General features: G+C 40.4%; 1 long non-coding RNA gene across 3 annotated transcripts; it reads left to right on the top strand.

Moving 5' to 3' along the window:
• Nucleotides 1–253: 253 nt before the first annotated feature.
• Nucleotides 254–58,041, top strand: LOC119527833. Of its 3 annotated transcripts, XR_005215479.1 has the most exons (6): nt 254–384; nt 906–1,112; nt 16,717–16,805; nt 24,984–25,143; nt 36,424–36,520; nt 57,671–58,041. It is a non-coding gene; the product is annotated as an uncharacterized LOC119527833 (long non-coding RNA). The 3 variants fall into 3 exon arrangements; XR_005215480.1 differs by lacking the exon at nt 16,717–16,805; XR_005215481.1 differs by lacking the exon at nt 906–1,112.
• The last annotated feature ends 1,806 nt before the right edge of the window (nt 58,042–59,847 follow it).

A 59,847-nucleotide genomic window follows, 5' to 3' on the forward strand; every position in this document is an offset into this window, starting at 1 on the left:
TACTTGGAGAAAGAGACTAACCGAACAACTTATTTCCACTTGAAGAACTAAGGAAAAAGACAAACAGGCCAATTCCACTATTACTGAAGATTGTAACCATTTCCCCCTCTTAGCTCACTGCCCCTCCCTCTCATTCCACCCTTCACCACCAAATCAAGCCTGTCCTCCAGCTGTGAGGTCATTGCCCCAGGGGAGGGATGTGCCTGGGCAGAGAGCAGAAACAAAGGCATCTTCCTGCTTAACTGTGGGAGCTGACAAAATGTTTGCAAGGAGGAAGATGTTAGAGAAGATTGGTGTTTCAAAGATTTCCTTGCTGGAGAGAAGAGAGGCATGGATGGGCCTGGGGAGAGAAGCCATGTGTCCTGCTTCCTAGCAGAACCCCAGGTAGGCAGAAAAACCCTAAAGAGATTTGTGGAATCCAAGAGTTAGGGCCATCTGTGCCCTGCTTTCTCTAGAACCCCACCTAGGTGGAAAAGACCCAACAGAGCAAATGGTTCTGTAATGTGTCCAGGCAGAGAGCTCCTGGTTTCAGATTTCTGCCCCACAGAGGGCACGGAAACAGCAGAATGAGCCACCACTCCAGTACGGGACCTCATGTGGCAACTTGGTTTCTGGGGGTGATGACTGAGGATCCAATGAATCCCCCTTCCCAATGCCTTGACAATATAAGGGGAAAGGGGGCAATCTGATTTGGATTGAGGTTCTACCACTCTAGGAAGAATGGAGGCTTAAAAATAGAAATTAGTGAGTTCTTTAAAAATTAAGTTAACTTTCTATCAGAATTATGGGCTTGAGAGTTCTACCCTCCTGTGCTGGAGATATGGGGGGGGGGGCATGGTCTCGCCCTCCCCTCTCCTTTCTCACCACCCACTTCCACCTGCCTCCCCATCCATTTTCCCAAACAGGTGAAACTCTTCTCCTCTGAGAAGCCACGAGCCTGCCTCTCCAGTGTGCAGTGTGAATCTAAACCTAGGGTTCATGATAAAGGCAGGATAGACTGATGCCAGGGACTTAATTCCAAAAACTAACTGTAATTAACCATGAGGAGGACCCGAGAGTGAGGACTGTGATTCTCTAACCTGGACCAAGCCGATTATTTGGGATGACTGAAGGTAAATAAAGGTGGATGGGGAAACTTCTGCCTTTTTCCATTAACCCCTGCATACTAGTCTTGGCTTTTTCTTCATGTTTCTGGGTGGTATCGAATTGAGAAGAGGGGAGAGGAAGAAAAGTTTAATTTCTTTGAACACGTTATTCCCCCTTTATTCTAATGAAATTATTAAAAACTGCGCACACACGCCCTAACAGAATATCAGAGTTTAAAAGACCAAGCTCATCTTTTTACAAAAACGGGAAATGGAATTACAGAATTGATAAAATGCAGTACTCTTCAAATGTGTTTTGGTAGACTGCTTTTCTTTGGAGAGGAGAGCATGCTTTAAAACACAAAGATCTTAATTTAAATTAAAGATTTTGCCTGGATCATTCTCCATTGGTTGTAGAGTCCCTATCCTCCCATCTCTGTCTGTGATACCCCCTAACTGTTAAAACACTAGTTCTAAGACATGAAGAAAAATATAAAATTTATCAAATTGTTCATCTCCTGGTTGATCAGAAGTGGAGGTTGATTGGAAGATCCCAAGGTCAATTTTTGTTCTTGGTCATTTCTACTTCTTCACCAGCCTCCTCTCATCTCAACCAGGTCTCACTTCCCTCAAGTCATTTAAAATAGGGAAACTTTCTTCATGAGATCCAATTCTCAATAGTTTACCCTGCTAAAATAAATAAATAAATATATATATATTTTTTAATATGTATGTGGAAACCTGAGATAATCCAAATAACTACTTCTAGTCATTAATTCAACCTTTCCCCTCACTGGGAGATTCAAGAGCTGCTGAAACACTAAGAAATTAGTCACCGAACTGAGTTTCACTTCTCACAGCCGACCATCTGCTGAAGGTGCTGAGGAGCAGTGATGTACCCACGGGAAGGAAGAGAGAGGGGAAGTAGGAGTAGGGCAGGAGCACCACAGGCACTGGTAATCAACCCTCAGGCACTCAAAGTTGCCTGCACTTTTAACCAAATCTGGTTTGGGTTCTACTTCTGCAGGATGCGTTAGCCATTAAAAGTGAAAATTAGGCTCCATTAAAAAACATTTCCCTCCCTCCCTCCCTCCCTTCCTTCCTTCCATTTCCAGAAGCCTTGTCAAGGATTCATAGAGGGCCATACTATCGGTTTAGATTGGAGTGCCAGGGGGCTGAAAGAGGACATGAAACTGCCAAACTTTCCAAAGTTGCCGTGTAATAAGCTCTGGGCTCTAACTAAATTCTAGCTGGAAAAAGACAACTCAAAAGATAGCTCAATTTGTCTTTGTTTGTAGCCATTACTAACAATTTTTTAACAACTAGACTGTCTGTACTGTCTCCACTAGATAGCCTGACCTTGTCTCTTTCAGTATGTTAGTCACTGAAGTATGAGCAAAGTGAAACTGCTTTTCCAATAAGTATTTTCTTAAAAAGCAAAGCAGAGAGGGGGTGGGAGCATTAAATGCAGATTTCTTCAGGTGACATAAGTTGAGGGTCCCTAAAACCAAGTAAGAAAGGGCAGAACCACTTAATGCACTTGATATGAGGCATTTCCAGTTACTGATTGGGATATCAGGAAAAGATTTGCCTTGCTGTAGAAAACCCTGTATTTTCATTTCCAGGTATCTATTTTGATTTCTACCTTAGCATTTCACTATCAGCAGTTGTAACTCTGAAAATGTGTTAGAACAGCATTTTGCTTAAATAGAATAAAAACATTGCTTCACCAGATTATGGGTACAAGAAAAGAAATAGTAATTCTGTCTACTTTTATACACTAGAGCTGTTTTAATACTCCCCATTTTTTTTTTCTGGGTCTCTTGTAACTCTAATAACATTTAAACTATTAACTATAAGATAATTGCCTTCTTAAAGGAAAGGAAAATATGGGAATGCCGTCCTGTCTTCTTCAATTCCATATTAAGTAATAGTATTGGAACTAGGTTCTGGGAACTTCAGCCAGTGCTATGTTTTGTACACATATCACTTAGAAAAGCAGGTGAAGAAGATCTAATTCTGGTAGAACATGATAGCAGAGAAAAATATAGGATCAGCGTTAGGTGAAACTAGAAAATTAGTCCCTTCGTCTCTCATTTTCAGCTCATTCCCTTTGATTTTCCTCCGTTCCTCCCAACCCTCATTTTGTTATAAAGTACTAAATCTGGTAAATACCTGAAATAGTAATATTTACCCCACTGGGTTGTTAAAAGAGTTAAACTTAGTGCTCAGTTAATAATTGTTCCCTGATTAACCCATGTAAGTTAAGGTTTAATAGCTCAATATTTTATCGCTTTTCATGGATAATGTTTTGCTTTCACATTTTTATAAGAATCTCTCTGATACTTTAACTGAAAAGAGGAAGCCCCGCGGGAATTTCCCACATTGTAGCAGATCGATTGAGAAAGATGCGTTTGAGTCATCAGGGCCTTCGGGGAATTTATCCAATTATGCCACCAAGATATTTTTTTTCTGGTCTTGCAAATGAGATCCACTCTGAATCCAGAGCTGTATTTGTCACCAAAGAATTCCTTCCTTCTCTGTTAGTGATGTCATCATTTGTCCTGTCATTAGCACAGACGATGGCCTGGGGCATGGCACTCAGAAAGAAATCTCTGGGTGAGGTGTCTCTGAGACGAATGACATGCTTCACTCTGAACATACTCAGAGTTAGGGTAACGGCACAGCTATGTTTGCCCAGAACAGCCCCAGTTTGCACCTGTAGTCCTTGAGTGATTACTACTAGCACTTCCCTTTTCACTCTTAAAATTATCCCAGTATGGATGATAAATTATTCACTTAATCAGAGTGAAGTTTAAATGCAAAAGGACAAGCAATCACAAAAGGGAAATTAAAAGGTACCCTAATTCATAGAATCTAAGTCACCATCAATTGTAAGATGTACCAACATGTTATGGACCATTAAGAAAGTAAAAATACTGCCAGTTAAAGTCTGACATGCTATGGATTGTTAGATATATCTTGATGTCAGAGATACTAAAATGTGGAAAAATTGTGCATCTTAAAACTGATGAAATAGACAGACCAACAGATGGATAGATAAATAGATAGAATGATACAGCAAATGTGGCAAGAAGTTAAAAGTTGATGGATATGGGTATCGGGGTGGGGGCTGGAGTTCTTAGTGTGGGTTTTGTATTATTTTTGGAACTGTCTTGTAAGTTTAATTATTTCAAAATGAAGTATTTTTTTTAAATGATCATATATGGTAAGTTGGGACAGGGCAGACTAGTTCCATTCTATACACTTTGGTAATGGTAGAGGTGGCAATTTACAAATCTCTTCTTTTGAAACTGCTGCTCTGTGCCTTCCCCCTCCCAAGGGACCTGGGAAAGGAAGGGAGAGCAAAGCTGCCCAGATTGTCATCTTGATTCTTCCCCTCCCTGGTGCCTCACTTCCTGCCAATTCTTCCTTTGTAACAGTGCCCGTGACTGCCTTTTCCTTTCTCCCTACCCACACCCTCATCCAGCCCTTAGCTCATACCTGGACAGTTTCCACAGTCTCTGAGCCAGTCTCCCCACGTCCAGTCCCCATCTTCTCCCCCGTAATCCACCCTGACACAGGCATTGATCTGCAGGATGCCTCTCAAAGCTGCAGCCCCTGAGAGAAAGCCTTAACTCCTAAAGAATAGGCCTTTAGCCGTATACGTCTTAGGCAAACCGTCAGGTGCTCCACGCTCAATGTGGTCCCCAGTCTCCCCATCCAGCTGTACCCCCCTGGACCACATCGATGAAAGACCCAGGCTGCCCTGCATTTTCCTGCCTAGCCCAAGTCCCACAGGCAGCATTCCCACCTCCAGCCACTCGTACACCCTGTGCCCTGAACCTGGCAGGCCCATTTTCTGTGCCTGCCTGAATGCTACTGTGTAATTATTACATGTAGTTATTTACGTCTCACTCCCCAGCTAATAGCTCTCCAAATTATCCAGACTGTAATGTATTCCATTAACCAACCGCATTGGCTGAGGAAGGAGTTGTTTCTCATAGGCTCCTCCAGAAAGAATGAAAAACATTTCCCCCACCCCCTCCGCAGCTCCCTCCCCGGAGAGAAGGTAGCCAGGGCCTTTGTGTCCTGGAAGTCTGACTTCCCTTAGCCCCCGGGAAAGTGAATAGTCTTTTTGTGGATTTTCTACAGGGGAAAAATAAAAGTCTCTGAACAGGATATACTGCCCCTTTGTTTTCTGAGGCCTAGGCTACAGGTGGAAAATTGATGGCTGGGGATATCTTTTTGTTAGCCTAGAAAGTATTTTATATGAATTTTATATACTGCAATTTTCTCAAATTGGCAGATTTCACATGAAAATCTAAATTTCTAGGTTTTCTTTTTTTTTTTTAATCTTCATTTTATTGAGATATATTCACATACCACGCCATCATACAAAACAAATCGTACATTTGATTGTTCACAGTACCATTACGTAGTTGTACGTTCATCACCTAAATCAATCCCTGACACCTTCATTAGCACACACACAAAAATAACAAGAATAATAATTAAAGTAAAAAAGAGCAATTGAAGTAAAAAAGAACACTGGGTACCTTTGTCTGTTTGTTTGTTTGTTTCCTTCCCCTATTTTTCTACTCATCCATCCATAAACTAGACAAAGGGGAGTGTGGTCCTTATGGTTTTCCCAATCCCATTGTCACCCCTCATAAGCTACATTTTTATACAATTGTCTTCGAGATTCATGGGTTCTGGGTTGTAGTTTGATAGTTTCAGGTATCTACCACCAGCTACCCCAATTCTTTAGAACCTAAAAAGGGTTGTCTAAATTGTGCGTAAGAGTGCCCACCAGAGTGACCTCTCGGCTCCTTTTGGAATCTCTCTGCTACTGAAGCTTATTTCATTTCCTTTCACATCCCCCTTTTGGTCAAGAAGATGTTCTCCATTCTAGGTTTTCTTTTAAAAGATTTTCTTTTAAAAGATTTGGTGTCTCTGAGCCCATATTTTCACATGGCAAAACTTGACAGCAGCTGAGTCACCATGACTCCCACCACACCCTAAGGTCTTACCCTACCCACATCATTCGTTAAGTTATCTACCTGTTCTTGTCAGTATCTGAGCTTTTGACTCCTGCTTGGACCCAACAAGGGGATTCATCTGAGTATTTGAAGGGAAAGGAGATGGTGGCCGTGAGCAGAGCCTCAAGAGTGAAAGAGAGCGGGGCCACTCCGTGAGGGCCTGGAAGGGAGATGACGGAGGATCTGTGAGGATGAAGATGTAATATTGTAGAACGCTTTCACCTTGAGAGGGGAAATTCCCATGGCTGAGCTGGGCCCAGAGGAACTCAAGCCATCCCCAGAGTTGACCATGGAGATCCCCACCTCCAAATGGGAACAGGCAAGGAGCATAGCACCAGGGACCACATCCACGAGAAACCTGGGCCAACCTCCATTTCCTCGCCCAGCCTACGCTCCACAGTCTTGTACAACCAAAGCTGGGTGGGGGTCATTGTACTGCATTACAAGTCCAAGGGGGCCATTCAAATCCTAGTCTATGGTGTAACTTCCCCTCCCTGGGTGTAGCGTCCGTGCATGCGCGTGTGTGTGTGTGTGTGTGTGTGTGTGTGTGTGTGTGTGTGTAACCTCTCAAATCTACTGATGCTGGACTTCCTACCTGCCTTAAAAGAAGAGGCCCATGTTGCAATTTCAAGCATTTCACAATACTTAGAATGCCATATGTTAGGCATACAAAAGCAAGATAGGAATATGAGGATTGTATTTTATTTTTTTCTAAGAAAAAATGTACTATTTGAAATAAAAACCTTTCAAAGAAGAAGAAAAAAAAAAAAAAGTAGAGACCCAGAACTTTAATTTTATTTTTAAAACTAAATGGAATGCGTCTTGCTCCCCAAGTGTAGTTTAGTAATCTGATTGTTACAAAAATACATACTTTTCAAGGACAGAAAGCATGTTTTGTTCTTTTATACTCCTCCACAGTGTTTTGCAAAATAAACATATATTGACTTAATATAAATGTTAGCACAGAAACTCTCTGCCAGGTAAAACTGAAGTATTCCATTTTTCTGGGGTGATCAGTCCTAGGCAAAACTGGCTTATACCACCCAAACTTACTTGAGGCTAAAAGCCATGTTAATGTTTTGTAATGAAGACTTTAATTGGCAAGCAAGTTTCTATTTATATAGAAGAGTTGGTGTGTGATCTTTCCAGGAGGTAATTCAAACAAAGCTCTCTGCCATTAATAATATGTTTCTGCAGACTTCAAATTTTGAGTCCCTTTGATCCAGAAATTCCACTTCTGAGAATTTATCCTAAGAAAATAGGAAATGTGAGCCAAGATATATGTGCATAGATGTTCATTATAGTATATTAATTATAGCAGCAATAAAAGGTAGCAACCTAAATGTTTGGGATTGATGAACTACGTCATCCATTTATATGATGCAGTACCATGCAACCTTTGGAAATGATGTGCTAACTGTATAGAATGGAATGGGGAAATGGTCACCATATTTTTGTAACATGTCTAAATATGTCATTAATGTTTGGGAAGGGATGAGGTACATTAGATTATTCTTTAAAATATTCACTGTCTTCCTCACCCCTTGACTCTGGGTTCAACCATGAGGCTTGCTTTGACCACTGGGTTGTAAGCAGATGTGATACAAGAAAAAGATTAAAAACATTTGCATAATTTGGCTTGCTGTCTTGACCCTTTGCTGTTGCTATGAGAAGAAAGTTCCCAGGCTAGCCCATGATCCTAGAGAAAGATGTCAGACATGTGCAGTCAAGCTAGACTACCCCAGTTGATCCCAGCCGTGTTCAGTTGATACCCAGTGAACCCACAGATCCATAAGACTAAATTTTTGCAAATTCCACTGATGGGGGGGTGCTGTGTGTGTCTTCTAATGCAGCATTTTTGTAGCAATGGCAGACCAATACTTGTACAAATAGTCATTTACTTTTCCCTCCAAATTGCCCATTTGGTCTATACTGAGTCCTCCTCAAAGGGGCATCTGTTCTGGCTATCTATTACTTCATAACAAAGCATCCCAAAATTTAGTGGCATAAAGCAACTTCAATTTTATTATGCCCATGGATTCTATCGTTCGGGAATTCGGCCAGGCCATAGCAGGCTTGTCTAGTCTTCTCTCTACAATGTCTTGATCTTCAGCTGGAAAGACTCAGGTGGTTGAGGGGTGATTCAAATAATTAAGGGCTGAAATCATTTGGAGGCTTCTTACATGCCGGGTGCCTAGGCTGGGGTGACTCAAAGGTTGAGCTCAGCTGCTGCTGACTATAATGCCTACAGGCAGCTTCTCCACATGGCTTTAGCTGCTTCAGAGCATGGCAACCTCAAGGTAGGGTGGTCAAACTTATATGGTGGTTCAGGGCTTCAAGAGTGAGTGTTCCACCTACATGGGACCCGACTCCCAGGGGTGTAAATCTCCCTGGCAACGCAGAATATGACTCCCGGGGATGAATGTGGACCCGGCATCGTGGGACTGAGAGTATCTTCTTGACCAAAAAGGGGATGCAAAATGAGACGAAATGGTTTCAGTGGCTGAGAGATTCCAAATGGAGTCGAGAGGTCACTCTGGTGGACATTCTTATGCACTATATAGATAACACCTCTTAGGCTTTAATGTATTGGAATAGCTAGAAGTAAATATCTGAAACTACCAAACTCCAACCCAGCAGTCTGGACTCCTGAAGACAATTATATAATAATGTAGATTACAAGGGGTGACAGTGTGATTGTGAAGACCTTGTGGATCACACCCCCTTTATCTAGTGTATGGATGAGTAGAAAAATGGAGATAAAAACTAAAGGACAAATGGGGTGGGATGGGGGGATGATTTGGGTGTTCTTTTTTCACTTTTATTTTTTATTCTTGTTCTGGTTCTTTCTGATGTAAGGAAAATGTTCAGGGATAGATTGTGGTGATGAACACATAACTATATTATCATACTTTGGACAGTGGATTGTATACCATGGATGATTGTATGGTGTGCAAATGTATTTCAATAAAACTGAATTTAATTAAAAAAAAAAAAAAAAGAGTGAGTGTTCCAGGAAAAAAAAAAAGAAAGAAGATAAAGACAGACGTTGCATGGCCTTTTATCACCTAGCCAGAGGATACACAGTTATTTCTGCCCTATTCAACTGGTTGAAGCAGGTCCAGGCTGAACCACACTCAAGGAGGTGGGAGAGCAACCCCTGTTCAATGAGAAAAGTGCTGAAGAATTTGCAGACATGTTTTATAACTGCCATAGCATCCTTCTTCTCTTTATCTTCTCCTCTCTTCTTCCCTTCCTCAGAAGGGTTCTCTCAGATAATGGTTTCTTCTTCTCATCCCCAACCCCCACCCCAGGTTCCTTCTCCTCCTTCTCAACCTCACTCAGGCTGTCAGAAAGTGAGTTCAACCAGTTTTGCCTTCGATGAAGATACAATAAGGAACTCCAAATCCACCAGGACCTTCCTGCATCTCCAGGGATGTCAGAAAATAGTCCATTCTAGTCCATCCCCAGAGTGGAACATCTACAAGGCCAACACACCATTTTTTGCTAATATTGACCACCTTTTACAACATGTCTCTATTATAGTCACCTGCTTACAAGCCTCAGTCTCTTTTCTCCAACTTCCTGACCACTTGCTTTATTCTTCCCCCTTCCAATGGGCCAAGTCTCTGGGAAAAGAATGAGTAGTGGGGATATAAAGCACCCACCCCATCACATGTTAAATTTTGTAAGCAGATTTTCAAACAGAATGTGAGGATAGTCCCATTAACATGCACTTGTATTAATGCCTAGAGAAAAAAGACTGGAAGGATATCCACCAAAACTTTAATAGTGGTTACTTGCAGGTGTGGAGTTATGGTTAATTTTCATTTTCTTCTTTGTTCTTTTTGCCATTTTCCAAGTTTTCTACAATGGGCATATATTACTTTATAATTTGAGAACATAATTCCTATGTTTTTGTTTTATTTCTTTTATGAAAAATAAAAAAGATGTGTTTTTAAATATCTCTGCTGCTAGTTAGCTGTGTGATTTTGACAAGGCCCCTAACCCCTCCTTTATAAACTGAAGGGTTGGGCTGGGTAATATCCTCGTATCCTCTGAATCAAGTCTGCACTCTATGATGTCTGAAAGCTGCTTGGTATATATAGAGAAAATCAGAGCGAGAGAGGGGCCCGCAGCCCACCCAGATAGCTGAGCTAGTGTGGGCACCTAACTCCTCACCACAGCCGTGGTGGAAAGAAAATGCTTCTGCTTCCCAGGTTTCTTTGCTCAAAGCTGCCACTTCTATCCCTCTAATTAAATCAGACTTATTACCTCATGGAGTGAGTCTCTGATAAACAGTAAATCTTTCTTATTTAAGTTGGGTCTTCAGATTATCTCTTGTCTACAACAGCTCTTCTGACAGGTGAAACACCCAGAAGTTGGTATCCCTCCAAGTTCCCAAAACTTGAAAATCATAGTCACACACACCTCAGACAGATATCCTACCTAAACAAAGCAAAACCAAAATGGACAAGAGCACACACACACACAAAACGTTATTCGGGAGTTGCTGGTACTCATGGTCCCAAACCTACAGGACAAAGATATAGTAAAAAAGATTATGGCCCCTTTGTAAAGCCAGTTCCATTTTTTGGGCTGCCTCTTTATTTTCTGCCTCACCTGGGACTCTGGTTTATCTGCAGTGGAAAGGGAAGGTGATCTGGGGTCAAATATAGGGAGGAAAACTTCATATCATCCAGGATCCAAGGACTCCTCAGAAGTCCTTCCTCTGAAGAGGGAAAACTGATTTGAGACTCATACAGACTCTTGCGGCTCTAGCAACTCATGATTACTCCTTCCTTCCTTCCTTCCTTCCTTCCTTCCTTCCTTCCTTCCTTCCTTCCTTCTTTCCTCCCTCCCCCCTCCCTCCTTCTTCTCCCTTCCTGCCTCCCCCTCTATCCCAGTATTCATTAGCCATTAAAAGTGAAAATTAAGCTCTACCAAGAAATATTTCCCTCCCTCCCTCCCTGCCTTCCTTCCTTCCTTCCTTCCAAAGGGTAGCATTGTATATTGGTTAAGAACACTTCAATTCAGGCTCTGCCATTTACTAATTGTGTGACAGGTTGTTTAACTTTTGTGTGTCCTGGAATGCATTGGAATGGTAATAATATTGCCCTCATATGGTTATTGTGAGGGATTAAATAAGTTGAGATATAATAAAGTGTTCCAGTTACTATTGCTGTTTAACAAAGCATCCCAAAACTTGGCATAAAACTCAAGTCCTCGATCTTGGAACTTGCCTTTATGAAGCTCATTACTACAATGGAGAGGCTAAGCCTACTTATAATTGTGCCTAAGAGTCATCCCAGAGAACCTCTTTTGTTGCTGGACTCAGCATCATGGAATTGAGAAAGGCTTCTTGACCAAAAGGGGGAAGAGAAATTAAACAAAATAAAATTTTATGGCTGAGAGATTTCAAATGGAGTCAAGAGGTCACTCTGGAGGGTATTCTTATGTGCTATATAGATATCCCTTTTTAGTTTTTAGTGCATTAGAATAGCAAGAAGGAAATGCCTGAAACCGTTGAACTGCAGCCCAGTAGCCTTGATTCTTGAAGACAATCGTACAACTATGTAGCTTACATGGTGTGACTGTGATTGTGAAGAACTTGTGGCTCACACTCCCTTTATCTGTAAAGGGATATTATTATTTGTTATTATTCATTAACAAAAAGTTAATGAATAATAGGGGGGTAAAAGGAGTATGAGATGTTTTGGGTGTTCTTTTTTATTTTTATTTTTATTCTTATTTTTATTTTTGGAGTAATGAAAATGTTCAAAAAATTGATTGTGGTGATGAATGAACAACTATATGATGGTACTGTGAACAATTGATTGTACACTTTGGATGATTGTATGGTATGTGACTATATCTCAACAAAATTGCATAAAAAAAACTTAGTGGCATAAAACAACCATTTATTTTGCTCATGCATTCAGTGGGTCAGGTATTTGGAAAGGGCACAGTTTGTCTCTGCTCCATGTTGTCTGGGGCCTCAACTAAAAAGACTTGGAGGTTGAGAGCTAGAATCACCTGGGGGCATCTTGACTCACATGCCTGATGGTTGATAATAGTAATTGGCTGAGACTGCAGAAAAGTGTGTCAGCTGGAACACCCTACATGTGGCTTTTCCAAGTGGTCACTCCACATGGGAGATTTTGGGCTTCCTCAGAATACTGAGGTTCCAAGAAAGGCAGAGATGCTTGACCTTTTTATGATTTAGTCTTGAAAGCCACATAGAGTCACTTTGCCTAACTCCATTTGTTGGAGAAGTCACAAAGTCTCACCCAGGTCAAGGGGTGGGGACAAAAACCCTACCCCTCAAGGGGAGAGTGTCAAGGTCACGTCATAAGAAGAGCATGTACTATGGGAGATGTTTTATGGCTTTCTTTGGAAAATATAATCTGCTGCATAAAACTCGCAGACTATTGTTTTATAAGCACTAAATATGTGCTAGCTATTTTTATACAACAAATACTGATTGAACACCTATTGCTTTCCAGTTACTATGCTAAGACCTAGAGTTATAGGAGTGAACATCACAGAGGTGATTCCTACCCTTAAGGGCTAATCAAACAAAAGCTGCAGGCTAAAATCTGTTATAAGAAGCCCTAGTAACTGACCAGATGAGCTCTTGGGCTGGAGGTAATTTTCTAGCCCTGGAGGACCAGAAAATAGTTCTGGCTCTAGAAGTATTTTGCTGCGATTGTGTCTGTTGTGATGGACTCTTTCTTGGCAGCTTCTCTGAGTGTGGGAGGAAGAGGCCAGAGCTCTCAACGGGCTTAGAGTCCAATTCCATTTCATCCAAGCAGTTGCTGTGGCTTTAATGCAAAGCACGTGCTGGTCTTGTTAAAAAAGAACTAGAGGAGTTCGGCTCTGCTTTCTAGTATCTTTCAACTCAAAGGGTGATCCTCTACAAAGTGTGGTGCAAATTGCACAGGCATCACCTGGGAATTCAATAGAAATGCAGTATCTCAGGCCCCACCCCAGAACCACTGAATCAGAATCTGCATTTTAACAAGATCCTCAGATCATGTGTATGTACCTTAAAGTGTGTGAAGCGCAGTTCTACCAGATTAGTAGGTGCTAATATGGAGAATAAAGTAATCCCAAGAGGACAGTCTTGGCAGGAAGTAAGGCTTTCCTTATTCCTGCTAAAGCCACCCACTTTGGGATAAGCTCCATGTACAGGTCATGTGTGAGAGGAATTTTGGATTTCTGAAATTAACCACTTGGACTCCAGTCTATTAACAAATGGATGGCTAAACTGGCCCCTGGGCTTCGAAGGTCTGAGGCCTGCTGGAAAGACTCTTGCAAAGTTGTAACTTGTATCACTTACTAACAGCAAAGACATTTAGATGTCTGTGGCTGGCCTGTACAGAGTTAGCACCCCATTTAGGATTAAAATTTAAGGCTAACATCTTCTGTGGAAACTGAACAAGAGGGAATTATGTAGATTGTAACTTTTAACCTTAGGGGTTAGTTTATACATATGAAAAACAACAGAAATTAGAATGTCTGAAAGTAAGTAGAAAACAATTGTGATCTGGTGGATTTTTTTCTTAATAGGACAGAAGAAAAGATTTTGGTCCATGTCCACATTACTAAATAGCTAGACCAACTGCTCTCCCTCGCACCTCCCAAGTCATTCCATCTCTGCATCCTTCATGGGCTCTTTTCCCTCCAGCTTCTCCAAAGCCTCTCTTCCCTCGCCTGCATGCTCTCTCGCACTAACCTCAGCTGTTCTCTTGGCTTCTGTGCTGGGTTGAATCTGTTAGGTACCCCATAAAAGACTATGTTCTTTTAACCCACCCTTGTAGGGGCAGACCTATTGTGGGTGGGATCTTTTGATTAGGTTGTTTCCATGGAGATGTGACCCCACCCATTCAAGGCGGGCCTTAATTAGTTTACTGGAGTCCTTAAGAGAGCTCAGATTCAGAGATAGCTGAGTACTGACACAAAGCCAGGCGCTTTTAGAAACTGAGAGATACATTTTGGAAAGAAGCTAAGATACGTAATCCACAGCTTGCCTCTGGGAAAGCAAGGAGGACCCACAGGAGCCGAGAGAAGCTGAGAGAGAGATTTTGGAGAGAAGCTAAAAGAAGAAATCCAGAGTTTGCCCTGGAGAAGCAAAGAGAGAACCCCCAGACCCCTAGAGAGAAATGCCCTGGGAGAAACAAGCAAGGATGCACAGGAGCTGAGAGACAGAAGCTGAGACAGAAGTCCAGATAAATTTCGGAGAAAGCCATGGAAACCAGAAGCTAAACCTGGGAGAGGCCCAGCAGACTCTGGCCATGTGCCTTCCTATGTGAAAGAGGAACCCCAGATGCCATTGGCCTTTCTTCAGAGAAGGTACTGTCCAGTTGATGCCTTAATTGGGACATTTAGAAAACATACATTTGTGAACTAATAAGCCCCCATTGTAAAAGCCAATCCATTTCTGGTATATTGCATTTCAGCAGCTTTAGCAAACCAGAACAGCTTCCAAACAAATAACCCTCAAATCCATGTCACTTGCTGTGATCTTTCTTCTTAGTTCCAGAGCATATTTCATTATTTCCTAGTGTCTCAGTGAGAATGTCAACCAATCAAATTCCACATCTGGAAGATGAGCCACATTGGATGATACCCTGGAGATCAGCAGGAGCCCCATGTCACAGCCAGATGACTCTCACACTCAGCATGCCCCAAGCAGCACCAACATCTCCCTGCTCAAGCCCACTCCTCATGCCCCCATCTCCTTCCTGGCCCCATATCATCCTCTCTGTGAAGGCTTGAAATCTTCATCATCTTCTCCTCTTCCCCTATCTTTAAGTAAATTTTGAGACTCTTCAACTAGTCTCCAATCTATCTTCTTTACATTTTGTCATGTCCAAGTTCAAACCTTACACCTGCCTCCAATCCCCTTAGCCCTCCTCTGCCTTCCTCAACACCCCACCCCCTACACACAGCTAACAGGTATCTTCCCAGAACATGGCTCAGCTTGTGCTGCCCCTTGGCACTGCCCTTCAACTCCATCCCACCATCTTGATGGATTTGCCAACTGCTCAATGAAAATCACCTTCTTCCTTCCTCAAACTTACAGAAAAGTTGCAAGTACAGTACAATCAGCATTTTTGTTCTTGAACTATTTGAGGGCAAGTTGCTGACCTGATCCTCTGAAAACTTTATTATATATTTCCTACAAATAAGAATACTCTCCTTGGGTACAATACAAATAATTTTTATAATTAAAAAATTAGCACTGTTGCATCACTACCATCTAATTCTCTGACCCATTCAAGTTTTGCCAACTATCCCTATAGTGTCATTTTAGAGCAGAAGGATCCAGTTCAGAATCACATGTTGCACCCAGTTGTCATGTCTCTTTAGGGTCCTTCAGTCTGGAACAGTTCCTCATTCTTCCCTTGATTTTTATGATCTTGATATTTTTGAAGGTGACAGTCAGTCCAGTGATTTTGTAGAATGCCCTTCAATTTTGGTATGACTTGACGTTTCCTCTTGATTAGATTCAGGCAGGAATCTTGCATCTTTGGTAGGAATATTGCAGAAGCAGTGCTGGGTTCTTCTCGTTGCATCCTGCTGCCTAGTGCCCAATTTCAGTTTGTCCTTTTCCTGATGGTGTTCGCTTGGCTCCCTTGATTGCAGTGGTGTGTGCCAGGCTTCTCATCTGTACAGTGACTGTTTTCTCCTTTCCTAAGTATTTAGATACTTTGAAACTAAGTAAATATGCTGTTATATCAGAATGGATTAGAGGCTTCCTATTTTAACCAATGGGATCTAATCTGTAACTATTACTCCCTTGCTCTTTTTGACATCTCAGCCATTGCACTACAATTGCACATATAAAAAGGTTTTCTACCCATGTCTTTTGGCCAAGAACCCTGTGTTTATCAGAACTTGTGTTGCATTCTCTTACAGGGGTTGTTACCTGAGTGCTTGTTACCCAAGTGTCTACAGTTATGACTTGTTTATAAAGCAAAAGTTGTCATCACATGAAACTATTTGCTAATGGACCATAACACAGTGCACACTCAAATAGTCTCCCTCTGTGTCACACTAACAGCCATCCCCACCCAGCATATCCACACCTTTGCGGTTTGTAGCAACATCCAAAATTACAATGCAAATGCAGTGCAGATTGGTTCACAGGGTAAAACTGCAAATCTTGCAATGTTGCAGAGTTTCATGAAGTCCATGAAAGTCACATAGCAGGACTGCTCAAAGCATTGAGCACCTAACAACTACCAAAAAGAAAACAGACAAGGAGGGTGAGAAGATGTGACTAAGAGAGGATTCAAAAAGGGCCTTTAGAAATCGTTAATATCTTTGAGGAAAAAAAAAATGACCCTCATTATGAATGAGATGTGAAAGTCAAAAATGAAAAAAAGAAATTTAGATTTTTTGTTCTCGGTATTAGCACATAGTTGAAATCATAACTTAAGTTTTGCTAGCAGGTAGTTGTTTTCATAATTTTGGTGTCTTTTCTTGAGGATCAAATCCTGATCAAATATCTTATTCACTATTTTCTGTAAGGTTTTTGTTCCTTCTGTAAGTGTCCTTGTCTTGCTACTGGTTATCTGCAGGTCATGAGTTCCTCTCCCAGAACAGCAGAGGAACTCAAAGCTGTCCCTTGAGAGGAAGCCTCTCTACCTTCTGATGCCCCCTTACCCTGGTGAGTATCTCTTCTTTCTCTTCCCCCTTTGCCTTCCCTCCATGTTTGTTTTTTTACTTTCTGATTTCACTTTTATCCTCATTTATCAAAAGAGGAAAATATCCCAGCCCAATGTACCTCACAAAGGGTTGTTCTTACAGTCAAAATGAGTTTGTGGGTAATAATAATAGTAGATAGAATGTATTGACTTTGGTCTGTGTCTCACGATGTGCTAAGATGTGCATTATCACAACGAACTTTCCCCAGACTTGTGAAGGTACAGGCTTTTATTATCCCGTATACAACAAATGAGCAAACTGAGATTCCAGGAGGTTAAGTAATATATTGAAGATGCTTCGGTCACTGGAGGAGTCAAGATTTGAATCTAATAGTTCAAGCTCTTAACCACTAAGCTATCCTGGATATAAAAGAGCTTCAAAGACTGTAAGATGCTTTATGAAAATAGGCATTAGTATTATTATGCTTCCCAGAGCTCCCAAACTCCCAAAGGCATTGAATGATAGAAGAGAAATTACTAAAAAACATTCCTGTGTGTGAGATTGATTGCCTGGGTCCCAAAATACTCCACTACTGGCACCCAGTGGCACCCATAGGCATTGCTTAACCCCACTCAGGCCAATGACCCCAATCTATAGGCCTTGGAATCCAATTTGGCCGTGAGTAGTAAAACAGAAGCAAATCAACTCATTCCTTGCATGGTTTCCAAACCCTTCCCCAGAAGCTGGCAGAGGCTAAATTAGCTCATTCTGTCCTGGCTTTCTCAGGCCTGGGTGTGTAGGAGTGGGCAAAAGTACCTAAAAGGAAGTTTGGATTTCTATTAGATAACAGAGTTAAGATATTTGTCAGGCTCTGTGCTGGGCACTAGAATTTACTTTGGCAAATGCAAACAGGGATGTTTAAAGGCCTTAATCATATAAAAATAATCAAGAATCCATCCACATTTGTTAGTCTGTTCTCAGCACCCCAGCTGCTACCTCGGACAAGCAGAAGTTGTGTTTACAATGCTAGGGTCCCTTCCTCCTCTGCAGACACACCCTGTTCAATGGTATACCCTCTGCTCAGGCTCATCCCCGTAGGACAGGAGTGGGCCACTGCTGTGCTTTGCATTTTCACTCTTTCAGACACTTTGAGTTTGTCCCCAGTCAGATTCTGCAGGGGCCCAGCTTGGTGAGTGGGTGCTAATTTGCCTAACAGGCATAAAGGGTGGTTTTTGTGCAACCAGAGTCTTATGGGAGGGAAATTATAACTTGAGGATGCCCTGAGGTGTTTGGATCTCATGAGGGAGGTAAAACCACCAATTTCACACATCTGAGTTGAAGGCTGGGGGAGGGGAAGAGGAAGTAGAAGAATTATATTTGCAGGTGCATGCAGTGGGAGGCTGGGAGAAATGAAAAGACCCCTAAACCACCAGACCTTTTCCCAGTCAAGACTTTTGGTGGAAGGGAAGGATTCTTGGAAGGATCCTCTTCTCATACAAATGAGGAAATTGAAGCCAAAAACCAGCATCAGGACAAGGACGAGTGTGCCCTGGTGGTAAAGGAAAGAGCTGGCAATCAAAACCAGGTCTCCCAAGCCCCAACCCTCCCATCCCAGCACTCCCTCTACAGGTTAGCATCACACACCCAAGTTTGAACACACAGTTGCTTGAAAAACTGTATGTTCTTCAGGCATAGCTTAAGCACAAGCACGTCAGGCAAGAAACCTTAGGCTGAGAGATCTATTTTAAGATGGTTTGGGGTGGGTGTTGAGACATCTGATGTTTTTGCCTGCCCACCAGTGCCACCACTTACAGTTGTTCGGGTGTCACCCTGCACAAGGGTGTCCTGCTGAGGAAGTGAGGGGGCTAATATCCAGCTTTAGCTTTGCTCACTCACCCGTGTGTCCTGGGTATAGGGCTGCTTCTGGCTAGAGGAGGGTGTGCCAAAGGCACCATCTGCTCACCACGTGGTGGGCACACGAGGCTGCAGCAGCCAGGAGGGGGCGCAGTTTCCCAACTCGCAAGGTCCCCTTTGGGCTAGTTATGGTCATCCTGCTTCCATTCTCTCTTCCTCTGTAGCTGAAATACAAATTTCTTTTGGGAAAATAACCTCTTCCCAACTCAGTCCCTGTGGTTTTAGGGAGCTGACCCTGGTCCCACCTCCAGGAATGAACCAGTGACCCAAGCCTGTAATCAGTTTAAGGATGGGCGTCAGGCTTGATGAGAATTAACGCCAGCATTATTGCTGGAGCTATTGGTACCGAGGCAACCCTGTCCCTGGAGTTGCTAATCTTGGGAGAGGGAGAGGAAAAGAAGATGACAGCATTTGAAGCCGGGGAGTCAGTTGTGTCTGAACAGATTCACCCTCTCAAATTTCCCAGTTATATGAACCAATTCTTTTTGCTTAGGCCAGTTGGTGTTGAGTTCTTCCCTTTGCAACTGAAACAGATGAGACGGTCAAAGCTTCACCTTATAGGAAAACTCATCTAGCCTCCTCTAGCAGATTCGTCAAACGATCTTTCCAAATCTGAACCGATGCTATTAACAAGTCCCCAACCACAGACCTGTTAGAAAGATTGGGTAGTGTGGGCCTGTCCTGCACCCATGTAAATTATGTTGAGGTTTTTTAACATCCCTGTAATATCTACCCTTTCTCGTCTCTCAGTTCTGGAAAATGCTGGAGAACTTAACCCTCACTTCACTAACAGTACTGTCAAGCAAAGGCCTGCATTTTAAATCCCATGTAAGATCTTTCTGCAGAACTGGGTAACCAAATGAGATGGCCATGGAAAATATATGACTTTCATTATTATGACGTGGAAAGCAGAGTTGTCTAATTGCTTTTGTCCATTGATGTATAAAGATTGAGATCAGATGTGTTCTTTTAAAAAAAGGGAAAAAAAGAAAAGTCTTGTGTTGGCTGTTGCTTTGAACAAAGCAATCTGATTTCCTCTTCCCCTCTGTCTGTCTCTCTCAGGGAAGGAGAACACGAAAGTGTTTAAACTGCCTGTAATTTTTCATAGCCTCGTTGATTTTGCTTTTCACAAAAGATGAAATTGTGAAATTGGCCTTGAAAACTTTATTTTCGCTTTCCTCAATTCAAAGAGACATTTGTGGAAATAAAGAGCTGAACTGCGTGTCAGGGCCTGTGCACTGGTTCTCTGGACAGCTGCTGCTCTGCAGAGGGCCGTGGGAAGAGGTGATTCCCGGTGCGGATCAGGCCCTCCTTCCCCCAGCTGGCCAGAGGGATAGGCTCCTCATGTGGTCCACAGGAATGGATGATCGTCTTTAAATAGAACCACCCAGGGCTCAACTTCTGTGTTTCATTTTCCAGAAGAACCCCTAAGCCTGCTTCAATCCTTTTTTTGTTGTTGTTATGACTCCAGTTATTTTTAGCACATCCAGCCAACAGAGCTCAGCAGGCCTGTGGAGGCGCTAGCGATGTCCCAGAGTTGGGCCGGTGGAGCTCACATCTGCTTCAGCAAAGGTGCATTTGAATGGTCTGAAACAATGGCGCCAGCCCAGAGGTGATGAGTCCAAGGCCAGGACAAGTAGCCCCGACGCTTCTGTATCCAGTCATTGATAGTATAATGTCATTTAATGATTAGTTCATTATTTTCAAAATTAACTTTTTTCCCTGAAAATTAAGAGCATGTGTGGTGGATTAGGAAAAAAGAAGGCTCCCAGAGATGGTCACATTTTGGGGTGGACATACAGTATGAATTCTGGGGTTACATTATAGGGAGGCTGTGGTAATGATATAATCATAACAGCAATCCCATTCATTCATTTTTTCACTTAATCTTTACAGCAATGCCATTTCCTAAGGGTCCTAGCAACCATGCATCGCGGTGTTGAGCCACTTCTGGGAAATGGGAAGAAATGGAAGGCGGATTCTTCCAGAGAACCTCAAAGGGGCGCCTTCAGCCCCAGTAGTCCGTTGAGTCACTTTGGTAATTCACAGCTCCCCTAATGTGAGGCTTCCTTCCCATTCCTGGGTCTGAAGCTATGAAGCTGTATTTAAGAATATTTACAGGGATCTATGCATTGGAGAAGGCTGTGGACTCATTCTAGTGCTGTACTTAGGAGTCAGGTGACCTTGGGCAAGTTATTTAGTCTCTCTAAGCTCTGATTTGTTGTCCATGAGATGGTGGCAGGACTGAGAATTTCCTTACAGCATTGCTATAAAGATTAAGTGAAAAAAATGAATGAATAGTATTGCTGTTATGATTATATCATTACCACAGCCTCCCTATAATGCGACCCCAGAATTCATGCTGTATGTCCATCCCGAAATGTGACCACCTTATAAGGAGGAGTTGGGCACTTTGATAAGTGGAGCACAGGCTCAGGTGCAGTGAAGAACCCAGGATGCCACACATTCTCTTCTAAGGATCTGTGTAAGAGGAGTCTGCTCAAATGTCCTCCTTCTGAGAGAGAACATTGCTCTACTAGCTCCCCTAGAGATGCCTGAAGGGAGGTCATGTCTTGGATCAAGTGGCACTACACGTGTCCCCCCACCCCCAAGGCCACAAATGACTGGACCAGGGAAAGGCACCCGACCTAAAATTAGCCCAACCCCAGGCTGGGCAGCAACTTTGACATGGAGGACTCTCTTCTTGGGAATCTGAGCTGGGAAAACTAGAAGATCCAAGGCAGTGGTGGTGGAACAAACCTGTTCTCAATCCATTTCTTACCTTCAGGTCTCCTTCTCACAAACTTCCTTTCTCCTGGAGTGAGGGAAATGAGAGACCCTCCAGGCTTTGTGTGGTGGGTTGAGTTATGGCCCCATAATGATATATCTATGTCTTAAGTCCTGGAACCTGTGAATCTGACCTTATTTGTGTAAAGGGTTTGGCAGATATAATTAAATTAAAGATCTCGAGATTATCTCGGGTGAGCCCTCAATCCAATGACATGTCCTTATACAAGGCAGGAGAGGAGAAGAAACCTGCATAGAGGAGAAAGTCATGTTTGAAGATCAAGGCAGAGATTAGAGTTACGAAGCCACAAACCCAGGCATGCATGACGTCACCAGAAGGTTGATGAGGCAAGGAAGGAGCTTCCGCTGGAGCCACCTGGGACGGTGTGGCCCTGCAAATGCCTTGATTTTGGGCTTCTGGTCTCCAGAACTGTGAAAGAATACATTTCTGTTCTCTTAAGCCACCAGGTTTCTGATGATTTATTATGGCAGCCACAGGAAACTAATTCGTTGGAAACTAAAACTACCTGACTATAACAGACATGTTAAAGTTGAGGGGAAGTTTCCCTTTGAGGAATTTTTGCCTACTCCAAACAATTAGGTACCACAAACTAACATCTGCTTAATTTTCATCTCTCTCCCTCCCTCTCTCTTTTACTGCCATAGCTAAAATAAACTAACAACTGAAATAGCTACTATTTATTGACCATTGACTGCATATTATGTACCAAGTGCTAGTTTTTTCGACGCGGAAGAGAAGACACCGAAACTCGACGAAGGAGCTTTCTTGCCCGGCGGTGCCAGGCGGGCTGAAGCCTGAGATGGCGACAGCCCCGAGCGAGGAGAGCAGTGGGGCTTCCGCAGGATGGTTGGCGGGAAGCTCCTTGGCCAGGGGAGGGGAGCTGGTAGGACTAGGCTGGCAGTGTCTCAGTGGCTACTTTGGGGACAGGGGTAGCAGGCAGGTTTCCAATGGTTGCTTGAGAGCGGGAACTGGGAGCAGAGACTTGGGAACGGGAAAGTTTAAAATTTTAAACATTATCGCAAACTTTCAGAATTCCTAAGGGTGGAGTGGGGTGGGGAGCGAGGCCGGGTACTGCCTAACCCCAGGAACATTAAAACATATTTTATGCATATTTTTTCTTTAATACTCACAATGCCCTAATTGGAGTGATAATGTCACTCCCATTTTAGTTAAGGAAACTGAGGTTTAGAAAAGTGAGGTAAATAAGACTAGAAGCCAGACTAAGCCCTCCCGTGTAAAATAGCAGGAATGTTCTCTGTTTCTACATCCCGAGTGGCAGAGGCAGGAGAACAGAGGGAAAGGCTGAAGGAAGCCAGTTAGGATAGGCTGGGAGGAGGGGGTGCGAAGGGCCTCACGCTGCCCCATTGGATGGGGTACGTGTGCGTGGTGGAGCCGGGCTGCTTGGCATCAATCTGGGCAGAAAGGAGAGCAGTTCTGAATCCAGGTCCTGTCACTTCCCACTGGCTAAAGGCCCTTGGGCTCATAACTTACCCTCTGAGTCTCAGTTTCTTCTTTTGCACAGAAGGGATTGTAGTGCTGCTTCTCCTCCAGTATTAGGATTGGGTAGGTGAACATTGCGTTCAGCAGAAACTCAGCAATGCTTTGTCTCAAGTGGGAGAAACCTTCAGACCCTGAGGCGGCTGCTCCTCTGGTAACCCCAGGGCTTTTCAGAGACCCTTGAAATAACACCCAACCTCCAAAAAGGCATTTACAATTTCCCTCTCAGGGAAGTAGATATCCCCCTTTGTCTTTAAAACTATGCATTTAAAGTGTTGTTTACAAAATGTATCCACTGGAGCCTTGTTAAAGATACACATTCCAGGACCTCACCTTAGACCCATTGAATTAATCTCTGCTTTGGGGAGCATGGGAACCTGAATTCTTTAAGCAGCAGCCCAGATGATCATTACAGTTAGAAAAGTGTAGGAAACTCTGCATTACAGCTGTGCTTCTCAAACTTTGATGTGCATCCCAGTTACCTGGAGATCTTGTTGAAATGCAAATTCAGGTTCAGCTGGTCTAAAGTAGGCCTGAGAGTCTGCATTTTTATCAATTTCCCAGGGATTGCAGTACCACTGGTTGGGGGACTACACTCTAAGTGAAACTGGTGTGAAATGAAGGTGGAGGTCTTACGGTCCTCAGCATCTATCAGTACTTTGTGGTCTTTGCAGGATTTCCACACTCATATTCTCATTTAACCATCCATCCCATGGGGTGAGCATTGATCCTCTTTTTACATAGGAGGATCCCAGCCAAGTGGCAGTCAGGCAGAGTTCTGTAAGGGAAACTGCATTTCCCGTGGATGCACATCTATAAAAGCAGAGTTCCCTGTCCGTGCTCACTCTGCATTCAGACGAAGAATGGGTAGTGCACCAATAGAGCTGCTAATGATGCCCCCAAAGGAGAAGAGAAAAGCTAGTCTCCACTTGTCTGGGGCAGGGTTTCTGGTCATAGAAGTGCTTCGATAGCACTTTCAAAATGTGTCATCCCTGACAGAAATTTCCACTGTGGAATCTCCCCTTAAGCCGCCCCTGCCTGTCATTGTAACCGCCTCAGTTCACATGCTTGCCCCCCCTGTTGGATGAAGCTGGGTCATAACTTCCCCACTTAGGTTTTCTCTTCCTTATGCTCCTTTTTATTTTTTTTCTTAAATTCTTATTGGGAAATAATTTCAAACTTCAAGAAGACTTGCAAGAACAGTACACGTAGTAAAATGACACAGCCACTTTGGAAAACAATTTGACATTTTCTTAAAGAGTTAAACATAAATTCACTGTAAGACACAGCAATTCCACTCCTAAATATCACCTAAGAGAAATGAAAACATATCCATATTGATGTTCATAACAGCATTATTCATAAAAGCCAAAAAGTGGGGGAAAAAAACAAACATCCATCATCTGGTGAGTGGTACATCCATACAATGGAATACTATTCTGCAATAAAAGGGAATGATGTACTGATACATGCTACAACACAGGTGAACCTTGGAAAACATTACATGAAGTAAAAGAAGCCAGACACAAAAGACATCATACTGTATGATTCCATTATATGAAATGTCCAGAAAAGGCAAATATAGAGAGACAGAAAGTGGTTGCTGGGACTGGGGTTATGTATGGACACAAGGATCTTTTGGGGGTGATGGAAATGTTCTAAGCTGGATTGATGGGATAGGGCACAACTTTGAAAATATACTAAAAATCATTGAATTGTGCACTTAAAATGAATGAATTTTATGGGATGTAAATTTTATTTCAATAAAGCAGTTTTCAAAAATAGTACAAATAAATTCCCTTACCATTTACCTGCATTCAAAAAATTTAACATTTTTCTGTATTAGATTTTTCTCTCCCTTTCCCTTGCTCTCTCTTTTTTTTTTTTTTTTTTTTTTTTTCACTCACTGTGAAGACACAATCATTTTTGGGTACAAACTGCTATTTTTGTCATCCATTCATTCATTCATTCTCTACTCAGTGCAGGGAGGATATAAAGATGGATTTTGAATAGCCCCTGCTGAGTTATCATCACTAGACCTGGCCTACAAGCAATGCATAATGGAGTTCTTCAGATTGAAAGGAAAAGATACTAGATAGTAGATCAAAGCTGCATAAAGAAATATCAATCTCCATTAAAGGTAACTAGATGGGTAATTATAAAGCCAGAACTACTGTATTTTTGGTTGATAACTCCACTTTTTACTTCTTACAGTATCTAAAATGCAAATGCATAAAAATAATAAATCCATGGTATTGGATTCTCATGTATAAAGATGTAATTTACGACAAGAAAAACATAAAGGTGGGGGGGATAGAGCGGTCAAGGAAAATATTTTGTATAGTACATTTGGTGTCACATCAAATGAGATTTTTATAGATATAAAATGTTAAATTTAAGCTACATGATTGTATTAGTTAGGGTTCTCCAGGGAAACAGAAAAAAAAAAGAGATATCTAAATAAAAGATTTTATAAAAGTGTCTCAACTGTGGGGATGCATGAGTCCAAATTCCATAGGGCAGGCAGCAAACGGGTAACTCCAATGAACGTATTCGATGAACTCCTCAGGCAGCGAACTCTCAACTCCGATGAACTCCTCAGGAAATGCTTCACTAGCTAGCCGAAGAAGAAGTGAAGGTCCTCTATCTGTCTTGCTTAAAAGTCTTCAGCTGATTGGATTAAATCCAGCTGACTGCATTCTCTCATTGTGGAAGACACATCCTTTGTTGACATCATCAGTCACAGCTGCAGCCAATTGACTGATGATTTAGTAAACCAGCCTGTTGGTTTATTAACCAGCCACAAATGTCCTTGCAGTAACCGTTAGGCCAGTGCTTCCTTGACCAGACACCTGGACACCATCACCTGGCCAAGCTGACACATGAACCTAACATCACAATGATAACCATGAAGAAAATATTTTAGAACGATATGCACAGACAGAAATGAGAAGTGATTCTAAAAGGTTCACTGTAAATGAACTAAATACAAAAATATGTATTAAAGAAGAATAAAGGAACAAAAAAGGTATAAGAGTTGGGAAAATAAAAACAAAACCAAATAGCAAGATGGCAGAAGAAAGTCCTGCATTATAAGTAGTTACTTTAAATGTAAATGAGGGAGAACTTGTAGGGAAGTTGGCGGAGTAGGGAACTCCGGGACTCAGCCCTTCCACCAAAACAATTATTAAGCAGGCAGAAATGTCTGAAGCAACTATTTTGATACTCCAGAAGCCAGAACAACACTATACAGCTTCCAGAGAGTAGCAGGAGGAAGAGGCTGATACATTAGGGTAAAGAACTTAACTTGCTCTCTCTGCACAACAGCTACTGGTGCCTATCCCCCACTCTCACAGCAGACCACCAAGGGGTCCAGTCCCAGTCTATCTCCTGCTGATTGAAAGGAACATAAAAGTTCTCCTCTCCAATAACAGGTGTGTACACAGCTGATCACTGATGATGGCTTTTGACTAGCAAATTCGGATTGTACAGTCTCAGCTCTAAGGGCAGCTATTATTTCGACCCACCCTGGACAAAGGGAATGGCAACCATTGTTTCAACCCCCCCTGGACAGGGGCAGAGGCAATGGAGATTTATTTAAAGACACAGGGCTTCCTCGGGGCTGTAGTGGAAAGTTAGCAGAAGGGCTGCATTTGTTGGGCAGACCAGAAAAGCTCAGCTTTGGGGAGCCATTGGAAAGGATTTTGGTGCCCTTTGGAGCTGGTCTGATCCCCTTTGGAGGTTCCTGGCCCTGTTTTGGCTGGGAAAGACCGAACTGGGAAAGTCCTTGCTGGGTGAACTTTCTCTCAGAATTTGCCCTCCAGGCAAAAGCAGCATGAGACAATGAAAGAAGTATAAAAAATTATATAGGCAAGCAGTACGGGACAAAGGCCTTCAGTTCCAGATACCTGGGAGAGGGAGGGTTGTCCCCTGGGAAACAGAACAACCAAACTCCTGTAAACAGTGGAACTCCAAGACAACAGACAAGCAAAAGCCCAGGACAAGCCAGAGGTCCAGTGAGACGAGGAAAACCCTGCACCATGCATTCGTCTTGGGCAGACCTTCTTGATAGGAGGACTGGTGCTCAAGAAAATCCCTGTCTTATCACCAGGCAGTTAAAAAAACAGGAAGCAGACATCCCCAGGAATAAATCACAGAGTTAACATTTTAAAATATTAAAATATACAGTAGGCAACAAAAGCATACAAGACAAACAAAGAAGCAGGAAATGACCCATCCAAAGGAAGAGAATAAAAATATGAAAAACACCAACAAATAAGAGAATTTGGAAATACAGAACAAAACTTTAAAAAAAAAAACTTAAAAATGCTTAAGGAGATGAAGGAACATACAGAGAAAGGACTACAGGATATCAGGAAAACAATGAGTGAACAATATGAGTGTCTAAATAAAAAGACAGAAATTTTAAAAAGGGACCAAACAGAACTGCTGGAGTTGAAGACCACAATAACTGAAATGAATAATGCCTCGGAGGGTTTCGAGAGCAGAATGGAGCTGGCAGAAGAAAGAATCAGTGAACTTGAAGAGAAGCCACTTGAAATGAGTCAGGCTGAAGAGAAGAAAGGAAAAAGAAACATTAAAAGCAAAAATAGCCAAGACAGCTATGGGACACTACCTACATTGACTCAAGAAGAAACAGAAGATCTCAACAAACCAATTACTAGAAAAAAGATAGAATCAATAATCAAAAACTTCTCAACAGAATAAGCCCAGGACCAGACAGTTTCACAGAGGAATTCTACCAAACATTCGAAGAAGACTTAACACCAACTCTGAACAAACTCTTCCAAAAAACTGAAGAGGGAAAACTCCCTAACTCATTTTATGAGGCCAAAGTCACCCTCCTACCAAAGCCAGATAGAGACACCAAAGGAAAAAAAAAAAAAAATTACAGACCAATTCTTTTATGAGTATAGATGCAAGAATCCTAAACAAAATACTAGCAGATGAATTCAACAGCATATTAAAAGAATTATACACCATGAACAAGTGGTATGCAAGGTTGGTTCAACATAAGAAAATCAATTAATGTAGTACACCACATTAACAGAATCAAGTTAAAAAATGCATGATCACCTTAATTGATGCAGAAGAGGCATTTAACAAAATATGTCACACTTTCTTGATTTAAAAAAAAAACACTTAGAAAACTAGTATAGAAAGAAATTTCCTCAACATGATAAAGGGCATATATAAAAATCCCACAATTAATATTCTACTTAATAGTAAGATCAGGAACAAAATAAGGATGTCTACTGCCACCACTGTTATTCAAATTGTACTGGAAGTTCTTGCCAGAGCAATTAGGCAAGAAAAAGAAATAAAAGGCATCCAAATTGGAAAGGACCTCATAAAAATTAAAAAAAACTTTTGGGCCTCAGAGGACTTTAACATGAAAGTAAGAGGAAAACTGACACAATTGAGAAAATATTTGGAAACCACATATCCAATAAAGGATTAATATCCAGTAAATATTAAAAAACTCTTCAACTTAACAAAAAAGACAAACAACCCACTACATAAACACTGAGCCATAATTTAAACCATAGACTTTAGTTAACAGTACAATTATAAAAATGTGCTATCAACAATTGTAACAAATGTAAGGGGTTGGTGATGGGTTGGTATATGGAAATTCGTATTTTATGCATGATCTGTAAATCCACATCTTCTCTAATAAAGAGAACAAATGTAAACAGGTTAAGCCTTCCAGTCTAAAACCAGTGATTAGCAGAATGAATAAAACAGCATGTCCCAATTATATTTTATTTATAAGAAATTCACCTTAAATTCAAATATACAACTAGGTTGAAAATAAAAGGATAGGAAAAAAGTTCCACATCAACAGTAACCAAAAGATAGCTGAAGTTGCTATACTAATGGTCTTAGCTTGACAGAGATGCTGAGACAAATACCATGCAAGGGATTGGATTAAACAATAAGAATTTAATGATTTTAGATGCCAAAAGTCCCAAATCAGGGCATCAGCAAGCACGCTTTCTCTTGGATCAGTAGTATTTTGGTGATGGCAGTGTTCTCTCATGGTGGTGTTCTTCATCTCCCGTCTTTCTCTGATTTCACGCTTCTCTTTACAAGGTCTCAGTTAATTCAGATTACAGTTCACACTGATTAACTTTGGCTAGAAGATCCTATTCACAAACAAGTTCACACCTTCATTGATAATACATATTCAAGGTCATCCATTTAAAAATGGGTTCACACCCACATGAAAGCAAATTAAGATTAGGATCATGTGTTTTGTTAGGGTACATGATTCCATTTACTACACTAATATCAGATGAGAAAGAATTTAAATAGAAAAGTATTACAAGGAAAAAAGAAGGTCACTGTATACCAATACAAGGTCAATTCATGAAGAAGACATGAAAGTTATAAATATTATGCACCTAAAAGCTGAGCCCCAACATATATGAAGCAAATATTGACAGATTTGAAGAAAGACATACCTGGTTCTACATTAATAGTAGGAGATTTCAATACACTACTTTCAATAATGAATAGAACATCTAGACAGAAGATCAGTAATGAATTATAAGAGTTGAACAATATAAGTAGCCATAGCAAACACATAGAATGCTTCACTCAACAGCAGCAGAATACACATGATTCCCAAGTGCACAAGGAACATTCTTCAGGAGAGACCATATCTTAGGTCACAAAACAAGTCTCAATAAATTTTGAAGATCAAAATCATAAAAAGTATCTTCTCCAATCACAGTGGAATGAATTATAAATCAGTAACAGAGGGAGAACTAGAAAACTCACAGATGTGTGGAGATTAAACAGTATACTACTAAACAACCAATGGGTCAAAGAAGAAATCACAAAATTAGGAAATACCTGAGATGACTGAAAACAAAAAACACAACATACCAAAAACTTATGGAATGCAGAAAAGGGAATTCATAGAGGGAAACTTATGGATCTATATGTATACATTGAAAGAGAAGAAAGATCTCAAATCAGAGACATTACTTCTACAAAAGGATCTACAAAAGGATCTACAAAAATAACAGCAAACTAAACCAAAGTAAGCAGAAGGAAGGAAATAAAGATTAGAGCAGAGATAAATGAGATAGAGAATAAAAGACAATAGAGAGAATCAACAAAACACAAAAGTTGACTTTTTTAAAAAGATCAATAAAATTGACAAACCCTTAGCTACACTGACAAAGAAAAAAAGAGAGAAGACACAAATAACTAAAAAGAAAGAGGGGACATTACTACCAGTCCCTCAGAAATGAAAAGATTATGAGAAGATACTAAGAAAAACTGTAAGCCAACAAATTAGACAACTATATGCAATGGACCAATTATTAAACTGACTCAAGTGAAATACAAGATATCAACGACCAATAATACATAAAGACATTGAATCAGTAATCAAAAAGCTTGCCAACAAAGAAAAGCCCAGGACCATAAAGTGTCACTGGGGAATGCCCTGCTCAAACTTTTCCAAAAAATTGAAGAGGGGGGAATAACCCTAACTCCTTCCATGAGACCAACATCACCCTAATACTTGACAAAGATACCGTAAGAAAAGAAAACTACAGACTGTTCTGGTTTGCTAATGCTGCCATTATGCAAAATACCAGAAATGGATAGGCTTTTATAAAGGGGATTTAGTTGGTTACAAATTTACAGTCCTGGGGCCATAAAAGTTTCCAAACTAAGGCATCAACAAGAAGATACCTTCACTGAAGAATGGCCGATGGTGTCCAGAACACCTGTCAGCTGGGAAGGCATGTGGCTGGCTGGTCCCAGGTTGGTTTTTAGGTCTTCTCTTGGCTCCTGTGTGTCCTTAGCTTAGCATCTCCAAATGTCCTTCTGTCCACAACTCCAAGCATCTCTAAGCATCTCTAAGCTTCAGCATCAGTGTCAGATGTTAACTTCTCTCCAAAATGTCCCTCTCAGCTGCTCTTGGGGTGTTTTGTCCTTTCTTAGCTTCTCTGGAGCAAACTCTGGGCTAACATCTCAAAGTGTCAGCAAGTGTCTCTCCAGAAGTCTCTCTTATAGGACTCCAGTGATTTAATGAAAACCCACCCTGAATGGGCAGGGTCCATATCTACATGGAGATAATTTAATCAAAGGTCTAGCCCACAGTTGATTAAGTCACATCTCCAAGGAAATACTCAATCAACAGATTAATGTCTGCCCAGACAAGATTGCCTTTAAGAATATGCTTTGGGGGGACATAATATATCCAAACTGGTACACAGACCAATGTCCCGTTTGAATAAAATACTAGCAAACAAAATCCAACAGCACATTAAATAATTATATACCACAACCAAGTGTGATTTATCCAAGTTATGCAAAGGTAGTTAAAGATAACAAAATCAATTAATGTAATAACCTACATTAACAGAACAAAAGAAAAAACTACACAATCATCTCAATTGATGCAGAAAATGCATTTGAGAAAACCCAGCACCCCATCTTGATAAAAAACACTTTAAAAACTGGGAATAGAAGGAAACTACCTCAACATGATAAAGGGCATAAATGAAACATCCACATCTAACATGATACTATGGTGAATGAATGGTTCTCTTTTATGTCAGGAACAAGACAAGGATGCCCTTTATCACTACTGTTTTTGAAAATTGTCCCAATTCTTTCCAGAGCAATTAGACAAGAAAAAGAAATGAAAGGCATCCAAATTGAAAAGGAAGAAGTAAAACTTTCCCTATTTGCAGATGATATGGTCATATATACAGAAAATCCTAAAGAGCCCACAACAAAGCTACTGGACCTAAAAAACAGGTTCAGCAAAGTGGCAGGGTACAAGATCAACACCCTCAAATCAGTAGCATTTCTATACATTAGTAATGAACAACCTGAAGAGGAAACCATGAAAAAAATAACATTTATAATAGCAACTAAAAGAATCAAATATTTAGGAATAAATTTATCTTAACAAGAGTGTAAAGAAATTTGTTTTAGTTTCCTAGACTGCTCAGGCATATACCATGCAAAGGGATGGCTTCATCAATGGGAATTTATAGCTCACAGTTTTGAGGTCAAGAGAAAGCCCAAATCAAAGCATCATCAAGGCAATGCCTTCTTCCTGAAGACCGTGACATTCTAGGGCTGGCTGCCAGTGAACCTTGGTCCTTAGCATGTCACATGGCAAGGCACATGGTGATATCTCCTGGTCTCTCCCTTCTCTTCTAGGTTCCGTGATGCTCACCTTCTGGATGCTTCCTCTGTGGTTTTATATCTTTTCAGTCTCAATTGCATTCCTTAAATAAAAGACTCAAGTGTTAGTCTTAAGATCCATCCTTACTGAGGTTGGCCACACCTTAACTAAAGTAACCTCATCAAAAATCTTACTTACAATGGTTCACACCCACAGAAATGGATTAAGTTTAAGAACATTTTTTTCTGGGGTACATACAGCTCCAAACCACCACAGATTTGTACATGGAAAACTATAAAACACTGCTAAAAGAAATAAAAAAAGACCTAAATAAATCAAAGGACAATCTGTGTTCATTGATTGGAAAACTTAAGATTGTTAAAACACCAATTCTATCCAAAGTGATTTACAAATTCAGTACAATCCCAAACAAAATTCCAATGGTCTGCTTTGCAGAAATAGAAAAGCCAATCTCATCAAATTTATATGGACCTGAATAGACAAAACCATCTTATAAAATCAAGAATGAAGTTGGAGGACTCACACTTCTTGATAGTAAAACTTATCAAAAGCCATAGTAATCAAAACAGTGTGGTAGCAAAAGAACAGACATATAGACCAATGGAATCAGACTAAGAGTTCAGAAATAGACCCCCACATGTATAGCCAATTGATTTTTGACAAGGGTGCCAAGTCACTCAATGGGGAAAGAATAGTCTCTTCAATAAATGTTGCTGGGAAAACTGGATATTCATATACAAAAGAATGAAGGTGGACCCCCTAACTCACACTATACACAAAAATTAACTCAACATGGATCAAAGACCTAAATATAAGAACTAAAACTATAAGTCTACTAGAAGAAAACATAGAGAAGAATCTTCAGGACCTTGTGTTAGTCAATGGTTTCTTAGATTTTTCACCAAAATCACAAGTAACAAAAGAAAAAATTGATAAATGGGATGTCACCAAAATTAAACATTTCAGTGCATCAGAGGATTTCATCATGAAGGTAAAACCTAAAAAATGGGAGAAAATACCTAGGAACCACATATCTGAGAAGGGTTTAATATCCAGAATAGATAAAGAAATCCTACAACTCAACAACAAAAAGACAAACAATCCAGTTAAAAATGGGCAAAAGACTTGAATAGACGTTTTGCCAAATGAGATATACAAAAGGCCAAAAAACACATGAACAGATGTTCATCATTAGCCATTAGAGAAATGCAAATCAAAACCATAGTGATATACTATTTCACACCTGTGCTGGTTTGGACGTATTATGTCCCCTAAGACACCATGTTCTTTAATGTAGTCTTGTGGGGGCAGACATGTTAGTGTTGATCAGGTTGGAATCCTTGGATTAGGTTGTTTCTATGGAGATGTGACTCACCCAACTGTGGGTAATACCTTTGATTATATTATTTCCATGGAGGTGTAGCCCCGCCCATTCAGCTTGGGTCTTGATTAGTTTACTGGAGCTTTATAAGAGCTCAGACAGAAGGAGCTCAGTGCTGCAGCTGAGACAGACATTTTGGAGATGGCCATTGAAAGCAGACTTTTGCTAGCCTAGAGTTTGCCCTTAGACATTTTGGAGAATGCATTTTGAAACACAACCTGGGAGCAAGCAGGTGCCAGCCACATGCCTTCTGAGCTAACAGAGGTTTTCTGGATGCCAATGGCCTTTCTTCAGTGAAGGTATACTCATGTTTATGCCTTGGTTTGGACACTTTTATGGCTGTAGAACTCTAATTTTGTAACCAAATAAACCCCCTTTATAAAAGCCAATCTGTTTCTGGTATTTTGCATAACAGCAGCATTAGCAAACCAGAATAACACCCATTAGAATGACTAGTATTTAAAAAAAAGGGAAAATAACTAGTGTTGGGGAGGATGTGGAGAACAGGAACATTTGTCCATTGTTGGTAGGAATGGAAAATGGTGCAGTCGCTGTAGGAAAATAATTCAGCGGTTCCTTAAAAAGTTAAGTATAAAATTCCCATATGACCTGGCAATTCCACTTCTAGGTATATATCCAAAAGAATTGAAAACAGGTACTCAAACAGTTATTTACATACCGATGTTCATAGTGGCACTATTCAAACTTGTCAAAAGATGGGAAACAACCTGTGTCCATCAACAGATGAATGGATAAACAAAATGTGGCATATACCTACAATGGAATATTATTTAGCCATATAAGGGAATGATGTTATGATACATGCTATAATATGGATGAACATTGAAGACATCAAGTTGGTTGAAATAAGCTAGATACAAAAGGAGAAATATTGTATGATCCAACTTATATGAAATAATGAGAATAGGCAAATTCATAGAGACAGGGAGTAGATTACAGGGTAGGGATGGGAATTGAGAGGTTAATGCATACTGGGTACTGGGTTTCTGTTTGGGGTGATGGAAAAGTTTCTAATGGATGGTGGTTATGGTAGCACAATATTGTGAATGCAATTAGCACTATTCAATTGTATGCTAGAAAGTGGTTAAAATGGCAAATTTTATGTTGGATATAGGTTACCACATTGAAAATGATAATTTTTAAAACTACCCTTATCTTCAAAGAACTCACTGCTTTTTTGCAGTGGGGGGAGACAAGTTCCAAAGTCCCCAAATTTTGGAGTACTGATTCATACATTTAATTAGTTATTTCTTTTATATATTCTGTAAGCTGAATGTAAGAGAGAGCTGTATGAGACCAAGGACAGAATATAATCATTTTGGCCACAAAATGCAAGTGGTTGTTAAACTCTCCCACAAAAGCTAGGACTATTAAGTCTAATACATTCAGCTTGATCAAGCAAAGGGCTGAAATAACAGCATACAGACTAATGCACAAACTTTTGTTGTCAAACCTGTTTCAATATTTTGTGCTTTTAAAATGATAACTGCTTTTTATTTTCGTTTAATATTTTTAATGGACTGATTGTTTGAATTGTTGGAATAAAACTTGAATTAAAAAGAATACTGAGAGAGTAATGACAAGTAAGTACCCAACCTGGAGGCATAAACTGCTGTTATGGGAACTACAAATGTGCTTGTTTTCACTTATTCATTTTCCCTAATGTGATTAATCTGTATTGTCCCCAGTGTGAATTGTCAAAAGGAGGCAGAAAAAAGCACTCTGACAAAAATGTATTTCTGTGCAACTTCCAAATATTTATCATACTGTGTCGCTTTTTAAATTTTGAGTGCTAGAAAAAATAGTGAGAAGATAATGTAGAATTAAAGAACAAAGTGTGTGCATGTGTGTATATATATATATGGCTCAAATATCTGACAAAGATAGTTCTTGCTCTATTATTTGCTTGATTTGTATAATTTCAAATTGATTTTACTATTAAAATTGTTTATTTTAAACACGTAACAGAATATCATAGGCTCAGTTTGTAACAATTTCACTGCAGCCTGGAATAGGTGCACGGGTCCAATCACATTTTCAGCATCCTCTTCCAGAAGAGACCATTCACACCTGTCACCAATACCTGACAAAAAGCACAGGAGGAACCCAGAGGAGGGTGGTCTGTAGGTATTTGAGGTCATTGCTTTTTAATTTTAAATAATAATTCTTATTTGCTCTTAGGCCTCATTACATTTCTAGCCCGGCCAGCTGTGATGTAGTTTTTAAAACATTCATTATTTTGTGTTATTTAAGTACTATTTTCTCACCAATGAAGACGTAAAATACAGAACATTAAAAAAAAAAAAAAAATTGCTCGCAATTCCCATCCAGAAATAATTCTATGCAAATAATCATATATAAAAATTTTAAGGCATGTTGGGTTCCCTTTCACATGTATAAATATATATATACTACACACACAGACACACACACACGATATTTAAGCCAAGTCTTCATAAACTGTGCTGTGAGAAAACTAGCAAAACCCATCACAAATGAAAATCCCACCACATCCCCCTGGCCAAAGCTCTGTGAAGACTCTCTGAACAACTCTGTTGTTTGGCAGCAAAGACAGCCTTTTCTACCCTTTCATTTCCCAGTATATAAATAAGGGACTGTTTCCACTTCCCTTAAGCAGGACCCTCCCTCAACCCATCTGCTGGGCAAGAGGAAAGGGAGCCAGGCAGAAGCACCCTCTTGCTGTTTGCTAGTTTATGTTTTTGCCTTCCTGCATCTCAGTTCAACATGGTGACAGGGATATCTTCAAAATTTTTTGAACAACCAAAAGTGAGGCATGGGTCTCTTTGTTTCAGACTGCATGTTTGTGCTGAGGTGCAAATTCTCAGAGACTCCCAAAGAAATAAAAGAAACTGGAACTGCCAACAGAATCCCAGGACAATAGCTGCTAAGGTAAGTAGTCCCAGTATTAGTGGTCAACATGAAATAAGTGCTGCTATGAGTCACAGGCTATGCTAAGGACCTAAAGCCATGCTTTCATTCTTCTTATCTACAGGATAAGAACTAAGATTGCTTTCATTTTTCAAACTAGTATATAAAGCTTAGAGAGTGTAGCAGATGCTGCCATGCTGCACTCAGATCCCCTTATCATTTTGGTGCACCCCAGCCTGACTCCCAATGGCACATCCCTGCATCTCTGTGAGAGCTGCTCTTAGATTGCGGGAGCCTACTTTACCCATGAACATGGCAGGACAGATGTGCCTGACAATTAACACCCCCCTCAGGATGCTCTTAACACGTGCCTGGCAGGTGTGGGGGTATAAACACTGGGATGATCATGAGGTGTGTGTTGCCTGCATGTTTCCCGCAGGTTTAAGTTTCCATTGCCTACTCTCATGGTCGGATTAATAATGATGCACCTTGATTGGCTTCCTTACCTCCCCTTTCTCTGGCCGATGTCCCCGCACCTCCCAAATAAGTGAGTGAAGTTAATCTTCATCACAGAATTGCTGCTGTGGGGAGTCCCAACTAAAAGAGAGGTCAAGTAACTTGCTGCACAAGTACCAGGTAACAGAGCCAAGATTGGAACTGGGAAGTCTCTCTCCAGAGCCAATTCTCAAAACCCTGCAGATGTGTTGCCTCCCCAACTTGGGGGCTTCCGTGATGATCCTGAACTTTGGGCTGGCAAGGATTCTAGGAGGTGGGGGAGGGGAAGGTAGTTTTATCTGGTGCTGTTACAAAGGCCCTGCAGCTCAGCCCATAATACTCACTGCCACCTCCAGGGCCACCCCAGCAAAGGAGACATTCCTTGTCAGCCACGTCACCCACTTGTCAGACCACATACACACTGTCCTTTTGTCTATCAAACTAGGCTACCTGCTCTGGCCTTATAAACCTCACTCCACTGTATGTAAGTGCCGAGGGTCAGGCAGCAAGACTGGCATGTTGGTCTGAAGCTTTCACCTGGACAGCTTTGCCGCTGCTTGGGAGAGGAGCAATGGCTCTCTTTGTTCCCGAGCGACATGGCCCTTGCCTTGGATGGCAGAAGCCAGGGGCTTTGCCCTCCTTGCGGCAGATGGGCAGAAAATTTGGGCAGTCTGCAGGGCTGGCGCACAGCCGCGGAAGGACACACAAATGTCTTTGTGGTGGATGCCAGGGCTGAACCGTGCCACAGAGAGCCTTGTCATATCCTTTAAAAAGGATGAAGCATCTTTCGTTTCAAAGGAAAACCCATGTTTCAGAACCACAAGGGAGTAAGTCGCCAGACTACACGAAATCATTATCCTTTGTCCCGTTGGGACTCAGTGTGAAGTTGCAACTTTCCCAAGAAAAGCATGTGATTCCTTTCTCTAAGGAATGATTCATTCCAGAAAAGTCCACTTTGTTCTCCTAGGGACAGGGAATTTGAATCAGCACCTTGAACATATGAACAGGAGTAACATTCCAATTATCACATAACAAAAAGGATCCAATTCTGTGAGACTCAGTAAAATAGGAGGGATAATGAGACTCAGAGTTTTCTGATACAGAATAGTTTAAATATTTTAGTGTTGCTTAACATAACATCAACTTTATAATTAAAAATCAGATTTACTCATTCTAAAGTGACAATATGTTGCTACTGTGTTTTACATTGCTATCTCAGTTTCTTCCCTCAATCTTCATTTTAGGTTAAAATCTACTTTAACCCTCATTCTGAACCAACAGGTTACTATCTGAAATCTGTGGGGCAACCATGAGCCTGAGGTGAGCAGGAGGCAGCCCCATCTCTTTTACAGAGGCTCACCTGGATTTACAGGATAGAGCCAGGTCTGGGAGGAGCAGGAGGCAGACTTCTCCCTAGAGGCACGAAGGCACCTGGGCAGTTCCATGACCAATTTCTTCCGTAACCTTTAGCTGAAGGATACCCAGGCCTTCCTCTTAGAAAGAGGCCACCTCTCTTTACTTTGCCCCCAGGTCCCAGCAACTAAGACCACTTTCCTTTCCTCTCTGCTCACAGCACCCTCCTCTCCAGCTCTTGAGGTATCCCCTCCTTGAAAGCCTAGTTCAGTCTTCCCAGCTTCCCTTCCCTTACTGCCCCTAAAGAAAAGCCCATGAGCCCTTTTCATTAAAGCTTTTACCACTAATTGCTGGGAGACTGAGTAAAAGAAAGAAAATCAATGAATATGGGGAAGAAAAAAAAATTTTAACAATCTTAAAAATGCAGAATAATTATTGGAAGAATTAAATGAGGTCATACAGAAGTTTCCAACCGAAGGAAATAAAAGAAACAGAATTGCAAAACAAAGTCCAGAGATGGGAGTATATATCAAGCTGAGAGTAATAGCGGCCATCTCTTAACCGTCAGACACTGAGGGTCTAACCCAGCACTGTCCAACAGAAATGTAACATGAGCCACATGTGTAATTTTAAGTTTTCTAGTAGCCACATTTTAAAAAGTAAAAAGAAAGAGGTGAATTTAAAGAGGTAAAATTTTAAAGTTCATTTTAGTAATGTATCTCATTTAACTAAATATTATCATTTCAACATGCCATCAATAGAAAAACTTATTAATGAGATATTTTGCATTCTTTTCTTCCCACAAAGTCTTGGAAATCTGGTGTGTGTTTTTTACACTGAGAGCATTTCTCAATTCGGACCAGCCACACATGTCAAGTGCTCAATAGCCCCCATGTGGCCACTATATTGGATGGCACAAGTCTAACATGTCCTATTATGGTTCATCCTCTCTGCCAGATGGGAACTATTACTACTCCCAGTTTATGAGTGGGGAAACTGAGGCTAAGAGAGGTTAAATAACTTGCCAAAGTGATCAGTAATGAATGGTAGATTTATTAGTAAACAGAATCCACTTTGAATCCTGGTTTTGCACTTCCTACTTCTGTGACCTCTGGAAGGTTGCTTAAAGTCTCCTTGCCTGAGTTTTCAGGAGAGAAGAGAGATAAAATAATACCTGTTAGTAGAGTGGTCGCAAGGATTTGAGATCATGTTGGCAGTTTTGATAGGAAGTACTTAGCAGAACTTCTCTGCCTAGAGAGGGTTCCTGAGGCTGAAACGGGAACCTCCTCCTCATGTCAAGGATCTTTCCCCTATGGCTGCCCCCAGACCCATATTGGCTTATCCCTCCCCTTGGCTGCCCCCAGACCCATATTGTCCAACCTTCCAGCTCCTGCCTCCAGTCAAACCCAGAAATCTCTTCCCCATCTCTGTCTTATTCTCCTGGGTGACTGTTAAGCTAATGAGTCACTAGTTATCTATTACTGCATGAAAAGGACCCTAAAATTTAGTGGCTTAAAACAGTACCATTTATTTTGTTCACAAATCTGCCACTTCAGCATAAATTCACCTCCCAAATTGAGAGGTGTTTTGTGTAACTACTTGGTGCTGGGCACTGTGTGGATTCTGTGGACGCAGATATGAATCTGCTTTAGAGCGCCTGCTTCTCAGGGAGCCAAGAATCTGGTGAAAATCCCTCCGCAGAGGCGCCTGCCTCCTCCCCCCGCATCAGCCCTTCCGCTCCTCAGGGAGGTCATGCCTGGGCAATTCCTTGTTGGTTTGCTGGGTGGAGTTTTTAAATCCAGGCTGCATCCATGTCTGCACTTCCAGGGACCTGAGAGCCAGTGGTGAGGCAGAGGGAGCCTTAGGAAGGTGAGGCTTCCGGTGGGATACCCATTGGGAAATGCACCAAAGGGATTTCCATTAAGTGATTCCATGTTATTCCTAAAGTCGGAATTATCCTAACTTTAAAAACTGCACTGTGGTTGGACTTCTCCATAACTGTACTTTTAAATAGTTCCCTATTCTAGTTGAAGTAAAGATGGTTAAGTTTTAAAAGTTCAACATCTTCCAGGAGCTTCTGGTTTAAGATGACTAAACATATGTGATTATATCTCTTTGCTACCTAAACCTCACTGAAGTGGCAGAAGAAATGTATAAATCATATAAACCCGTGGTAGTGTTGGGAGCTGGATGGAACTGACCAAGAGACATTACAGTGAGGAATTTTGAGGTGAGAGAAATAGTAAACCCTCATGAAGCTGAAGGACTCAGCCTTATATAACCCAGAGAAATTCTGTCCCCCAAAGTGAAGTTTCCCAGCAGAACCATGGAAGACTTTCAAGAATAGAAGTAGCAAAAACTGAGGAAGGCGGTCGACTGGACAGTTAAAAGGGCGGCAAAAACAGGCCCTGCTCCTCGGAGGCCAACTCTGGAATTTACCCCCAGGGGGAGAGCTGGGAGAACCTGGTTACAGAAAGCAAGTTTCTTCTCAGGAAACTCCCTGAGTAGGTATTGGGTCAACTACTCCCTGGGTGGTTTCCTAGGTAAGTTTTGCTGCCATGAGGAACAGGTAGCTACACATCCAGAAGACATCGGAAAGGAAAGGACACCTGGGCATGTGCACCACCTCCCTTCCCTCTCAGTTCCTGGAGCCAGGGCTCGCACCGCCAGAACATGCACAGGCTGCTAGGAGGACAGGGAGTGTCCCTCCAGCTACCAGGACTGTTCAGTCTAGACAACCATCTACAAATATAAACAGACAACCCAACATAGATACTTGAGGAAAATCAATAGAAAGTCATCCAAATAAATAAAAGAAACAAGTAAAGCTTTGAAGTATGTATCATAAGCTTCCTCAGAGAGCAAAAGTTAGAAGACCAATAGCAGAGCAGGAGAAAATATTTGCAAATTATATATATGTTAAAGAATTATAAAATATATAGAGTTTCTACAAATATGTAAATGAAAGACAAGCATCCCAATAGAAAGTAGGCAAAGGATAAGAATAGGCAATTCCCACCCCCCACTCCCCCCAAAAAAGAAAAGAAAACACAAAAGACTATAAATAGAAATGCTCAGTTTCATTAATCGGAGAAATGCATATTAAATGAGATACATTTTTGCTCATCAAATCAGTAAATTTGAAAGACTGATAAAATACAGTATTGATGAAGATGTGGTTAAATAGCAACTATCAAATGTTGATAGTATAGGATAGTAAAGTCCTTTTTGGAAGGCAATTTGGCAAAACCTATTAAAATTTTAAATGCTCATAGCCTCTGGTCTAGCAATTCCACTTAAAGTAATCTAGTCTACAGAAATATAAGCATGTATGCACAGATACATGAAGAAGGAAGTTTTATTGTGTCAGTCTTTTTTAATAAGGACCAAAAAATTGGAAACAACCCAATTGTCCCACAATACAAGCATGATTGAATCCATGCAGTATATATGTATACAATGTGCATGTACAATGTGATCTTTTTAAAAGGTGGTAGATCTATACATTCTGATATTGAAAGTTCTCTAAATTACATTTAACTACAGTAAACCAAGAAACAAAAACTATATATGGTATGATCCCATTTTTTCACTCATTCAATAAATGTATTGACCAACGACTATGTGAATGGTGAACCCCAGGAGAGGTTGAGAATTCAGCAGTGAAGCTAGTAGGAGAGATAGACAATAAAAAATAAGTGAATAAATAATAATACAATTACAGATTGTGATGATAAGCATCAGGAAAGAATAAACTGGATGATGAGAGAGAGAGTGATTAGGGAAATGACTTTAGGTACCCTGGGAAGGCTTCTCTGAAAGAGTGAGAATAAACCAGCAAGTGAGTTGCTGAACAACCTTCCCAGGCAGGGCAGGAGTAATGCAAAGGCTTGAAAGGGGGAAAGAGCTTGATATATTCAAGGAAGAGAAAGGAGCAACACAGTGAAATGAAGCATGGTAGGAGAGAGGGCTGGGGAGGACAGGAGTTGTTGGTCCCAGAGTAGAATATTTAATATTGATATTTGGGACATGGTACAAATAATGGTCCTGCCAAATCAAAGTTGTAGGCAGGGGAGTGAGTACTGGGGAGGGGGTGGGTGGGTGGGAACAAGTCACTGACAGGCTGAAGGACTAAGATATCCTTGATGTGGATGTTGACATTACCAAGAACAAGGACAGGAGGCAAATGAAGAGGAAGACAGGGAGCTGGGAGAGTAAATACTCAAGGAATAAAGTGAAATGAGTAGGTAGGTGGTTGTTGACTGCATGGAAAGATGCTGGGGATAGAGTGAGCTGTCAAGACCTTCCACAGTCATTTAGGTCTTTGAAAGAGGAAAGAGATGGAATGGTTTGGCAATAGCTCTGGGGAGCATAGTGACATAGATACCCCTTCCAGGCCCTAATGAATTTGAGTTTTGGGACTTTTTTCTTTTTTCTTTTCTTTTTTTAAATGCATGGAAAAGGTCTGGAATGATATGTATCAAGCTAGTAACCAAGCTAGTAACTTTGGGAATGGAACAAGAATTGGGAAGGGGATTGAAGTAGATTTTCTCTTTTGACTCATATACTTCTGCTTTGTTTGTGTGTCTGTTTTTTTTTTAAATAATGGGCATGTATTCATGATTTGTACATTTTTTAATCAAAAATGAAGGATAGGATTAATGCACACACAAGAAGTCCAAGACAACATTGCATCACCCCCATCACTATAAACAGAATAATTCGCACCAGTAATAACAAGTCTTGGGGTACATGGATTGACTATATCCAGATACCCCAGATCCCATAAAATCAGCAACTAGACTTCTTTGACAGGGGAGTTGTGCTCATCTTTCTAATCATGTTCTAATACCAGACATGAGCAGTAAGAAACCATAATGGGTCCAGAGGAGCCATTATAATTGATTGTGTAGTACAAGACATTCTCAAATTTTAAAAGAAGGTATCATTAGCAATCTATCATTCTAACACTTGCTTACATAAGATTAAAAGGAATATCTTCTGAAGCTGATAATCAAAAAAGGAGAGCTTGTGACATGTCAGATGCTTTTAAGTACATCTCTATTAAAGTACAATATCTTTGGCTCTTTCTTTCTCTCCAAACCCTTCTCTGTACTTTCTGAAAGGGGAGAATCCTGTATTGGGTCCCGGTAGAACATTCCAGGAGAAAGAACTGTCTCAATGACAACAAACCTTTAAGGAGCCATCTCCCTGGGCAGAGCCCTCACTGAGAGGGCTGGTGGGTTAGGGTGGGTGTGGTTCTTGCCCGCAGGTGCTTTACATTCTAGCTGTGTATCTCAGGAGGGAATTTCATCATAGACTTTACAATGCATCTCTCCAGCCCCTCTCCAAAGGTACTGAATCAGGGTGGGAGCCAGGAATTTGCACTTTTAAGAAGATTCCCCAGGTGATTCTTGTGCACAGTAAAGTTTGAGAAATATAAAAGTCGGGGCTTGGCTGAGTGGAGGAAAGGCTATTTCAGAGGCATAAGCATAAGCTCATGTGTAGCTTATGAAGCAAGATCGCTCCTTGGGCATGAAGGTTGAAAAATGATATTCATTAAACTGTTATATAAATATAAAGATGTAAAGAAAATTGCCAGGCCAAAGTTGTTACATGGTCACTGAAGCTGGACAAATTTAAAGAAAAATGGAAGCTAATCTAAAACATAGTGTATCTCTTATGTTGAGTTTTACATTACATTATGGATTCCCAATTATTTTTTAAAAGTCAAATTTTAAAAAGTCCTCCCTCAAATCCCTGAACACTCTATACTCTGGCATTTAACTCTTAGATCCTCGTACCCTTTCCCAAGGCCTGGTGTCTAGAGCTGAAATGATAATGCAAGATATTCTCCCATGCACACACTTATGATATTTGTCTCTTTAAAATAAACCAGGAAACGCAGGCATGTGAGGCAGAATCAGATCCCAGCTATTACGTAGTCTTGTTTGTGGAGCAAATGAAAAAATCATTAAGTGTTTTATTACACTTCAGCATCTATTTACAACTACCTAGTCATTCCGAGTTTGAATTTCCTTTTGAAATGAAAAGCCATGTAATAAAAAATAATAGAGAGGGATGCTGTATTAGAAGAATGGTAATGGAGCTGTAAAAAAAAAAAAAAAAATTCAAAATAAATTATATGACAGTTTTTCTTTAAGATTCAATCAATATTCACTTTTTCAAAAAATACTAGGATCCAGGTAACTTTCTAGGCACTCAGCAACAGTGAATAAAGCTAAACCAACATCCTGTTCTCATGGAGCTTTGATTCTAGTTGGGGAGGAGATGAATAGACTAATACATAGACTGCCATGTGGTGAAAGGGAAAAATAAAGAAAAATAAAGCAGGGTTAGGGGGCTAGGGAGTGGCAGCTATGTGTGTGTGTCGGGGGGTGTTACTATTTTAGATGGGCTGGTCAGGGGAGGCCTGTCTGCTGAAGTGGCATTTGAATGGAGACTGGAAGGAAGCCAGGAGTGAAGCAACCAAATCGATGGCAGGGAGGGGAGTGGGTGGCAGACAGAGGGATCAGCAAGGGCAGAGGCCCTGAGGTAGGTGCTGGAGTGGAGTAAGCAAGGGGAAAAGAAACAGGATGAAATTGGAAATGCAATGGGGAATACCAGGTCATATAGGATCTTGTGGATTTAGATTTAGATCTTGCCCAGACTGAGCTGGAAAGCCACTAGAGCATTTTAAGCAGAGAAGTGACATGACCTGATTTATGATTTGTGGATAATGAACTGCAGGAGGCCATGGGTGGAAGCAGGGAGACCAATTAGGAAACCTCTGCAGGAATCCAGGTGAAGGATGATGACAGTTTGGGCTAGGAGGGTAGCTGTGAAGGTGGTAAGAAGTTTTGTGCCCTTCTCTTCCTTCCTCTTGGTTGTCAACTAAAGAGCTGCTTTGTAGATTTTTTTTTACAAAGACTTGGCCTGGAGCAAACCCAAGTTGACTGAGCCATCTTTCTGTTCAGGTGTGCCCTCTGTCTTGCCCCATTCTGTTCTTCTCTAGCCCTTCCAGAAGAAAAGTCACCAAGTTGTGGGGGTCACACTCATTCCCACCCCAGATTATTCCATCCTTGCAGGGGGAACAATATCACCCCAATAGAGTTTTCCTTGAAACGATTCCATTGACCTCTCTTGCTCTCTATTCCTTGAGTTTTCAGGGGCAAAATCTCCTTGCTCCTGGGGAAAGCACCTGTAATGCTTGGTAAATGTTGGAAGAGAAAGAGAACTCAGCTCAGGAAGCTGATTTACTAGAATATTATTTTATTATGCTGACCTATAGGAAAACCGTTTCCTAAAATCCCAGCATCAACATTTTACAAAGGCTATTAACTAAACAGGCACTCCTCCCAGGGATGCTTGCTTTTGAAAATAGGCTTCCTGAAGACTGATGGAAAGAAATAATCGTATGGTGGAACTTGAGGCAGAGAGAGATGTTTGGTGCCAACGGTGGGATGGGGTGAGATGTTTATAATTTATATCATTAGGTCGCTGTCCACCTTATCCATGTCTATGCATGCATTCATTTGTTCACTCACTCATTTATGGATCCATTCATTCAGCAAAAAGTTATTGGATACCTACCATGTCCCAGGCATAGTTCTGAGCCCCAAGGCTCAAAACAAAAAGCCTAGACAATTCCTAGTTTGCAAGTGCTTACACAGTTGGAATGGCACCTTTTATTCTGTGTCCCTAAGGTCAAGGCTGCCAGCAGAAAGGAGCTGTGGGGCTCAGAACAAATGCAGGGCCTCTGCAGATCTGAAGAATGCCAGTGTTCTCCTGGACCTGCTGTCAGTCCCAGCCAGCTAAAGTTATCCCTCCTAACACAGGAAAATACTTATGCACAGGACAGTTCTGATCTTAATCCTTAAATTGCAGCTGTAGGAATTAAAACTAGATGGAAGGACTTTCTCATCCAGAGTTTGAGCCCTGGAAAGTAGCTTGTATATTCATGGTTTCAAAATGTTTCAAAAACGCTCATCATGTAAATATGAAGGGGAAAACTTCGGGATGCAAATAAATACACGTAGAATGATCCCAATTTGGTAAAAAATATATATATAAATTTACAAATACACACACATATGTAGAGAAAACACTGGAAGAAATTGCAACTAAATGTCTCTGACAGTATCTCAGGGTGGTGGAATAGGGGAGCTTTTATATTTTAAAAATCTTCTTTGTTTTAAAAATTTCCCACACTCAGTGTGTATTACTTTTATTATCAATAGAATGCTGCTCTTTGAAAACGAATTCTAATTATTGCTATGATTCATGCAGTACCCTTTACTCAAACTTTCAGAAAGTCCTACAGAGACATTTAGAAAGCTGCTGCTCAGTTCCAAGCCCCTTGCTCATTTTAGTGCATTGAATAATCAATAACAATCTTGAGGCTATCTTCATTTTATAGATGAGCAACTGAGCCTCAGAAAGGTAAAAAGTAGGGACTCATAGTGTCATAGTAAGAACAAAGACCCAGGGCAGCAGTAAACTTAGAGATTTGGGACAGTGCTGGAGTGCATACGCTCATCCCACTGGGGGATTGTTAAAATGCAGATTCTGGCTCAGCAGGGCTTTTGGTGGGGCCTGAGATTCTGCATTTCTGACAAACTTTGTGGTGAGGCAATGCTGCTGGTGCACAGCCCACTGTTGAAGACCAAGGGTCTGGAGTTCTACGACCTGTGTTAGAATCTCATCTCTGAGACTTATTAGCCGTGAGGCCTTAGCCCCTTATCTCTCCATGTCTTGCTTTCCTCATCTGTAAACCAGGGATATTAGTTTCTACCTCATGGAATGGTTATGAAGATTAAATGGGAAGATGATACCTGTAGAGCATTTAGCACAGTGTCTGATCCACATGAGTGCTCAGTAAATGTTAGACATTTTTCACAAACCCAGTGCTTGCTCCTGTCTTGCACCATACTGAGCCTTCAATATGTGCCAGCCTTACTGGAATCCATCAATGCCTCTCTTATTCCAACCGCCCCAAGCACAGTCCAAATTCACCCACATGTAGATGTAAATATTGTCTGAAGGGCCTCTGTTTGCAAGAAGGCCCAGGAAAATAGTAGGGCTTTCTTTGCTGGAGAAATTTACTTTGCTCTTTTTTAAAAAAAGCAAGGGATCTGTGGTGGAAATGTTTGCTTGGGGGCTTAGAATTAAAATTTATGTTCCTGAACTCACTGAAACAATATTCTGTGAAAATTTGGGTTTTAAAAGCTAGCGCAAAGAACCTTGGAGGAAGAAAAGAGGAAAGTTTTTTGTTTCACAGATACTTCAAAGGATTTCCTCTTGCACAGATGGAAGAAGAGGGTGGTGACAGGAGAAAAGGGGGAGGAGAGAGGAGGGGAGAAATAGAGGAGACAAGTAGCCCCTGAGACAGGCAATGCTTATCCTCAAACTAGCTGGCTCCCTGGGTTATTTCTCTGACATCCGACTGTTGGAGGAATAGGACTTTCTGGAGTTAATTGTCTCACTTGCTCAGGTAAATCCCAATCAGGAAGAGAAAACAAATTAGGATAGAGTCTGGATCAGAGAACATTCACCCCAAGTGTTGTTTTTCCCTTTTTTGCCCCAATGGCAGATAGATGGGGAGGGGAAGGGGGGTTCTGCCTCCTGATGACTTCTGGAACATGTCCACCCAGGCGGGTGCTATGCTCAAGTTCAGCATTTTCCTTCATTAGGGCAATTGCATGGTTTAATTACACAATCTGGTTGTGGGCTGTCAGTCTAGACAGAGCTCTGACTGAAAAGGGGTCACGGCTAAAAATGAGATAAGGAAGAGCAAGGTGATTCCAAAGGCTACTGGGGTCTTTTTGCCCAAGGTACAGCGGAACTACTGACCTTCCTTGCTTCATGGGTCCAGCTACAGCCACCTGGCCTCATGAAAGTCCTTCTTCTCCGGCTGTCATTGGTTTGGTTCCAATGAGCGGCATCAGGGACCTGTGAATTCTCTCCACAGCATCATCCTTCTTGAACAATGCATTTAGGCCCCCCAACCAAATGCACAAAGGCTACAAATAGCAGGTGGCCAATAAATGTGCAGTGATGACAGCATCAGAAGGTGCTGTGTAGTTTACAGAGCACCACCACCCGTGAATTTATTTGATCCTTATGGCTACCTGTGAGGTATGCCTTAATGACAGCATTTTATAGCTGAGAAAACAAGGATCAGAAAGATTAAGTGACTGGACCCAACCACACAGAAAGTGAAGTTTTGAATATTGTTGAAGTCATCAAGCATGAAAGTGAAGTAAATAATATAATACCTAGTACAGAATAAATGTTCCCCCAACTTAACATGAAGGTTAGAGGAATTTATATTCTGGTCAGGATAAGTTTATTTTAGGCAAACAACTATTTATGCACCTCTGTGTACTTTTCCATCTGTGGCTGGTTTTACAGCTGTTTGTTCATTCACTCATTCATTCATTTATTCATTCAACAAATATTTATTGATTGACTGCTGAGTAAAACAGAGGGAAGGGGAAAGAAGACATACTGCCCTCCAGAGCACTGAGGGGGAGGCGGAAAGGGAAGGGATGCTGGAGCAGCTAAAGCCCCCAGGGTGGCTGTGAGGGGCTTCACGAAGGAGATGGGGGGGGAAAGGGAACCCCCGGAGTGGTGAGAATCCTCTTCTGCTGCTGGTGTTGTAAAATGCACTTTATAAAACTTCATTTTACAACTCAACTTCTTATATTGAATCATCTGTAAGTTCAGCCCAAGGTGTTCCACTAAAGTTTTGAATTGCATATTCTTAGGGTGTGAAATTCAGTTGTTGAAAATTAGAGTCCATTATTTATTGTCCATCCATGGGCTGCTGGGGAGTTTGGGCTTTGGAGTCAGACAGTCCTGGCTTGAATTCTGGCTCTGCTATCTAACAGTTGTGTGACTGTTCAAGTTAATTTATCTTTCTAAGTCTCAGTTTCATCAGCTATACATTGGAGATAATAAAAGCACCTAACTTAAAGGCTGTTGTGAAGATCAAATTAAATAATGCAAGCAAAGTGCTTACGACATGTAAGCAATCAATACATGCCAACTGGTATTGATAATGCTGTACAACTTCCCCAAAGAATAATGTTTAGAAGCTTTAGAGTGGAAATTGGCTATGCAAAATTTTCATGAAGCTATTTTTTCCTTTTTATAACAATCCAGGCATGATCAAAGATAATCATAATTTTTCAATTTTGTGACATAGTTACCTTTCTACAGATTTCTGAGATTTGGGTTTTTTTTCCCCCATTGGGTTGATACACACGCACACATACACACACATATACACATATATATGTTAAATCTATTTCAATGTTCTTACTGGCCTTCAAATAAAGTTAAATAAATATTTCCAGGTTAGGATTATCATAGTTACAAAATTAAACATTTTTATTTCTGATATCTGTAGCAGAATGGAAAGGCAGGGGAAAAAAATCTGGTGACTTCAGTAGCCAAGATCTTTTGAAGAATGCATATAGTTTACAGCTATCTTTACTGTGAATGAACATAAAATGTGATAGGTCTGACTGAGGGTTGTAGGGCTCAGATGCCATTTGTCAAGTGTGATTTCATACCTTGGAGAAGACAGATGCTCATCTGAGAGGTTTAACACAGAGGTCTCACTGATGGCTCTGCTCCTTGACCACAGCCTTTAAAAAAGAAATTACATAGTCACCATGTTTGGGTATAATTGACCAACTTCACTCTCTTGATATAAAAATCCTGGGGGTGGGGGGAAGAAAGCATTTTTGACAGAAACAGCAGAACAGATCTTCCAGAAACCGCATGGTCTGTTGATACTGTTTTAGGACCAAGTGAACCTATTTGGAAAGCAATATTTAAACATTTTTATGAAGTTAGCCATATGTCAAATTAAACAAGACAAAAGGACTAAAATTGTGAAGAAGTAAATATAGAATATGTGTTTATGGTGTCACTTCATATGTCTCTCTCCCTCTAGGCAAAGTTTTTTTTATTGTTGATGTGATTCCTTTTAGTCTGTTGTCAGTATCATTAAAGTAGGCACTTCTTAAATGTGTCTGATTATTATTTTGTGACCATATTGCATGTCTTACCCTGTAAGCACCTATTCATTTTGTGGTTAATAAGTAATAGAATAATATAAGAGAAAGTCTGAAAAGTAGGAAAACAAAAACTAAAAACCATCATCTCAATTTCCTAAACCAACAAATGTATTTCTGTGTCAATACTTTCATTTTGTATGGAACTTAGGATGGTTTCTTGTGTGGACTCTTCTGTCAGATTGGTTGGATTTACATCCCACTCCCCTCTCTCACCTGGGCCAAATTGCTTAACGGCCTTTGCCTCAGTTTCCCCACTTATACATTGGAGACAATGATAATAGTACCCATCTTTCATGTTTATAGTGAGGATTAACTGAAATAATGAATGGAAAGCTCTTGCACAGTGCAAGAGATGGTAGTTATTGTTGCTGATATAATAATAATTATTTTCTCTAGCAGTCCTTAACACAATGCTGTAAAGTTTGAGAGGCTAATATTAGTATGGTTTCTCACAAGAAAACTGAGGTTTGGAGAGTTTAAATGACACTACTCAGTTCTGGCTTCAGGTCTGGTGGTGCTTTTTAAGACAAGTGAGGAATGGTTCATGTTTCTGCTTCTTAGGAGGCATCTTTTAAGGGACAACAAGTCATTGTGCACCTCCTGATGTGATACAATGGAAAGTACACAGCATCATCTATGATTTGATTGGCGAAAAATGTTTAACTGGAATTGATTCACACCTTTCTATGAAACCTCAAACTGACAGGGCATGGAGAGGATAGAAAGGTCATGTTAAACGGTACCATAAGGAAACACAATTAAGCAAATCTGGAATGAGACATTCTGCAATACAAACTGGACAGGTCTTTTCAACAAGTCAGTGCCACAGGAGGCAGGAGGGGCAGTTGAAGGATTGTTCTAGATTCAAAGAGATGTAACAAAGACACAGTGCATAGTCTATAATGGAATACTGACTTGAACCTAAAAGAAAATTAGTGGATTATATATAGACAGAATATTTAGACAGTAGTAGGAAACTATTGCTACCTTTGTCAGATATCATAATGGTATGTGATTGCTTTTAGGAGAAGCCTGCTGAGGAATTTAGAAGTAAATTATCTTGATTTCTAGAATTTATTTTGATATGATTTAGCAAACATATATATATAAAGCAAATATGACAAAATATTATCAATTCTTCAATCTAGGTGTTGGGGTGGGTATATGGGAATCCTTGTACTATTCTATCTACTTTTATGAATGTTTGAAAATTTCATAATAAAACAAACAAAACAAAAATAATTTTAAAAAGTGCCTTTCTAGAAATCAGAAGCTGTGTGTTTAAATTGTTCTGGACATGGCCTAGCATAGCACCGTGTCCAAATGTCCTTTCAATGTGCCGACACTCAGCACAGGTCTGCCTTCCACAATTTTTTGCAATTGGGAGTGTCATGCATATTCATAAGGAGAGGGCACAAAATTCTATATTTAAAAAAACAAGAACAACCTATACTCCTAAGCAAAACCTCTCTAGCCATTCCTGTGAAGGATCAAAGATTAAATGATCAAGATTGGGTGTTCTGCATTTAGATGTACAATAAATAAATGATGAAATTACATAAAAAATAATATGTTTGTAATATAAACACACTGGAGTTTTAAGCACAGTTTGTCTTTTTTTTTTAACTAAGAGAATGGTTAATGATTTTGGTAAATATCGATCCAGAAGCAGAACAAAGTTAAGAAAAGTCTATAGAATTTGAGTTCCCAACTCTAGGCTCTGCTCTAAGCCACTCATTTACAAGTGAGAGTTTGAGGAGACTAAATGTATTCACCTCTAAGTTCATAAAATCTTTATTTTACTTTCAAACCAAGTTCTAGGAAAATCACATTTTCATTTCACTCTCTAGCAGTTTCCAAAAATAATATCTTAACTATGTACCTCTTAGACCAATCCACCACCCCAAGGGTTTATTTTAAGCTAAGACACAACTGGAACTGAATAAATTCTAAACAGTGGAACATAAATTTCAGCCTTAGGAAGGATCTTCTTATCCACCCACCTATGGCACTGAAGGATACAGTGGTGCCAAGGAGTGACCAAGGGTTGTGGATAACTGGGTTTCTTACTATTTTAGGGTCTCTGAATATAAACCTTAACTTTTTAATAATCATAGGGGAAAAAAAATCTCTTTTCAAGAAAAGCTATGTTCCTCAATAGAGTAAAAACTTAGAACTCCAAGACAAGACAAATATTTATTCCCTATTATCCAGTTCTAAATCCTTCTTACCCCCATATTGTACATAAGAACCTGGAATAGCAAATGGTTTTACAGAAAATGACTTTTTCAAGCAAAAATGACTGATAATTATAATTTTTTTGCTTCCAGGAATCCAGTGTGCTAATCTTATAGGTGATAATAAGTGTGTTAAAAAGCCTAAAATTTTTCTCCAACATTTTCACACTTACTTATCTTGTGATTGACAAATTTCTGGAAGTTCCTTGTGTTTTAAACTTCCCTAAAAATCCCAACCTGCACACAGTCAGTTTTCTCTTAAGTCTTTTGATTTAAAACATTCAAGAGGCTGTACTAACTCTCCACCCAAAGATTAAGAGAATTAATTCCGGGTAATGGACACAAATCCTCTGAAACAATCCTTCACCTGACAGTTTTCTGAACAATTTAAGTGGAAGTCACCTACTTGGTCCATTCTGACTCACTATTTTGGAAAGAAACATTTCTGGGCAAACCCAGATGTTTTATGGCTTACCTGTTTGTTCATGCTTTTTCAGAGGCTCTCACCACTGTAGCAATCAATCCATAGGTAGTTACTCAGCTCCCAGCCCGAGCTTGGCATTGGGTTGGAGCTAATAGGGCAGGGACCCTGTCCTTTCAGCCAATGGGAAACAACACGCAGTTGTGAGATTTGGCTGCATGCAGTATTCTACTTTATTAATTCTGGAACCACTAAAGAAAGTCTGAGGATGTTGAATTGAGCCATGAAAAATGTTAGGTCAGAATATATGCTAGACTCAACTGATGATGACTACCATTTGTTGGAGACATAGGACATGCCAGGCAGTGGACTAAGCACTTTGTAGACATTTCCCATTTAACCTTCGAAAAACCTTATGAAGTGAGTTTTATTATCCTAGCTTTACAGAGGCAGAACAAAGATTCAGCAGGTTTAAGGACTTCCGCGAGGTCATGCAGTGTGAGGATGGAAGCTCAGGTCTATTCATGTTCTTAACCTCCCTAAACTACACTCCTCCCCATGACGGAGGAATGTGGAAGAGTGAGGCAGTGGAAAAGGGAGCAAGGACACTCCCCCATTCTCAGCCCTTCTCAACCTGTGGGGAGCCCAGTGGTGATATAGGTAACCTCAGCCAGGAAGCTGAAGTGATTAACCCCTGCCATTTCCTTGCTTTCTACTTTACCAACATCTAAAAGACTTCTGAAGGTGGCTAAAGTCAAGGATGAAGACAGGGACCTGGGAATCTCCACTTCTACCCTCACAGTCATCAGGCAGATATCTGTTCCTGCCTCTCACCATGCTTCTCTGTGAGATTTAGGATAGCTTTCAAGTCTGCAAATGTAACTCAGGGAGCAAGGTGTGTGTGCTTGCATGTGTGCGCGCATGCACGTGTGTGTTTGAGCAGTGAATCTGTGCCCAGCTCAGTGTCCACTGCTGAGAGGATATCAAAGTCTATGACATAGTCCAGCTTCACGGAAAGCAGTGCCCAGCAGAACAAGGGCATGTTTGCCCCTATGGAGGTAGTCCCTGCCCACCACTTCATGTTTGAAATGTAGAGAGATGGATTCCACAAGTCCTCATAATCAACTTCAATTCTTCCAAGGGAAAGGTCTTTGTTCTGCTGCTAGCTAGTTAGTTGCCTGACTTCAGAAAAATTATCTCCTATCTCTGGACCTCTGCTTCTTCATCTGTCAATGGAACAGGGCACATTTGATGATCTCTAGAGCTCTTCCAATTCGGAATTCTATAACTCTGATGTCAAGACTGGAATTCCTTTCTATGTTGTGGGGCTGAGGGTCACTTCAGGCCTTACCCAGGAGTCACACATGCTTCTTCAGGGAACAAGAACACATACCCTGCAGGTTCCTTGTGAACGGCTTGATGGTGCAATCATGCATATGTGAATGATGGAACATCAGAGGAGATAGGAAAAGGGAAAATCGCACTACTAAAAGCAAGGGGAGTTTTTATTCCCTGCCTTCATTAATTATTTATTGAGTACCTATTAAGTGCCAATCACTGTTCTAAAACTGTTCTAAACAGACAAATTCTCTGTTGTTGAGGGATTTAAATTCCCAGATCTTCAGCATTAAATAGTGATTAATTAAAATAAGCACAGAGAATTAGGAATTAGGAGCTGCTGCCCTAAGCCTAGACTCCTACAGCATCTTTCTCCCTGCTTTCCTTCATCCTGTCTGTCCTTTCTGACTTCTATATCAGCACTAGCAAACTAATCTTCTTAAAATACCCCTTAGGCCAAAATGCCCTGTATGTCTCTCCCTTGCACTTTTTATCCTGTAATGAAATCCAGGCTGCTTAACTCACCGTTGACCCCTCCACAAGCTCCTGCTACCTACTTTCCATCCTTCTACCCAACCACTCACTTTCCCTAGTCCTTTAACCAAATGAGACTATGCACGGTCTCCCCAGTCACTTTCTGAGTTTCTCGGCCTCCATATCTTTTTTTTGTTCTTTAAAGATTTAGTGGTTGGATTTTTAAAATTTACTAAAGTAACACACATCATTTTAAGAAATGAAACACTGCAGAAATATTTAAGAAATTATTACTCTCTCCCCCATCTCCTTCCCACCCCCACCACCATTTCATTCCCTTTGAGGTAACTTTTTTTTTTTTTTTCAGTTCAAAGTTACAGGAAAGTCGCAAGAATAACACAGAGAGCATCCATATACCCTTTACCCAGATTCATCAAATTTTTTTAAACACTTTGCTGCATTTGTTTTATTATTCTCTCTCTTTCTCCCCACACACATTGTTATTTATTTTTCTGAACTATGTGAGAATAGGTTGCAGACATCATACACCTTTACCTCTTAACATTTCACGTGTATTTCCTAAGAAGAGGGATAATCTCAGTATAGTCACAAAATTCAGAAAATTTAACATTGATGCAATAATTTTATCTAATCTAGCTTCTATATTCTAATTTTTTCATTTGGTCCAATTACGTCCTTTATAATTTTCTTCCCTTTCATTATAGGATCTGGTCCAGGATCACATATTACATTTAGTTCTCATGCCTCTTGAGTTCTCTTTAAACTGAAATCTCAATTTTTCTTTGTCTTTTATGCCAGTGACATTTTTCAAGAATAAAGCCCAGTCTCTCTCTCTTTCTTTTTTCTTTCTTTCTTTCTTTTTTCTTTCTTTTTCTTTCTTTTTCTCTTTCTTTCCCTCTCTCTCCCCCTCCCTCCCCCCAAACAAAATGTTCATCATTTTGGATCTGTCTGATGTTTCCCCATATCTCCCCCCCCTCATATCTTTTTAAATGTCATTTTCATACCCAGGAATGTCTTTCCATCCACCCAAGCTCTACGTGTTCTTCCAGGCTCAGTTATAGTCCTTTCTCCCCTGGCCCTTGGTGGAGGCCAGAAAGTACCTCTTAGGCTTCTTTATATCTGCCACAGTACCGAGTGCTATGCTTAGTACACACAGAGCAATTAATAAATATTTGTTGATAAATTGATTTGGGGTTCAGGCATGAGTACCATTTGCCACAAAGACAGAACTCATCAGATATAATTAGCAAGACAAGCTTTGTATCTTTGCTTTTGATTGCTTTTTGGGTTTGCAATTATTAAGGTAAATTTTTGGGAAAGGAACTTACTTTATACGTTCAAAATTGGATCCCTGACTATAGATTTGCCATAGCATGGAACTGTGGGAGAAGTTGATATTTAAAAAAAAATATTTCACAATAGATAAGAGCATGGAACAAAAGAAATTTTTTCCCAACTATTTCATGCCTCAAATTTTCAGAAAGCTGAAAAAGTTTTCAGGAAAAGATTTCAGCAACTAATAAACCAAACTGCTCAAACCACAATCCAATATATTCCAATATTATCTGTCTTTATGTTATCGACGTATAGGAGGTTGAAGAAGGTTAGTTTAGAGAATAGGCCCTGCAGAGGTAATGCTAAATTATAAATGGAGAATAATGCTTTATACTAACCACTATCCATTTGTGGACATTAAACAAACCTTTTTGCCCTTGCCTGTAAAAGCATTTGACTCTTATCAAGTCTTGGTAAATTTTGAAAATCACATGGTTGTTCAATGCCTCCATGTGGCAGAAAAAAATAATTTAGCTCTGTCCTAGCTTCCTGTGATAGCAACATTTAGGACCGATAAAGTCTGACAATGCTTAGGATGCTTCAAAGAGATCGGTGTTTTTAAAAAAGCCCCAAGGAAAAATGACCCGAATCAAAGATAAAAGCCTCAGATCTCATTAGGACTCATGGAATTGACCCTTCTTTCCAGACCTTCCTTATCTTTCTGTATGAGGAATGGATTTTCCAGCCAAAGGAGTATTGTAAAATGCAATAAGTGGACTGATATCTGCAGTGAGTCCTTCTTTTTAGAAAAGCTTTATAGAAATTCTTTTTTTAATTCCAAACACAAGATTTTTTTGGGGGGAGGGGAGGGGGAGGGCAGAAAAAGGAAATTCTTTCCATCCAGCCACGAGGTACGTTAAAAAACAAAACAAAACAAAACATATTGACATATGTTAATTTGTTTGAAAATTCTTTGAAATTGGCCAAAAGGAACGATTATCTTTATGAAACACTTAAAGTTGAGTATAAGTAATAGACCAAAAAATAGGAGTGTTCAAAAGTTAGATTGGACCTTGAAGACTTCATGTTGACTGAAATAAGCCAGATACAAAAGGACGAATATTATATGATCTCACTTATAGGAAGTAGCTAGAATATGCAGACTGATAGAAACAGAAAGCAGATTACAGGGTACCAGGGTTGGGACCATGGGTGGGGAATGGGGCGTTAAGGCTTAACGGGTACTGGCGGTTTTTGGTTTGGGTGATGGAAAAGGTTTGGCAGTGGATGATGGTGATGGTATCACAACATTGTGAATGTCGTTAGCACCACTGAACTGTATTCTTGAAAGTGATTAAAATGGGAAATGTTATGTTCTATGTATGTTATCGCAATAAAATTTAAAACAACAAAACAAAACAGAACAAAAACAAAAAAACTTATAAGGGGTCTCTTTCTTTTGAATCAGCTGTAGCCATTTCCTCCCAAAGTTGGAAATCCCTATCGCTTCACCTCCTGAGGATCAGCTTAGGTCTATAAGCACCTTGATCTTCAAGTGCTTCAACTTAAAAGTACTGATACTCTAAAGATGACTTGAAGAGGAGAGCTGGATCATTCTGAGAACCAGAAAGAAGTCCTAGTAAAAACTGGAGTCCACTTTCTCAGATCCCATGGAACATCACAGGGCTGTACCACTTGGACTTCTGTGGATGGATGCATCTTTTAAACGTAAATTGAGCATTCCTATCGAAGAATTCAGTGTATGTGTATGCATTTGCTTTCACCTGCATATGGTACATCAGGAAGTATAAACAGAAAACTGCTTTCCATGGAGGGGAATTGGGGGAAACTGGGGAAAGGGGAAAGGGATATTTTCATTGCATACCCTTTGGTATCCTTTGTATAATACAGCACAAAAAATGTATTACCTATTCAAATATATCCATAAATGTAAAATGAATAAATAATGAAGATTATTCTTAGGATGGGGGCAGAAAGTTTCAATAAAAGTCATTAATTGCTCTAAGTAAATGTTATAAATTCAGTGATTCTCTTAGCTTGCCTCCATCTTTCTCCTTTCCCAAGTATGTCTTGATTGTTAATATAATCTTGAAATTATCAGTTCTTTTATATTTAATATATTTTTCTCTAATGTATTTGATGTAATTGAGGCTCTCTTCCACCCACCCCCAATCTTATCATGACTGACAAAATCATCTGTGAGCAGCATGGGCTGTCGCCACAATTTTGCCACCAACTTACTGCATGACCTTGGACAAGACATTCTGGCTTTCTTTGCCTTAATTTCTTCATCTGTAACATGAGGAGTTTGAACTAGTTGAAATCATAGGCCCCTTCTAGTAATAAAACCCTGGAGTTTCTTGACTCTTTGTTCCTAGGAGAGTTTCTTAAATACTAGTCATTAATTCTAAGTCATAAAGACCTCGTATCCTAACAACATTCCTGAGAAGAAGGACCAGGGTGGAATTATTAATAATTTGCTTTGTGTAATTGTTAATAAACCACCTCACTTGGTTGATCCTTTTAACAATTCTATTAGGCAGTACAGTGGTGCTGTTACTCTTGACCTTTATAGGTGAGGAAACTGAAGTTCAGGGAATTCAACTCAGTTTGTTAGGCCTTGTAGTTAATAAGTAGAAGAACTGGAGGTTTGCAAATGAATTTTTATCTTTATTTTTCTGACTGGGATAAATGCATATTTAAAATAATCTGACCTAAAGATTAGGCTTTTAAGAGGAGTGGGTTCTTTTCTAAACATTTTGAGGGTTTTATTCCCCCTCAGTAGTTCATTCCCAAACCATAAAGAATTAACCAGGGCTAGTGTGTATTAGAGATAAGAGGGAACAGTACATAAGAGAGAGCTGGCATCCTTTTAGACACGTGGTTGAGAGAACACTTCCCCATTTAGGAGGAGACCTTAGATTACATGTTTTATATCCCTAGCAACTAGTCCAATCCAGGTATTGACAATGAAACACAAATTACCATGTTCAGTTAGAAAAAAGTTTATATATTATTATAGTTAGCATCTAAGTATACAATTTACGCAAATCGAAATTAAAGAAAAAAATCCACCCACCATCCAGGTCACTTCAGCAAATCCAACTTTTAATTTTCCTGCGATCTCTGCCAACCCTTGTCTTAGTCATACATATATGATTTTTTTTGAGTCAAAATCATAGCATAGACATATATTTTTAAAAATTGGAAATCCAAATTTTCACAACAGGGAATCTGTATTTTAATAACTGTATTTATATTATTTTAATCACCCAAACTGGGTTTATTTCATCTGTTTGCTGATTGTTTGCTCTTGTATTAGATCATTTTCATCAGAAGAGTACAAAAAGTACACAACCTATTTTCAAGAAGATTTTTTGTTTGTTTTCAAATACCATATAGTACAAATGTCATTATTTTTATATGCTCTGCCAGGACTCCTGAAACCAAACTCTGAGAAAGTTTCTCTCTGGAGATGTTTTCCAAATCTAGCATACGCATTTGGGTGGTTAAAGAATAGCTCTGTTTTTGGAGGCAGGAGGCTGAAATGATGACCTACAAAGTCTCTTCCAGTTTCTGGACTCCTTGATTCTATGACAATTCCTGGTAGATACAGGTTTCCTG

Source organism: Choloepus didactylus, chromosome 1, assembly GCF_015220235.1.
Source record: "Choloepus didactylus isolate mChoDid1 chromosome 1, mChoDid1.pri, whole genome shotgun sequence".
NCBI lineage: Eukaryota > Metazoa > Chordata > Mammalia > Pilosa > Megalonychidae > Choloepus > Choloepus didactylus.